Here is a 72,089-nt window from a genome sequence, read left to right on the forward strand (position 1 = left end):
ATGCTCAGCGCTTATCATTTGATGATACGCAGTAGGCGATACTTTGGGCACTTATTTTGGAGTAGTTACTATGACATTTTGATATTTATAATAAAGTTTCAAACTTTGATATATATATATATATACACACACACATATATATATATATACACATCATAGTTGGAGACTCTATTATAACATTCTATATAATTAGAATGTATTCTTTTGTGTAGGATGTTGTACATAGTTGTTTATAATGTATTATTTTGTTCATAACATTCTAGACATTTGGGATGTAAGTATTGATATGGTGTAATTAAATATATTTAGTTTCTTGGTTTAATGTGGTTTTGTATTTGCTATTGGAAAATATGTATTGTAGGCACATTACAGGTGCTAAATTTTTTTTTTTTTTTTTAAAGGACCTATTTTGGCGCTTTTGAAAGCATTGGCATAGGCCTTTTAAATTATTTTCATTCAAGACCTATACCAGTGCTTTTGAGAACGCTGGAATAGGTACAGCCTATGTCAGCGCTTTTAAAAGCATTGGTATAGGCCTTTTAAATTATATTCATTCAAGACTTATACCAACGCTTTTGAAAACATTGGAATAGGTTCTGCCTATGCCAGCGCTTTCAAAAGCACTGGTACAGGTCTTTTAAGTAATATTCATTTAAGACCTATACCAGCTCTTTTGAAAGCGTTGGCATAGGCAGAACCTATTCCAGCACTTTTAAAAGCACTGGTATAGGTTATATTCATATTTTTGTAAAAGCTGTCCCGACACAAGTAAAAACGACAGAACAGGGTCTAAAAAACACTGGGACCTATCCCGACGCTTTTGAAAAGCGCTGGTACAGGTCCGGCGACCCTATACCGATTGTCACTGTGTGGCGGTTTGAAGCGTTAGGAAAAAAAATGCCGGGATAGGAATTTTGACCCTATCCCAATGCTTTCTGAGGCTATCCCAGCGGTTTTGAAAACTCTGGGATAGCCCCCTTTTTTTGTAGTGTGATTATGTGTTTTTGAATGATTATGATATTTGAATTATGGAAGTGAGTGATTCATTATATGTTGCATGTTGTAAATAACTACTTAATAAATGTGTGGCCTACCCCATCATTTACCTTTTTCAAATTAAAGTTTAGTTAAGAGCTATATCTTTTGAGCGCTTGATAATGTGCAAGGATAGGGCTTTGGAGTACGTAAGCATCTTCAATAGGGATTGTCTTTATTTATAGGTTTTTAGTTATTCTTATTCAGATTTATGATATTTGGAATTTATTTCTATTTGTTGACATTTATGTGTTGTAAGAGATTTAATTGAGAGTTTATTATATTTTGAAGTTAGTTACTTTTATTGACTTATGCAAAAGCAGTAAGTTAATCATGCCTCTAAACTCATATTTTATGGGTTTGGGTTGTGATATTTTATACATGTTTGGAGCCAAACTTTTTCCGATTTCAATTGTTTTTGTTTCAATTTTCAGCTCAAAGAAGACAATAATAAAAAATAAAAAATCAATTCTACACTTTAATTTTTAGAGAATGTATGGTAACCATCTCATTCTCTAATATTTTATGACTCTACTCCAATTACATTTGTTCAATCAGTAGCTCTGAAAATTCAACGTAGAAGGCAATGTGTCAATGGAAATTCCTATTCAAAGGCGAATGCACATATATAATTGTTAATATTAGTTGCTTGTATTAGGCCGTTCGTGTAGTCATTTTTCATCTGTTGTGACACACTACTTACAGATTTAAATCTACATATGTGTGCGAATTACTTCTACATTTCTTTCAATTATTTTTCTACTCTCTCTTCGAATTCATTTTCAAATATCACAACTAGGCCTGTCCAAGATAACCCGCTGACTCGACCTACCTGCAATTGTGACCGACCTAATCCAGAAACCGTCCTTTCCAACTCTTGTGACGGGTCGGCAGCGGTTTCCGAGGTACCAAACCCAATTTTGGCAGGTCCTTACATCTAAACTTGATTTCAACAAACCCGTCGATCTCGACTGTTTGAAGATTTTCTTAGTCAGATCTCGTTGAGATCCAACGAGATCTTGTCAAGATCCAGTGAGATCTCGCCATTCACAGCCGGTTTTCGACCATATTTGTCAGATTTCTACCAGATCCGATGAGTTTCGGCCAGATCCGACTCTGATCGAGGCCTGACCATGTTCCAACAAAGATCCATCTGAACCGACCCAACCATTTGACCAGTCGGCGGCGAGTCTACAAATTGTTCACCCGACTTGGTTGGGTCGGTCGCGGGTTGGGCACACACCTGACCCGGACCGACCCATGATCACCCCTAATCACAACTCAGAAAAGTAGTGCGATTTGGCTTCCATGCAAGGGCATTAGCCCATCAACCTACACAAAGCTGCTTTCAATAGTGCCAATATGCAAGTGAGCATTCCAAATTCTTATAAGCGCTGCTCTATAGCCTACTAGATGAATCAAAGTCCTAAGATGGATTCCAAACCAAACCCAAAAAGGATAATGGAACAATTGTGACAATTTTCCCTTCGTCCTCCCTCTATTACTCACCGCTACTCAAGAGCACGTGATTGATAATGTTTAAAAATAAATAATATACTTCACATGGCTTAAATAAAGAAGATTACATCTTACTTAATTAAGAGTACAAGAAATCATCTTCTAATGTACAAAAATCACATTAAATAATATAGAAGAATGTTAATATTAGTTGTTTGTATGAGGTATTCATATATTCCCTTTTCATCTATTGTGACAAGCTACTTAAAGATTTAAATCAATGTATATGTGGGTTCTACTTCTACATTTCTTTCAATTGTTTCACTACTCTCTGTTCGAGATCATTTTCACATATCACAATGCAAAAAATTAGTGTAATTTGGGTTGTGTTTAGTTTAATCCGTATTACTCAGTTTTTATTATTCATTCTCACTTTTCCGTGGGCCCCACCAGCTAGTCAGTTTTTTGGATTAATTTTTTCTCAATTCTTATAACTCATAACCCAAAAAAGTGAGTATGAGTTACGAGAATTGAGAACAAAATTTCAAAGTCTTCAGTTCTCATTAAAATGAGTTGAGTGGCATTTTTTGGGTTTGAGTTGTTTTTTGGAATTTGTTTGTTGTGCTTGCATTTGCTGATAACAATTTAGTATAAGAAATTTTTTGAAGTAAACCAATTAGTTGAACAACAAGAAAATGGTCAATCAAATGTACCAAAGATTATGATAGTCTAAGATGTGATTATGTGGATTCCCTCCTAACAAATTATTGAGGAAGAGTGACATAACAAAGAGACCAAATTTGGTAAAGATTTATGAGAATAGTGCGTAGTAGGGACGGAGCAAGAAGTTGTCTATGGGTTTTGATAAGTAATGGAGTTTGAGATTTTCTTGGACATGCGGGTTATGATGAGAAGGGACACATTTAACGTTATGACTGGATCAGTAGAGGTCAGTGAATTAGAGTTGCTTTTATTAGAGAAAAAACAAATTTGATTTAGGGTGCCAAATTTGGTGACATTAAGTTAGGAGAAAATTGGGTAATATATATGAATTAAGAGTTATGAGATATGAGATATGGGCTATGAGTTATGATGTAACCAAACAAGCCCTAAATCACACTAATTTTCTAAGTTGTAATATGTGAAAATGATCTTGAAGAAATAGTAGAGAAATAATTGAAAGAAACGTGAAAGTAGTACTCACACATTAAATCTTTAAGTAGCTTGTCATGGTGGATGAAAAGGGAATATGCAAATAGCCTAATACAAGCAACTAATATTAACATTCTTCCATATTATTTAATGTGATTTTTGTACATTCCAAGATGATTTCTTATACTCTTAATTAAGTAAGATGTAATCTTCTTTATTTAAGCCATGTGAAGTATAGATTCTCAAAAAACAAAAAAAAAAAAACAAAAAAAAAAAAGCCATGTGAAGTATATTATTTATTTTCAAACATTATTAATCATGTTCCCCGGGTTGTGGTGAATAACAGAGGGAGGATGGAGGGGAAATTGTCGCAAACCACCTTTGAAAATAACATTTTTTGGTTTGGTTTGGTTTGGTTTGGAATACACATTAGGACTGTGTTTCATCTTGTAGGCTATAGAGCAACGCTTATATGAAATTGGGAATGTCTCCTGGCAGATTGGCACTATTGAAAGCAGTTTTTGTGTAGGTTGATTGGCAAATGCCCTGGCATGGAAGCCAAAAAGCTTAATGGAACAATGGTGGTTTGCGACAATTTCCACTTCATCCTCCCTATGTGATTCATTACAACCCGGAACGTGATTGATAATATTTGAAAATAAATAATATACTTCACATGGCTTGAATAAAGAAGATTACATCTTAATTAAGAGTGCAAGAAATTATCTTGGTATGTACAAAAATCACATTAAATAATATAGAAGAATGTTAATTTTAGTTGCTTATATTAGGCTATTCAAGTATTTCCCTTTTCATTTGATGTGACAAGCTACTTAAAAGATTTAAATCGGCATATGTCTGTGTTCTACTTCAACATTTATTTCAATTAATTCTGTAATTCATTCTTCGAGTTTTCACATATCACAACTCAAAAAATTGACAATTACCCCTTCATCCTCTGTTATTCACCACAACCCGAGAGCACGTAATTGATAATGTTTAAAATAAATAATATACTTCACATGGCTTAAATAAAGAAGATTACATCTTACTTATTTACGAGTACAAGAAATCATTCAGCCTAAAAAAAAAAGAGTACAAGAAATCATCTTGAAATGTACAAAAATCACATTAAATTATAGCACAATCTAAAATGCCAAAAGTGCAACAGAATTCAGAAACATCAGCAACCCAAAACAGACTAGGTTTTCAACAAATGCTTGTGTAAGTTTATACAATAACGACGTCCAACTATTTTTACACTACTTGTCTGAATTTCCAAGAATAACTCAAAGTAATGTACAATGCTCCCAAATTAAGAGGAAGCAAATATAGGAACAAAATCTCCCATAGATGAGGTAAGAAAGGCACCAGCATATTTTCATTAACAAAATGACATACTCTGGCATTACTGAGGAGCTGATCATCTAAACTATGAGATTCTGAACTCTCTGGAGCTGGATGCAGCTGACTATCTGTGGATGGATCTTTAGTGACCTCCCCATCATCCTTGGGTGGATCATCTGGATCTTCTCCTTTGTCATTCTCTTCACTAGGACTTGCACCACTACCTCCCCTTGAGATTCCCTGGATCAGGTCTGGCCGAGCTTCCACACCAACTCGCCTCAAGTGTAGCTGCCACATTGTAGAATGCCCATTACACAGGCCCTTCAACTGATACACATGTAAGCAAACAGAGAAACAATAACTACCTGAAGGTGTAAGTTAACTTCATCTGGACGTGAAAGAAACGGAAAATCCCCCCCAGATTTCAAGTATGCTCGCCTTGCTTCAGGATACCTCTCACCCAATTGATCTTTGAGTTGTTGGGGAATTGCACAGTAGTCATTTGTCTTCAAGAACGGAACATGCAAAAAACAAAATATGATAAGAAACATGCAAACATGTTAAAAAGAAACCAGCATGTCTTAAAGTTAAAAACTTTTTAATTTCCTTATTCATTATTACAAGTGAAGAGAAAAACCACCATGTTAATTATGCTGATCTTGCAAGAGTTCAATGACTTCAAAGCATTGAAAATTCACGCAGGAACACAGAAATAAATAAACAAAGCAAATGAGTAAATTTTGACAGCATTATCATTATATAAGCAAGCAGAAACAAGGGATTGTGTTGACAGAGTTTCGGGAAACTTTAAGAACCTGACTGTCATATATTTATCCAGGTGCAGTATTTTACTGACCTGTGATCTATCTAGCTCAACACATTTAACAACAAAACTAAGCTCACAGCCATGAGATTCATTTCGAACCTATGTTGCACATGTCGCTGGTTTCCTTTCCCTAAATAATTCATAATGGAAAAACTTAATAAATGTATCATAGAGAATCTTTTTTTTTTTTTTTGCATGGGTCAATAAGTTACAAATGTAGATAATTAGTTTTAGTAGATGAAGTCCCTTGGTGTACACTTTATGCAAATGAAATAGTTTAGTGGATGAAACTTGAAGTGGAGTCAATGCCAAGTTAGAAATTTGGCGAGACACTCTAGAATCTAAAGGCTTTCAATCAAGTGGGACTAAAACAGAGTACATGGAATGTAAGTTTAGTAAAAGTAGAAATAGAAACCAAGGGGCACTAAGACTTAATGGTTAAGAGATACAAAAGAGCAATAGTTTGTTATATTGGATCAATAATTCATAAAGATAGAGAAGTTGAAGAGGAAGTGAATCAGAGGGTAAATGGATGAAGTGCAGAGGGTATCAGCAGTGTTGTGCAATTGTAGAATACCCATTAAGTTAAAGGGAAAATTTTATTAGACAGTTATACGACCAACTATGCTTTTATGCTTTATGGCACAAAATTTTGGGTTGTTAAGAAACAACATATTCATAAAATGAATGTAACTGAGATGAGAATACCAAGATGGATAAGTGGAAATACACAAAAAGATATTATTTGAAATGAAGAAATTCGCCTAAAGATAGGGGTAGCCCCTATTAATGAAAAGATGAGGGAGAGTCACTTAAGATGGTTTGGCTATATGCAAAGAAGAGTGACTAATGCACCAATAAGAACAAGCGAATTTATCCAAGTTGAGGAAACGAAGAAAGGAAGAGGAAGACCAAAAATCACATTAGTAAGTAATAAAAAAGTACATGTCAATTAAGGGAGTATCAGAGAATATGACTTTATATAGTGTAGAATGCAAGTACAGAATACATATGGCTAACCCTAACTAATATGTTGAGGATCTATCGTTGACTCCAAAATTTTGGGACTAAGGCTTTGTTTGTTGTAAGTTACAAATGCACCTAATCGATCCTACAACCTCACTCTCCATCCTACTCTTATTAGGACCACACTAACATCAACTAGTTCAAAGTATATCCACATTAAAACAATTAATTGAAGTCGATATCACCAAAATGTGACTTATACCTACTGTAACCAGAGAATTGAAATTGAATGGTATTGGCAAAGCTAGCACAAGCCCAACTAGAATCAAGGGAACAAAGGCCACAAATGATGCTACTCAATATCTATTCATTATCACTATTTTTGCAGCAAATTCACCAAGGAATTATATATGCTGTTTAGGATTTATAGCATAACCCATAAGACTAAGGCTTGGTTGTTTTTGTTGAACTCCATATGCAAAACATCAAAAGGTTCTCATATAAAAAATAAAAGAAATTAAATAATAGTGTTTCTGCTGAATTCGGAAGCCACATGCACAACTTGGAATAGTTTTACCCAATAAGGCTGCCTCTTTTTTGTGGGGTGTGTGCCCGAAGGGGGGGGGGGGGGGGGGGGGGAGGAGAGAGAGAGAGAGAGAGAGAGAGAGAGGAGAGGGAGGAAGAAAGAACTAAACCAAAATCAGGTCAAAGTTTCAAAAAGCGAAGAAGCCAAAACTACAAGGACTTTAATAACTTCAGACCATACCAGACCAAAAATATAGAGGTACAAACACAGCACAACATTCGAGCCTTAGTCTCAAAATTTTGGGGTTGGCTACACACACATACACCCAATGAAATTAGATGACTTACATCCATTATAGTGATAAATGAATCTGAAAGCAGCAAAGGTCCAACTGAAGCAGCATCAACTGTCAAAGTTAACCTGGAGGCCAAGTCTTCTCTTGAGAGTGTTTCAACCTGAATTGATAATCACATATTATGACCAAAGGAATTAAGCAAGTAGTTTTCTACAGCACATATATACACATTGGTGAGGCATGAACCCAGCAGATCTTAAAGCTACGATTTCACCCTATAACTTGCTCTTACAGGGGAAGGAGGTACCATTTACTCTATTGGCAGTTTTCTACAGCATATATATTAGCATTTGAAGTAAACAGAAACAGAGAAAGCAAATGGATATGAATTGGCTCATTCACAAGGCTCGTCTCTTTATTTTGTGAACAGATTAGTTAAAAAAATTGAGCCCTATCTAGAATTTTTTTTTTTTTTTTGATAAGTACGCCCTATCTAGAAATTCTAAAGTCACTATTCTTATAGATGTTGCAGACTCAACGTTTGGAATATAATAGTAAGAGAAGGTAATTATCAAAACCGCAGAAAAGATAGTTGAGCGGACTAATCAAATTGATTGCAAATACTTATTTATTTTCCACAAATGAATCCCAGTTTAAATTTAATTGCAAGTCTGTGTTGAAAACCTTGTATGACCATCTAGTTCCTATAAAGCTCTCAGCCTTTCCACCAATAGGTTGACAATTTTTGGGGAAAGGATGGGAAAGTAAAAGGGAGGGGACAGGAGGGGCCAGGGGGGACGCATGGTTGATGCCATAAGTCAAAATCATATATGCAGGTACAAGGAGCTGGAGATGGTTGCATATATGACAACTTATTTAGGCACTTCTCTTCCTTGAACATTAAAATTTTAGAAATCAACAAAATATAAGGGAAAAAAATTTTGAGTTACCAATAAGTACAATTAACTTTGACAAAGACAGTTTCATCCTGTGCTGAAAACTGAAATAGAGAGTTCGAGGACAGATTGCTTCAAGACACTAAATAGATTGCTAAAACCACAATGATGTAGATCTTCACAAACTCTACCTGAGAAACAACAAAGTCCACAGAATCTGCAATGAATGGTTCATGGGGACCATCACGAATTCCTGTTAACACGTATCGTTTCAACAAAAAGGAAGGGGTCCAACTAACACTGCATAAGGCATATCACAATCAGGAAGTTAATTTCTTGAGAAAAGAACACATCTAACAAGCAAATTGCTACAAGTGACATATGAGCCAAAGATAAATACACACCTATTTACAAAGAGAATGCAGAACATGTGTGTGTATATGTATATATATATAGTAATTGATAGATATTATGGAGCTGGTGATTGCAAACTGATGCCACTATAGAATATTGCTGTTGTAATTTGTAAAACCACAAAGACTAGCTATGAGAGAGGATGGATAAAATAAATAAAAAACAACAACCAGCACAAATTGTTCTGCTTAGCTTGTGCTAAGGTCAATGGTGTCATTTCTTTTTGTGGTCAGCTACGTGGGGTAAGATTCTCTCAATTGATAACCTGATGAAGAGAGGCTTTTTGCTAGTCAGTTGGTATATTATGTATCGTTGTAGTGGGGAAATGGAGGATCATCTTTTGATCCATTGTGAGACGGTATATGCTTCATGGAGTGAGATGTTTATGATGTTTGGGATTCAATTGGGTGTTGCTGGACAACATAGCATCCCTCCTTTTTGGTAGGCGGAACTGGCTAGGAAAACTTTCTTTGAATGTATGGAACTTGGTGCCAGCGAGCATGATATGGTTAGTGTGGAATGAGCGTAACAGCCATATTTTTTAGGAGAGTGTGAGACCTATTGAGCAATTTAAGTCCTTGCTACTCCGTAGCTTGTTTGAATGGTCTTAGGCATGGAGTTTACCAATTGCACTTCCATTTTTTATTTTCAACTCTCTCTTAGATCTTCTATTTGATTTGCTTGTATTTTTCCACGGTGCTTTATGTTCATCCTTGTGATTATAGAGTAATCCTTTTCATTTGCAATAAAATTCTATTACTTATCAAAAAAACATAAACATAAACATAAACAAAAACAAAAACAAAAAGTTCTGTTCAGCTCATGCTCTTTTTTAAGTTTAAAAGGCGTAAAAAGGGATGCCACCCCGGTATGCAGGATGCATACAAGACCAAAACCCAAAACAAAAAATTAACACCTATTAGAATTAGACATGATCTTCAACTAAAAATGCACGCATAATAATATTTAGGCAGGTACTAAAAAATCATCCCACATACCCACCCCCTTCTCTTGGAAGGGGAAGAGAATTTTTAAATTTTATGAGAAAAAGTATTCGTAGACAGTACTAGACACATATCCAAACAGTGTTGAAAGAAAGATAATTACAGCTAGGGAATAAAGTTGAATAGAGCTGTAATGCACCAATTTTTTGTCAGGGTTTTTGGGCTATGCCTAATAGCCTTGTGGGATGGGTTTATAAATTGTCAGCTAAGGTGTTGGCCAATAGGTTGAAACTTGTGGCAGACACTTTGGTGTCGAATTCTCAAAATGTTATCATGGCTAGTGAACAATTTTTGGGATTTGGTGCTATTGCTAATTAATGCTTATATAGTAGGAGTAAACACCGAGCAGCCTGGGATGATCCCTAAGTTTAATATAGAGAAGGCCTAAAATTGCTTGAATTGGAATTGTTTGATTTATATAGGCAATTTGATCATATCCAGCTAACAATCATTATCTCTAAGAAAAAATGCGATAACTTACACAGGAGCCCATGGCATTGCAGCAGAGAAACTGCATGTATCCAGAAAAGAATTTGATAGTATCAATGAGCGAACCCGTCTTGGACGATGCTGAGCAAAAAGTTGTGCTAGAAATCCCCCAAGGGATGTACCATAAAGATGTATCTGTTAGACACTCAATGATTAGTTGAGTTCTCAACAACTAATGACACCACAAATGTATAAGATATGTCAAGATTAATTATATTCACACAGGCAGGTTATGAAACATGGGTATGATCAGGCATCTAAGGTTAAGCAAATTGTTAGGAAACAAATTGCTCATAAAACCTATTTTCAAATTGTGTCACTGACTGCTAGTATCTTCTCCAATATATGGGCATGATCAAGCATCTACGCAAACTGTTACGAAACACATTGCTCATGAAACCAATTCCCAAATTGTGTCACTGACTGCTTGCATCTTCTTCAATACATGGGTATGATCAGGCATCTATGCAAACTGTTAGGAAACACAATGCTCATGAAACCTATTTTCAAATTGCATCAGCAACTGCTTGTAGCTTCTCTTCCATGATTGGCACACACCAGTTGTAGCTGAAACCATATACAGGCAGTTCGTTGTTGATTAATCTAGACATAATTTATGTATGGAACAGGTACAATTCCAGTCATGAAGAAATCGACTGTTGAATAGATTATATCACCTAGGCTTCATGACTTAACATTCCATTGTATGTAAACAGCTATAACATGGGCTGGATATATCAAAGAGTTTAAGCAACAGCGAAAAAAACCAAAGAATGAGATGAATATCATACATCTCAGAAACCATGTATAAAGGATCCTCAGTTTTGGAAACCAAATCTCACTTTTGATCCAACTGCTTACAAGCTAGCCATCAAGGCCTTCGGCCTTGCAATATAATACCATATTGATGGAGAGAGCGAGAGAGAGAGAGATTAAAAATCATTATGAGTCTAGGCGTTCTCCAATACAGATATAATATTATACACTATTAAATACTGATTAAGTGCCACCATTTACCATGCTTAAGGAAAAATAAACCATAAGCATTTTAGTTGAGATCCAAGTGATAACACTAGCTCCTTAAAGGAGCATGAGAGAGAACACCTCAACAAAAGGAAAAAGGCCACCTAATATATCACAACCCGGGGAAAGTGCTTGTCAGTTGTCACATGCGCTATATCCCAAAAGCACTAACCAAGTTACAGTTAGATATCCTCAAAGTCACTTATACAATCCAAATTGACCTCATAAACATCCTCAACACACACCTACACAACATCTATGCAATTGGAATCCAAAAAACAAATACAAACAATCGAAGATATTACGATCTTACCTACTTAAATCCCTAACATCATATTGTCACATCCTACATTGTGCTAAATTGCTCCTGAATTACAGGGCATTACCAAGTTGGCTTTGATATTACTTGTCATGATTTAAGGAAAGTATTAGCCACATCTACACCTACCCAAAAGAACTAGTCAATTTTTTTTTTTTTTTTTTTTTGATAAGTAAAAATTGAATTTATAATTAGTGTTTCTCGTAATAGCTTAAATATCCCAAATTGACGTAGGGAACACCCAATGTGGTATTCAACACTTGCTCATACATCATCTTCACAATCCAAATCCACACCTAAATCCAAACAATCTGGGCTATTACAATAGCTTCTAGAGAGGATCTGTACCTATGACTTACTTATTAGTTAGGTTTTGAATATTTTATTTTAGGTTTTATACTTTTTTTTAGTTAAGGATATTTTAGTAACTCTGTAATTGTTGGGTGCGAGCCATAATTGTGGGTCTTGAGTTTTATTTTATTAATAAGTAAGTTTTATTTAGTTTATGGGTCTTATTGAGTGGGCTTTGGTTCAATTTGATTTAGGTTTGGTTTGCTAATCGAAGTGGGAATCATAGTTCAATTAGGTGAAGTTAAGATTTTAAGGGTCTACCTAAGTTTCTTATTGTATTCAAAAAAGAGGAAGTTGATCAATAAAATATTGAGCATTTGAGCATTGGGGCAAGTTGGCCTTATTGTTCTTTTTCCTCCTTTTCTCCTCTCTTTCTTGTTCTCTTTTCTGTGGTACTGTTTACAATATTTTTCAAATAAATTTCTCTCTTTTCCTTTTTTCATACAACCCCAAGTCAGACCCTTGCTCTAACCTATCAAAACCCTAAAATCCCACTTATTTTCTCTATCAAATATCCACAAGAAAACAATCATACCCCTAGCCAACTTTGAGTCTTAACCTTTTCTTCTACAACTCTAAAACACAAGATTCACAAATCTTCTCAAACCTTAGCCCACCACAAGCACATGTAGACAAATTCCCCAATTTATCCTACATCAATTGGTATCAAAGCCAAAATTATTACAAGTTCTTTGCTGAAATCTTCTTTAGCCAACCAATAACGATGAGCTTAGTCCCAAAATCTCTTAAGCCAACCACTCGACAAAATTTCTCATCTAAGATAATGGTGACTAACATGGAATTAGAGTCCAAATTTAGGGCATTTTCTCAAAACTTAAAAGGAACAAAGAAGGTTGAATCAATTACATGCAAAGGAGAATTCAATAGAAGCAAAGCTCAAAGAATTATTGGCTATGAAACAAACTGTGGATAGGCTGTCAGCTATTATTCTTGGCAACACTGATCAAGACCCCAAATTATTTAAATTAGGTCTAGGTTCAGCCCCTATGTCTCCCTTGAGCTCAATGCCTTTTTCTTCCATAAACTCCTATGGATCGAGCACTGGTCAAATGCTTGCACATCAAACACAATCCAACAGTTTTCACTTATCATCCACATTAGTGCGGTCTAAAGGAGAAGCTAGATTCACTGAAGTAGATAGAGGTGTTAGTGGCTTTTATGGGGAGCTATTCAAAGCTGTTCTCTGATTGGTTACACAATTTGGAAAGCTTTATCAAATGATATAGCTTAAGCGAAGAGCAAAAACTCTTTTACCAGGAGTCTTAATACTACTAGTACAAGAAAGAGATTTTATATATATTTGTGCTTAACGTATTCAAAGGAGATACAATTGATTGATAAAATTATTGAGTGTTCTGAGTATTGAGGCACATTGGCTTTAGGGTTCTTTTTTCCTCCCTTTCTCTTCTTCTTTTCTTTCTCACAGGTACCATTCAAAAGTATTGTTCACATTACTGCTCCCTGTTCACAGATATTTTACTAAAAGTTCTATTATGTTTCTTTTCTTTTTCCTTCTACCCATAAATCAAATATTTTCTCCTTTGAACCTTTTTTTTTTTTGGGTAAGTAACATAAGAAATTTTATTAAAAACCACCTCTTTTGAATCTTAAATCTTCTTTTAAAGGGTTTGAAACCCAATATCCACAAATTCTCCTAACCCTAAACCCACCACAACCACACGTAGGCAATTTCCTCAGTAGGTTTGTCCCATGTTAACGTCATAACCTATCTTTTTCCTCTAGTGAACCTTAAAAGCTCATATGATTCTCACTATATATTGATTCATTTCCCCCATATTCATATATAAAAAATTGATGATGCAATAACAACAAAACCTTAGTCCCAAATTTTTTAGGGTCGACTATGGATCCTGAACATATTAATTAGGGTCAGCCACATGTATTTTTTAGGGGACACCCTGATGAGTATTTGTTGTGGATCCAGTCATAATAGGGTGACTAAATACACAACAACCATCAAGCTGCAGAAACCCTCCTCCTTTTCCTGGGCTTGGGACTGGCTATGACCAAATGTATGACACTAAGTACAAACATAGGCAAAGTTTCTATAATGAATTGATGATAAGAATGATATTATAAGGAAATAGAATAAAGGATGTAACAATATCTAATTTTTGTTTAAGAGACAGATTTGTTGAAGTTATGATGTAACAATATAAATCTCACTTCAACTCTTTTTACTAGTTAAAATGGAGTTGCCATTAACCACTGGTACCTTATGGAATTAAACAAACTAAACTTGGCAAGCAAAACAACATCAATGCATCTCTTGATTTTTTATAAAGGAAAATTTCTAGGAAGATTGGTAATGAGTTACGATGTATTCCACATGCCCTAGTGATCCGTATCTATGTAAATCTGATTTGAACGACCTATGTACTTTAAACAACATGAAGCACAAAGGTGGCTTCTGAAGCAACATGCCAATTCAAAATGCAAATTTCAGTTAGTGCATCAAGATAAGAAAGCATTTGGTAAGTGCTACAACATCAATTACAACAATGAGTAAAATGATATACACAAAAACTGTATTGATAAACTAAAAAATTGGTAAGAGATGTTTAAACAAAATGACGCTCTTACATGATGAACATCGATAGCATCCAAGAACTTTTCAAATGCTTGAATCCATTCATGATGATTCCATACCCGTGGGATATCAACAGAAATTACCCGGTAACCCTACACATTTCGAAAAGAATTTAATTCCTCAATCTTAGTCAAAAAACCTATTTTATAATAACTTCATAACAAAGTTAGCAGTCCAGAACGTTATTGACTACACACAAAAAGGAATTTAGACAAATACAAGAAAAGCGTCAATAAAAATCACATCTTGAAAATAGTCTAGTTTCATGCCATACAAATATTCAAATAACAAGTATAAACAGAATAATTAAAGTGCCTCTTGGTTTGTTGCTATAAGAATTTTCATATTTCTACCATGTGGAATCCTTATCCCACAGAGACTGTTGATATTATCAAGTTAATGCTTCTAAAGTAATTCTAACCAATTCATTATTGGCATAACAGTGTCCAAAATGCAGGAATTGTTCCATCTAGTGAGATAAGGACAAGGAAGACCACAAGGAAATGGCTGTGTTCACTGAAATTCTAAATGAAGTGAAATAAGTTCAAACGTTACACAGGTACACTTCATTTTGGTGGCAACTAGCTTACGAATAGTGTCTCCATTTGTTTAGTTGTAGGGTCATGAAAAACCAAGTTCATATCTTCAATGTTTAGTAATATATATATATATATATATATATATATAAAAATATATATATATAAAACAAGTCACACCCAATGCACAAGGCTCCTACTTCTGCAGGGTCTAGGAGGGGTAATTAATAATCAGCCCTTATTTTGTAAGAACAAAGTTTCTCTCCAAACTAGTTTGGAGAGAAACTCTTCAAACTTCTCATATATTTATTTTTTGGGTGTGAATTTTGAAAATTTAACCGTTGAATTTCATATTCCTTATGTTCTTAACATACATATCAAATTTCGGTCAAATCGGATATTATTTATTATTTGGTCAATTAACTTATTTTTTATATACAACTTTAGATTACAAAAACTTAAAATTATAATATTTATTTGATGACATAGCAATTGATCTTTGATTTTCTTGAAATTTTTTAAGTATTAAGGATGTAATAAAAACATGCAATCTAACGGTTAGATTTTCAAAATTCACACTCAATATAAATATATATGATGAGTTTGTAGAGTTTCTCTTCAAACTAGTTTGGAGAGAAACTTTGTTCATTTTGGAAAGGCTATTCCCAGTCTCAAACCCACAATACATCACTTGGGTAGGGAGCACTTGGCATTGATTGCACCATGGTCTGACCCTTCTTATAAATATATATAAAACAGTTTAAAGAAGTAAAATGGGCATAGAAAGGTTCAAGCTATAAATTCGGAACATACACCAGAGATTTCAATAATATAACCGTGCTAAGCTGATGGCCATCATATCTTGGCATTTGGTCTAGAACTGTATAACCTTCTCTTCAAATACTAAAATTTATAGGAAAATAAACCATTTCCAAATGGACAGAGGTTTTTATGATAATGTGACATTTCAATTTCATTTCTCATATTCTTTTGATGAAACATACTCCCTCAAATAATAATGTTGCACGACCAGAATGATGCCCAACATCATTTTATTTGCATTCCAAGACATGACACTTATTAGAAGTTAATGACTCTTGGCAGAAATTTTCTTTAATTAAAAACAATAAGGTAGAACTGTAGAAGATTGGAAACAAGCCCTATGAATTTCAATGATGCAGAATGGACTATGAGAACTTAGAAACCACGACGTAAACTTCCAAATGCCTTATTCTGAGAGAGAGAGAGAGAGAGAGAGAGAGAGAGAGAGAGAGAGAGAGAGAGAGAGAGGGATAAAAGGAATGAATATGAATTCCTAATATGTGTTGACAGTACATAATGTAGTGGATATGATAAACATAAATCAAATCAAAATTGAAAGGAAAAAAAGGTGGGAAAATAAAAGGAATTGAATTCCTGATATGTGTTTAACTGATAACACTTCATAATGTCATGGATATGATGAAGACACCATAAAATCAAACTTACTACCTTCATGGACAAGGACATTATCTGTTTGTAGTAGACATCTGCTGTCCCCGCTGTTCCAGGAATACAAATAAGAGGAGACACCACTTTTGGACCAAAATCATAATATCTCCACTGCTTTGTCCCAATCTGTGAGAAGAAGAAAATATGCTGGCTGAGAAATTATCGATCAATAAAAACTAAAAAGTACCATCAAGGTGAACCTTCTCATGATGGAGTTGATGCCAAAAGGGCACACTCTCCACAAATAAATTCCTAAACAACTACTCAGCTATAAAAAAAAGCATAAGTAACTGTACTTCTGTCCTTTAAAATAAGACATTAATGAAGCAAGAGTTGATATTCCGAAATGATCTGGTCTATAACCCTAGAACAAATGATAAGAAGTATTCAATGCAATCATTCCCAAAGCTCCCAACTAGGTGTCAAAATTCATCAAATAGGCCCCCCCGCTCCCGCTCTCAAGTCGCAATTTGGTGACTGGGGAATGGATCCATGGATTATATTTATCAAAATGCAAATTTCTTGCTAGCTCTTCTCAATGAAAAGGAAAAAGCCAAAATTTAGTAGAGTTGGGGAGTTGAACCCAAGTACTCAATAATAGAAAGCCAAATTAAGTCAATTACATAACAGAGAACAATAACTACAATCAACACAAAATGCAAGCCAAGCTACATTACAAAGCCGAGGTGTATAATTATAAGCCACAATTTAAGATTTTCAAAACTTTCATAAATCGGACTTAAAAAAGAAATCAAGTAGATGCTATAAAGAGTAAAATATGAATCTATTTCTCATCAAAATCCCCATAATTGAGTGAAAGCCAAAAAAAGTTATAGCTAAAACAAAGGCATACCCAGTAATAAGTGTAGACTAACAAGCAAAACCCATAAACAAAGAAACTAAACCATACCCACATAAAAGGACTCACAATTACAGTATTTAAGCTCAAACCCAATTCATAGAATGGTCAGAGAGAATTACAAACCTAAGCTCATCCACTAACAAAATGAGGCTAATGAGACGAACCCATGATCAGAAACCAGATGAAAAATGAGAAAAACAAAAACAAGCTCAAAATGAAAATCGAGAATTTAGAGAGAGAAACGTACGGGGATCTTGTGGAGAGGGACCTGAGACTTGAAGTAGATGTAATCTCCGGGAGCAGAGAGAGGGCCTTTCATTGCTATTATAGCCTTATGCCCAAACACGCCCCATATCACACAACCAGTTCGATTAGATGGATCACTGAAATTCTCTCTCTTAATTTCTCTTTCAATTCTCAGAGCTTTCTTTTCTCTTTTTATATATCTATTTTGTTTGTCCTTGCTGTCCCTTCCAAATTCTCCAATATAATTTCGAGGGATTGAGGAACAGGAAGACCACGTGGCTGGGCCCAAACAACGTTAATCGTAACGGTCAATCACGGAAACGCTTCCCCCATCTGCTCGTCAGCGTTATATAATGATGCGCCAATCGCCAGAGAGGTGTATTTTTTTTTTTTTTTTCCTTGGAAATGGGTTAAGTTAACTAGTTAAGTGTCAGTTTTGTATTTTGTATTTTTTTTTCCTTGGACATGGGTTAAGTGTCAATTTTTTCCTTGTTCTACGAGGCCAAGCTTAGGTCAAGTGTTTAGTTATAATAAGCCTGTTAGGATGGCAACACATATTTATTTTGGCATATGTGCATTGAACCCAAGCCAAGTCGTATGCTGAAAGACTTTAAAATTTTCAAACTGATTTAAGCCAATTAACTAGCCTGATTTCAAAACAATTGCGCTACTACCCGAGGTTGCCAACCGAGACAAGGGAGGTGGTCAAAGAACTCCTCCCCTTTTCGACATTGGATTGTTGGACATGGGTTTGGTATTCCAACAAGATTCAAACTGGCTGTACTTCTATATATATAAACAAAATGACATCTTTTTATCCTTAACATAACCCTAAATAAAAATCTCATTGAGTAATCAATTCCAACAAAACTCTCTCTCTCTCTCTCTCTCTCTCTCTCTCTAAACCCTAACCCTAACCTTATCACTCAGTTAAACCAAACAGTTGAACTGAGCCCAAAAATCTTTACTGGCCAAAACCAAAATCAAACAGCTAACCAATATAGTTCGATTAAGAATTCCCCCAATAGCCGACCATACCAACCAATATACAACCCTACTCAGTTGCATTGTTTATGACTATCAATTACTTAAGAATAAAATTTTCAATTTACTGTTCAATTCATATACAAAATAGAGTTGATTGTTACAATCCATTTTTTTGGGAATAAATATAAATTAAAATATATTTGAAGAAAATAAACATAAGAACTATATAGTAAAAATGGAGGAATTGGTAATTAGTGTATAGGAGCAAGGATACATTGTCATTACTCATCAATATTAGTAATTTCTCCCACTAAGTTGATTTTTTTTAACATATTAAAAATAAGCAAAAATATATCTTTTTTTATATTTTTTTTTTATATTACACACACCCACTATAGAGTTTGAATCTTAATTAAGAAACTTTACTTAACTAAAGGTTAAGAGTCTTCATAAATTCAAATGGATAACCAAAAAAATCATAAAATTTTGATAAAATGATTGGAATATGTTGGCATCACCAAAGACTGTGAATCTTTTATTGATCCTACAATTATTAAACTTGAACCAACTCTTAGTTAGACCAATAATTTGATGTATAAACTAGTCTAAATATTTAATTTTATTGTTTAAACTCAAATCAACTCTTAGTTAGACCAATAATTTGACGCCTAAACTAGTCTAAATATTTAATTATATTGTTTAAATGTATGACCCAGTCTAACCCAACAGTTTTTGGTGACCTGTTCAACTTAGGCAAGCTTCGAAGAATTGTTTAGGTTTTTTTCCATATGCTTCAAATCATATGACTACCTAGAAGTATAATTTTTTTTTTCAAATATTTTAACTTTAGTGTCAAATAATGAATAATGCTAGAGACACAATATTCTTCATAGTTAATAACTTTTTTTTTATAGAACATAACTACTAACTTGGTTAGTTTGTTTTGTTTGCTTCTCAAATTTTTTTTTTCAACTTGGTTATTTTGATTCGAGTAATATTACTTTCAAATAGATCTACCATTGGTACCATTTGTATTATGCACAATCACACCAAACCATATCCGCAGTTGTAAATTTTTTTATTTATTTAAAGTTGTATCCATATACTTATTCATGGTTGAAATTATACGTGGAAGAGGTGTGAGCTTCCAATGGTATGAATTTGTTAGCTCTTGCATATTTTTAAGATAAACTTGATAGTTACATTGGGGGGTGGGTGGTGGTGGTGGGATGTTGAGACATCTCTATTAAAAATACCATAAAGTGTCAATTGAGTTATAAGGCTCATTACTCTTTTAGCTCTTGGATATAGCAGCTACATTTCAACTGGAGTCCAAACGTATGCTGAGGTCATTGAAAATGCATGGCTGAAGACTGCAGAGGGTTAAAGCGGTTTAAACTATACAAAAGGAAAATCCAAAAAACCAAAAGAGCACAACACAAAAAGAACTCTCAAAAGATGGAATGAGGAGGATTATGGTCATTGCCAAACAAGAATTAGAGATCTGACAACCCAAATAGAAGAAATTCAAAAAGAAGAGTGCTTTGAGAAGAATAGCAAAGCTATGGTCTAAGGCTCTAAGCTAAATGAACGGTTCCTTCATAATGAGATCATATAGAGGCAAAAATCAAGAGAAGTATGGTTAAAAGAGGGAGATAAAAACTCAAATTTTCCATCTCTCAAAAATAATTCGAAGGAAATTATAATTCGAAGGAAATGGAATTCGATAGATGACATCAAAGCTGATCCTAGAGATTGGATAATAAACAAGAAGGAAATCAGTTAGCACTTCCTATGCAAATTTAAAGAGCTATTCACTAAAGAGATGATAGATTTTCCCATGGATTTGGAAGACCTTATCTATACATTCATAACAGAGCAAGAAAATGATTAGTTATGTCAAATCCCTTCCCCTGAGGAGATTATAGACACTCTTTGGAATGGTTGCACTAAAAGCTCCAGCCTCCAGGGCTAGATGGGTTACCTAAAATGTTCTACAAGAAATACTGGTCCATAGTTGGGGAAAAAACTCCAAGGCTGTCAGAAGATTATTTCAAAAGGGAAGGCTACTCAAAGAGATAAACAACTCCTTAATTGCTCATATCCCAAAAATAGAGAGTTCATCCTCTTTTAATCTTTTCAGGCTAATTAGTTTGTGTAATGTAAATACAAAATCATTGCAAAACTAGAAGGGTCTAGATTAAGACCTTTATTACAGAAACTGGAATCACCATGGTCCATGTCAATCTGCATTCATACCAGATAGATGGATGGGAGATACTGAGGTGGTTGTACAGGAAATTCTTCATAGTCTCAAAAAAAGGAAGGTATAGGAGGCTTCATGGCTATCAAAGTGGACCTACAGAAGGCCTATGACAGATTAAACTGGACTTTGTTGAATGTGATTCTGAAATTCTAGGAAGCAGGAAACTGGGAAGGCCTTGGTTGTGTCTTCATGTGAGGAAGTGAGCTTTGCTAATTGCTATTACAGGGATGCCTTTTTCCGATCGAAAGATCATGCCACTGAAGATTTGCCTCATTTTTCGATAGTTCACACAGTATTGCCCCATTCACGTCAGATATATGTACACCACATGGAAAGATTTTTCTCCAGTTCATATGGGAGGGGAGGGGAGATTGCAATGACCAATGATTATGAACTCTTAAATAAGAGGCACTTTTCCTCCACCACCAATTATTGCTGCAAAAATTACAAAATCCGTTCTCATCGTATGTCCACATTACCAACAATGGCACCTTGGAAAACAAAACCATGGGAATAATACCATTGGTGTTGTTCACATTACAATATCAATTATACTTTATACTCAGCTTGCCCAAGCAGTAATAGCAAATATTTTTCCAAACGAGTTTTTGAACATTCTCTCTGGTTAGAACTAGGATCAGTTTCAGATTTCGAAGCCAAATACACTCACTTGCCCACTCTATCCACTGGTCTAGACTTCAGAGCAAGAAATAATATGCGCAAAAACTTCTAGATCCAAAATCCACCCCGACAAGCCTTGTTCGAAAACATTACAATAATTTTACCATTCCTGAGCAATATATAAGTGCCCAAATGTGCATAGAAACACCAATGCCAGTGCCAATGACAAAAGGCTAACCCAAAGAATGGGCTCAATCCCTTTATTCTACCAGAAAAATTATCAAACTAGAACTTTTTTGTTAATCACAATTACTTAAACCTACAACACCACCATTTATATCTTAAACTTCAATATACTTGGATGTGATTTAAGAAAAAAAATCATTTCCGCAGATACCCAATATGAACAAAACTTCTAGATCCAAAATCCACACGGTAAGCCTTGTTTGAAAACATTACAATAATTTTACCATCACTCAGAAATAAAAAAGTGCCAAATGTGCATAGAAACACCAATGCCAGTGCCAATGACAAAAAGCCAACCCAAAGAATGTGCCCAATCCTTTTATTCTACCAGCAAATTATTGAACTAGAACACTTTTTTTTTTTTTAAATCATTGAACTACTTAAACCTCCAACACCACCATTTATATCTTGAACTTCAATGTACTTGGATGTGATTTAAGAAATAAAATCTTTCCGCAAATACCCTATATGAGCAAAACTTCTAGATCCAAAATCCACATTGATAAGTTTTATTCGAAAACATTACAATAATTTTACCATCACTCAGACATAGATAAGTGCCCAAATGTGCATAGAAACACCAATGCCAATGGTGAAAGCCAATAACCCAAAGAATGTGCTCAATTCCTTTACTCTACTAGCAAATTATTGAACTAAAACTTTTTTTTTTTTAAATCATTAGCTACTTAAACCTCCAACACCACCATTTATATCTTGAACTTCAATGTACTTGGATGCAATTTAAGAAATTAAATCATTTCTGCAGATACCCAATAAATATCAATTACATTCAGGCCACAAATTTGGTGAAGTCACAATAAACACCTGTGTGATTTAAGCTTCCTATGTTATTTCTCTTACTTATACTAGCAATCCCTCCAAAACAATGTTAACATCCCCCCCCCCCCCCCTCTTTTACTTTTAATACGCATGAATATACCATCAATGAAGTATGACAACCTCTAAACCCTAAGACTTTTGGCTTCCTGTCATGTGTATTGAAATTTTGATCAGGATGAGGGAGGAGTTCTACTGTTCTACTCAATCAAGTAGTACAAAACTAAAACCAACACAACAATGTTTAGAGTGAATAAATTATCACATATACTGTAAACCTAAGGAACCAACCGAAATGGTAGAGCCACAAAACTGCACAGACTAATCACCCTGCCGCCCAATGAATCAAGCAAGAAGAAGGGGACAATGAATCACCTAACTTAATTTGTTTCTAATAGAACTTATTACTAGCTACCATGAAGAAATTTCTCTTCTATGCTTCCTCTAAGCTACATCAATGTCCTCGCAATTCAAATGTTCTAAAAAGGCACAGTACAGTGCACATTACACGTAGCATGTGCTGTAACCTAGCAGGATGGCCAAGTGACCTATGTCAGCATGACTGCACACATAACAATATTCAAGCAACACCAGAAGTATGACAAACAAGCAATATTATGCATCATGGGATAAATAATGTAAGAGAAGCACCAGTGACCTCAAAGTAAATTCCATTTGGAAACATAAAGTAAACCATAATCACCATAAGCTAAAATTCATATAAAAAATAAAGGGAAGAAAATTGCAGATATCATAGAGCTCATAACACACACACACACAAAAGACACAAAAATCCATTGCAAACAAATGCTATTTTATTTCAATATCAAGATGATAAAATGAAACCCGTCAATCAGAATACCTCTGTGATCTATCAGTCATGGACTGTACAACACCTAAACTAAAAGAAACACCCTAAATAAAAGCAGCAACATCTGGGAAAAAAAAAAACATAAGTTTCTTATACTCTGCCCTGCAACAAAATGCCTATCAATCACAGGACATCATTCTCTCTCATATGACAGTATCACGATAATGACAAATGCAAATGAAGACAAAGTTATCAAAATGAGTGAAACACATTCCAATAAAAATTGAGAAACTTCACCAGGCACTAATCTTCTTCTCCTCCTCCTTGTAATATTTAAAATACCACTTCACAAACTTCTTAAGCCCTGTCTCCAAATCAGTAGTGGGCCTATACCCGAGCTCCCAATGCGCCAAACTTATATTTGCGTGCGTAAACTTCACATCCCCATTTCTCGGCATCGGTAACACCAACCTCTTAGCCTTCACCTTCAAAAGCTTCTCCAATATATTCACAAGCTCACTCACCGGCACTGGTGCCGTATTCCCCAAATTAAAAATCCTAAATTGCGCAGGACCCTTCTTCTTCCCACCACTTCCAGTACTCTTCTTCGCCGTATCCAGCGCAGCCAAACAACCCTTCACAACATCATCAATGTATGTAAAATCTCTCGCCACACTACCATGATCCGCAGTCTCATATATCTTAATCACTTTCCCTTTAAGAATATCTCTAGTAAAAAAGAAATACGCCATGTCCGGTCGACCCCAAGGTCCATACACAGTGAAAAACCTTAACCCTGTAATAGAAAGACCGTATATATGATTATAAGTATGAGCAATTTCCTCACCGGCCTTTTTTGTTGCTGCGTAGAGACTCGCAGGTTGATCGGTCCGATCTTTTTCTGAAAAGGGTACCTTAGAATTCAATCCATAGACAGAACTCGAGGAAGCCCAGACAATCGAAGGTTGTGGGTTCGCTGATTTGCAAACTTCGAGAAGATTAACGAGCCCAGCGATGTTGCTATGGATATAAGAGCTCGGGTTCTGCATAGCGTAGCGAACACCAGCTTGCGCTGCGAGGTGCATGACGTGTGTGAACGCAACGACATCGAAGAGCTTATGCAACAACGACTTGTCGTTTAGGTCTCCCTCGACGATGAAAACGCCATTCTTTTGGAGCTCCTTCTGGCGATTGCGCTTGAGGGTGGGTTCGTAGTAGAGGTTGAAGTTGTCGAGACCCAAAACGCCGTCGCCTCGTCGCTTCAGGGCCATGGAGACGTGGGTCCCGACGAAGCCGGCGGCGCCGGTGACGAGGACGGTCATGCCGGAGTCGGAGCGGCGGCGAGCCGAGCGAGTGACGTGGCGCTCCCAGTCGGAGCCGCCATAGGAGCCGAGAGATCGGCGAGGGTTGGAGCCAGAAGGAGAAGAGAGAAGGAAAAAGAAGCAGAGGATGGCTAAGAAGAAAGCGGAGTAGAAAGTGAATTTGGACAAGTTGTGGAAGCGGAGGCGGTGAATGTACGGCGAGGGTTTGTCCGGTTTGAACTTTCCAGGGGTGGAAGGTGTGTCATCAAGACTACTACTACTGCGGGAAAGTTGTGACATCGGGGAAAATGAATTCGATGGAAAACTAAAAACACCAACCAACCCCAAAAACCCTAACTTGTTTTTCTTTTTAGGGGATGGGATGGGAATGTTTTTCCTGAGGCTTGGTTTTTTGGGTTTGAGAAAGAATTTGAATTTGATTTGGGGTGGGGGTGGGGTGTCAGTTTGGTGGTGTTTATCAGAAAAGGTCAGAAGAGGGGTGTTTTATAAGAGTAGGTGGTGCCGTGTAAGAGTAATAAGTTTTGCTAATTTGGAGAAGAAATTATTTCCAAAATGATTAGCGTGGGAGGGCGATATGCCGGGTATTTTGTTAATTTTTTGGGACTTGGAGGGTACATCCCATCAATTCTTTTATTTAAAACTATATTGAAAAATTGGAAAGAAATCTGAAAAATTCTTTCTTAATTTTTTATTATTATTTATTATAGAAAGAAGTTGAAAATTCCATTAAAGAAAATTCATATAAGTTTTGGATTACAACAAATACATATGATATGTTTAACATATTTATCAAGATTATGAGTAACAAAATTACCTTAAGTACAAACATAATAAAATGTTTAAAGGAATCTTCTTTCTTAATATTATACAGCTCTTCTTAAAAAATATATTATTATACATCAATTTTTGGTAAATCTAAAATGCATGACAGTTGAAGTCTTTTGTGGTCAATCAATCACTTAATTGGTTCATTTCGTGTTTATTTATTTATTATTTTATGTTTTTCTCATTAATGTGTATCTTTCTCTCATAGCAATTTTGATAAATGACCTATAATAGGAGATATTGATGGTAGTTGGTAGTACTTAGAAGTTTAGGTTAATCCCTTAGGTGTACTAGTTTTGATTAGCAGTACACAATAGTGGCAGTTCATGTGTAAGAGAAGAGAAAATGATTGTAAGGTGAAATTAGCTTTGGAATCAAAGATGTGATGGTGAAATATTAATAATCAATTTTTGAATTTTTTTATACTTTCTAACCTTTAAATTTTTTTGAAAATCATAACTTAATGTGGTTTAGTCATGACTAACCTATATGATATTACCTCTATTTATAATTTTGTGATGGCTTGGAGTATATGTTTGCTATCTTCGGCTGAATTAGGTACAAATATAAGAGCATCCACATCAGTCTCCTCAAGTATTTAGCTAAATTAATCCAAAAAACTTTAACTTTTGCTTGTTTAGCTATATATTATTTTCTTACACATACATCAGCCTCAATATTTTATCCACATTGAAATTTAATGTAGTGAGGATAGAGGCTCGCTACATGTAGCAATGAGACTGTCCTCTTTAAAAACTTTAATTAATTTAGTAAGGCTGGTGCATGCTTGTTTCAGTTGAGTTTAAATAAATTTTTGCTAAAATATTAAATTGGTGAGTCTGATGTGAATGCTCTAAAATGCTTCTATTGTTATGCAAGTACTAATTGTATAATAAGAAGTGGTTACATTTAGGGCACATTTTGGTACACTTAATAGAAATTACAATATCAGTAACAAAGTCTTTTACATAAGGAATTTGAGTTCGTATTTCGTTTGAAAAAGAAAGTCATTGGAACCATTAGTGTTTTGATCTAATAATGAAAAACAATCAACACAAAGCAGACATTAAATATATATATATATATATATATATAACTCCATTTTGGCCTAGAGTAGAAATTAAGCTTTGAATTTTAATTTATTTTATATTTTAACTTCATGCATGTTGATAATTTTTTCTCCCTAATTAGGTATATCTCAAATTTTTAGTGGGTCCTTCATTTTTTAAGAGAGTTTTATGATGGTACTTCATTTTTTTTAAGAGAGTTTCAACATATAGCATCCACTCCTGATGATAACTTTTTATCATTAGACCAAGACATTAATCGATTTTTAGTGTAGGCGGGGATTGAACCCCAGATCTTTTATTCGACTATCAGAGATTTTACTAATTGAGTCAACTAGAACAATTTTATGGTGGTACTTATATGTAATGATTGGTTATTATTTATAATTTTTTTATTTTATAAAATTTTTAATTTTGGGTAATGAGATGGCATAAATTATGTAGATTTTATATTTATTTTTTTAGAGTATTTATATTCACACCCACACATACTATCATAATTCCAAAACATTATACAGGTATGCATAGTCTCGAAATATCTTTTTCCAATGATCAATACGAAACATCCCAAACAAATATTCAAAACTTTGACAAACCCCAGAATAAAACACAAAATAATATAGCACACAGGAAAAGAATATATATATATATATATATATATATATTTTTTTTTTTTTTTGAGGAAGAAAATGAATAATATGTTATAAACCCAGCCTGACAAACTTGAGCCATGGGTTGCCATTAAGCAATTGGAAGCTCATGAAATCAATTGTTAGATCCAACTGTAAGATGTACATGCAACTTAAATCATGTAGGAGTATTGGAGTAATGAGTTATGAAGTAATTAATTTAAATACTTCATTTTACATCTACTTTGGGGGCTTCCTTATTTATGGTTGTTTACAAGTATAAGTACTTGTGAGGTGAAGGGAGCAAGAATCAGGATTCAGAAGGGAGTTTCACACACATATACACTTAGATTAGACTAAAGTAGAATTTCTATCTTATATATATAAAAATAAAAAAATAAAAAAACCAATTGTATTAGAATAAGCGTTTCTTTTAACTTTTTTTTATTTATTTATTACTTATCTATATATTTTTAAGTGTGGAAGGAGATTTGAATCATATATGTTTTCATTAAAAATATTAGAAACTATTAATTTTTTTTTTTTACGAGAAATAACTGGCCGTTGACTCATTGGTGTCTCCTAACATTATTTTTTTTGAATGTGCTTCCTAACATTTCTAGAATAATGAATGAATGAAATTCAATTGTATGTACGTTTTTTGTTTTTAATGAAAACAAAATAGTTCTCATTTCATTTAAAAAAAATGATAAATTAGAGATTACACCACCTAATTTTGACCTGTTTTCAATTCAATCATTTAAGGTTTTTTTTTTTTTTTTTTATTTTAATTTAGTCATTTCATTTAATTCCATCCAATTTTTCCAATAGTTTTAGTATTTTTCATTTTCCCAAATGGCATCATTTTGGTAGATTAAGGGCATGAATTAGACAAAAAGACTACATTGAAAACAAATGAAAGTTAAAGGGCTAAAATAAAAATAAAAAATTTTAAATAACTGAATTGAAAACGGATCAAAATAGAGAGTGGGATTTAAAATTTAACATTGAAAAAATTGTGGGTATGCCAATCTTACAATTTGCTCAATTATATGGTGGCGGATTCCTCCAAAACCAAACCAATAAAACCTAATACTAGTCGGCATTCACAAAAATCTAACTAGCTTGAGGTCTTGTTCTCATCATTTTTTGTACGAGAGATACAGAGTACATAGAGAGAAGCCTTTTAATCAAAGGTTTGATCCAGGATGAGTCCAATGCTTGTTGGGTTTGCATTGGACCAAATTTTGAAAAAGTGCACTCGAACATGAATTTTTTTGCACATAACCGCATCCTCACCAAAACTCTCTTTTTTTGCTCACACCTCCCTCGAATCAGGACTTTGCTTGAGATGTGGGTATAGCTAGAACAATGTCCACCTTTTTTTGTAGCAATGTTTTGGTTCGAATATGAGATGTTTGTCGAGGGAGTAATACTTATGTATTCCCAGAAGGGCCAGTTGAATAGTAGAGTAAGAGATGTGGTCGCCTAAGGCCCTAAGTAAAAAAAAAGCCTCCAAATTTTAACCAATAGGATTATTTATAATCAATAAATCAAATAATATTTTTTTACCAGATAAAAAAATAAAAAATAGAGAAAAATGCAACGTCTATAATATTTTTCACAACACTTTTACAACTAATACTAAGTAGTAGGTTGTTACAACCTGTTATTGATGGCAAAAAAATAATTATAGTGATATTTTCAAATAGAAAATAAAAAGAAACTTAAAACCTAAGATTTGTTGTAAAAAAATATTGTGAATGTTGCATTTCTAAAAAAAAATAAGAATAATGATAAGAGTTTAGTTAGTAAACTTTTACAAGTTCTCATCTAAGTCTACCACTAACACTACTCTTTTTACTTACCATTATCAATTTACCATATCAACAAATATGAAAAATTTTGTCAAATTTTTTCTGTCTATAAAATTTCTAAAAAAAGAAAAAATTCTACATAGTTCATGTTAATTAGTAGTAATTTTGCATCTAAAACAAAATAATCAATTATCGTCTTAGGCCCCCAAATACATCAAGCCGCCCTTGCCCGAAACATGGAAAATAATGCTCTCTTCTCTCATATTTGTGGTGGACTTTACTATAAATTTAATGAGTGAACTCCACTATGAATATTAGAAAATGGAGCACAATTTCTTCGTATTCAGCGAATATTTAAGAATTTTTCCTGTCAAAGTGTTCCCTTTTGCCCCCAATGAAATAATGATGAGACACTTTTTTTTTTAATATTATTTTCCTTGCTAAAAAAAAGGTCAGGACTCAGGGCACATCCATTTTGTAATTCCTCTTAAACCAAGTAAAAGTTGGGGCAAATAAAATGATGAAATATTGTGATATTCGGAAAATTATGTTTTTTTTTTTTTAGAGAGTTTCAATCTATGTTGTCCGCTCTTGAAGTTAGGATATATTAATATATAAGATATGACAACATTAATATCATTGATAAATCTTTGAAATAGCAATATTATTTCCCTTCTATATGCCTTGTTCCATGACACCTTTGAGTTTATGTTTATTGGAGACTTCACCTAACGACTAAGATTCATAATTCAGTGTAACTTTGATTCAAGCATTTGGCCTAAAAACAAAAAACAGCATCGTGCACCACGGCATGTACAACTGTGGCTAGTAAAGAAATTGGCTAAGAGAGGTTCACAAACTAAAAAACGATAAAGAAAAATTTGTACTGAGTATGACGATACCTCTTCGTACCCTTGTGGTACCCTTTTCCCCTTACCCCTAGCCTGAGCCCCGTCTCATTCACCTCCAATTCCTCCTTCCTTTCTTCTACTGCCTCCATTACTCTCACCCCTACTCCCGGTCATGGAGGTCTCAGACCTCGTGAATCGCACACAAAATTTCTCCTGTCGTGACATTACTTTAGAGCTCCCTCCAAGACAAACCATGACCAAAAACCCAGACCTCACTATCCTAGCTAAACTCATCACCTCCAAACCCATCAGCCTCAACCTTGTAAGGGATGTTACCACCAAGGCTTGGAGCCTAGTTTTTCCGATGGAGGTTAAACGGCTGGATAAGAATGTGTTTTTGTTCTCATTTCAGCACGAGACCGATGCCCACAAAGTGTTTACCAAAAAGCTGTGGTCAATCCGAGGAGGACATCTTATCATGAAAAGATGGCGTCCAGATCTATCTTGGCTTGAGGTAGATTTCTCCACCACATCCTTCTGGTTGCAAATCCATAACCTCCCTTTCCTTTGGTGTACGGAAGACAATATAAGGAAAATAAGTTCAACTATTGGAAGAGTAAATGATGTGGACTTCACCGGTGACGGAGCTGAACCTTGGAAGAGGTTTATTCGTTTAAATGTAGACATCCCAATAGATTCTCCCCTCATCCCTGGAATTTTTCTCCCTCGCCCAAGCAGCAAGGATTTATGGGTTGGAATAAAATATGAGAAGCTTGCTGATGTTTGCTATAATTGTGGAATCATTGGACATGAACATAAAAGTTGCAGCTCTGTATCCTTTCGCCTCCGCAACCCCTCGGGAGCTATGTTTAAAGCTTCTGGACCTTGGCTCAGAGCTGGTAACGGTGACAATCCACCAGGGATTTTCCTTACTAGCGGCATCGGTTTGTCCGTGGACTCCAATTCCAAAAATGAAGGCTTTAACCGCCCTCCTCCGCCTACTTCCACGGCGGCAGCATGTCTACCTCTGCCCCTAGTTCCCGTTGGGGACCACTCTAGTGTGCCTACCCCAAGCTGTGACGCGTGGCACAGGTACAATAGTACACATACGGATGGAGAATCGTGCATTACCAGCCAGGAGGACACAGATGTGAGTGCTAGTACCAAGGAATGTTTGAATCAAGCTGACGTGGAAGAGCCAATATTATCCTCAGGCACGCTCCTTACTGCCCCATTAGTGCCAGAGATACTTGCTGGGCCTACATCACGTGACCTCTACCTCATCTCTCCTGTAACGGTTAGCCTTAAGCCCATTAATCCACAAACTCTTATTATCCCCACCTTTCCTTCTTCGGCCCAACTCCACGACTCTAGCCCACCCTTCAATAAAACACCTTCCCTCAGCTATGCTAGCCTCACCTCCGTCCAAAATCCCCAAATCACGCCTTTATCCCTACCCACCTCCTCTCTTCCTAAACTTTCCCCATCTTCCCCTGCCGAAATCCCAACCTAGTCTAGCTCTCATCGGCCTTAAAAAAGAAAAATATCCAAGCTCAATCCGGATATCTTTCACAAACGTCTGAGACACGTAGAGGAGGGTATTGAGTCGGTGTTCATTGATCCAGCTACAGCTTCACTCATTCCACAATCATGCTTGGAGCAGTATTTATCGCACCTGAGCTTCAATCCAGGTTATTCTTATCCTACTAAGAAATTTGGTAAATCTCATAAATTTATCCTATCTACCACCATGTATCTACACTTTTTCGCTCCACCAATCCTAGCTATGCTAGTTCTTCTGATTCTGTCACTACGGCTGAGGAGGCAGGCCTTATTATGCCCCCACCATCGCCATGAGGATCCTCGGTTGGAACTGTCAGGGTATATGCAACGCCTCAACAGTTCGAGCCCTTAAGGCTCAAATAAATGGCGCTAGGCCAAACGTTATCTTTTTATCTGAAACTAAAGCTAAGGATAGTCGTATGTCTTTTTAGATTGACTGATTCTGTGCTTATCATTCACAGGAAGGTTCGTGAATTCTCCGAAGTTTGCTTGAAGCCGTCCCTCCTTCCGTCTAAGGTAACCCCTTCCTATTGGGTCCCACCTCCTCCTGGCTAGATTAAGGTTAATGTGGATGCTGCTTGGACTAGTGCTAAGGCAGCGTTGGCAGTGGTTGCAAGGGATTCCAATGGCTCACTCTGTAGTATCTGGGCAAGGAACTCCTCTCATCATTCCCCCCTCCAAGCTGAGGCCGAAGCTCTTTTGTGGGCTGTTTCTATCGCAAAAAGAGAAAAGTGGAGCCATGTGTTATTCGAAGGTGACTCTAAGATTTGCTTTGACGCACTGTGCTTTGTTTCGAACTCTCTCATCTGGGTTATCCAACCTTCCATCTCCAGCATTTTGTCATTGGTTCAGTGTTTTGCTTCCTTTTCTTTTTCTTGGGTCTACAGAACTTGTAATTCTGCAGCCCATGTAGCTGCTAGATGTTCTTTACTTTCCGGCTCTTCTTTTTTCTATTTTAAGGATATCCTTCCTGCAGATTTAGCTGCTGTTTGTAAGGAAGGATACCTTCTCTTGTAGTCTTGTTTTTGCTTTTTATTAAATTGAAGTTTATCAAAAAAAAAAAAAAATTGGCTAAGAATTTTAAATTGGTTCTTAGATATCATTAAGAATCTGAATATGTTGAACATGATATATATTGTAGGCAAAAATACAAAACTGACCTTATAACTTTTAGTCTTTTTCATTTCAGTCCTCTAACTTTTAGTTTTTTTTTTTTTTTTTTTTTTTTTTTTTTTTTTTATAATTTCAGTCCTATAACTTTCAATTGCTGTCAATTGGTACTTTGTTAAACCCCAGTTATGTCTTGCCGTTAATTGAGCCAAAACAACATCATTTTCGCTCTTTTTTTCTTTTCTTTTTTATTAATAAATTTTGGAATTGAGTAGCCTAATGTAGAAAATCAAACCCAACATTATCCTAAATCACATTATCTTCTTCTCTTCTATATCAGCAATCGAGTTCAGTCAGCTTCAACCAACTCTCACCGTGCCTTTCACTTTCACTCTTTGACCACCACGCCACTCTCACTGTAAAATGATGTCAGCACGTCCAACACCCTCATCAGCGTCAGTTTTAGCCGTGATTGACTCTATCCAGCAATTGCTCTCTGAGCTCTGACCCAACAAGGACCACCAACCTTGGTTCTACTTCGACAACCCTTGGCGTTTCTACTCCTTCACAAGCCGTCTCTAGTTCATTCTCCAATAGCTCCTCCGCTCGTCCCCTTCGCTTGAGTCTCTCCTCGCCACCGCACTCACTGCACTCAAAGGAATCACTGCCAATCTCTCTGTAGCTACTAATGCGGCTTCGCTTTACTCCAAATGCAACAAGATCTTCGTCCTCGTCAATATTAAACAAATTTCTCATACTTGGTCTCTCTCTCTCTCAAACTGCCGACCCCAAATTCTCTCTCTCTCAAACCGATTCTTCCTTTTCCCCAAATTCTCTATGTTAGGGATTTGGGTCTCTCAATGTTTCTTTGTTTTGATTTACGTTAGGGATTTGAGTCTCAATATTTCTTTGTTTTGATTTTAGGGGAAGGGGAACGACGAATGTTTTCTTCTTTTTTACAGAATTTTTTTTCCAGTGACATTAACAGCAGCTGGAGTTTAATGGAATCTTGCATTGACAAAAATTGAAAGTTGGAGGACTGAATTGACAAAACTGAAAGTTAGAGGACTGAAATAAAAAAAAAACTAAAAGTTAAAGGGTCAGTTTTGCATTTTTGCCTATATTTTATTATTTTTTGTCAATGATAATAATAATAATGCTAGTTTTCACTTGAACTATGTGCATCTAGAAATTAATATGAATGGGAAAGAAAAGAAAGGCAAGAGATAGATGATTAATAATAAGATGGGTTTTAGTGAGGAAGACATTTAGCTGAACAGTAGAAAAGAGGTGAGTGATGAAAGGGGAAACTTGGAAAGGAGGCAAGCCTTTAATAAAGAACACTAATGGGGAATCTTGTTTTCTAATTTAAGTCAGGTGAGTCTTATATGTAAATTATTTAATTGATGAAGAATCACATGGAACCTACCTAATTTACTTTTCTGAAAATTCTTCAGGAAGTTTAAAGCAAAAGAAATATGCAAGTTTTTCTATGGTGTTTAGACCCTTACTCGTTTTTGAGAGAGAGAGAGAGAGAGAGAGAGAGAGAGAAAAGAAAGATCTCACTCGTTTTTGACACATTTCTCTTGAAGTATTCTTTTTGATTTTTTCTTTTCTTTTCAGTTTTTGGTTGAATTATCTTGTAGTTTTCAACCTCAAACTCATCCTTCTATTTTGATTCATTCTGTTCTAACATGACAATTGCAAGTGGAGGAGACATTAGAAATTAGAGCCTTGGTTGAGTTGGTTCTCCTTATAAGTTATAGGAGAGACTAAACAATTTTAATAAATTATAAATCTCTTAAAAACAATATTAAAATATTTCTTTTTTTGATAATAATAATAATAATAATAATAATAATAATTTAATATTAACAATATTAAAATATTTCTACTTATTGCTATTTGTTAGCATCACATAAATTCTTTACTACTGGCGTTAGAATTCAGAAAGTTCTAGTTGGCTCTCTCGCATGATTTCTTAAGCTAATTTTGGAGTGAATATAATAATAATAATATTAAGTTTAGGTAAGTTTGAAGTCGTCTTTCATTGCACACTTTCTTTTTCTAAGTCATGTTTAATAACTCTTCCTCACCAGTAACTTGAAAGTGGCATCTTCATATCATCAAGTTACAATGACATCGTGTTGAAAAATTCCACCAAATAAATTCAGCTGACAATTTTTCTGTATTGGGGGCTGTTATGAAAATTCCTCGAAAATTGACAGATATCGTTTGTGATTGTGATGTGAAGATCACCAATAAGCTAGTCAGCAGAAACATCATGCTACTATTTACATATTTACAATCCTTTTGATAGTGTATGGTGGTTGTGCCTTGTGAGTTGTGACAGACCTAGTGGAGGACAAAAAGATTGACTACTCTTCGAACACCTATAACAAATATTAAGGTTAGGGTGTTGCCATTTGCCAATGTGACACTAACCTAGGCATTTATATGCATAAGTTAATATTTCTGTAAAATGGTATTTACAACTTTGAAGTTACTATATATGAAATTTAGAGAATTTTAGTCAAATTTAGAGGATTGAATTGGATTAAATATATATATATATATATATATATATATATATATTTTAAAGAAGAAGTAAGTACTATTCACATAACAATACTATTTTCAAAATCAAAATTTATGCATATTTCAAAGATGTCTTACACATGGCATCCCATAAAATATAGGGTGCAACAAAATATGGAGGATCGATATAAATCTAAACTTGTGTTAATTGTCCTTGCTCTATTGCTAGCCGGTCATAACAAAAGTTAGTTTTTTGAAAAGTATGCCTCACTTCGAAAGGTGACTTTATTTTATTTTTTATTTTTATTTTTGGTGCTAGGTTATGTTGAAGCAACATGAAAGTAAAATTGACAATTAGTCTTCTTTACACAACCTTAGGATAATTATGTAAAAAGACTCATGGTTTATATCATGTTCAGGGTCAACCAGAAATAATTTGAGTTTGAGGCCTAAAGCAATAATTTTAAGTGCGGACTTTTTTTTATTGAATAATCATTTAACTATTATTTATCTAATTTTTATATCATAATTTTTTTTAAATCCTTATTCTTACTTTTTGATATGCAAAATTATTAATTATGGTTTTTAAATTTTAATCTTTTTTTTAATATCTACTTTTCAATTGATAATATGACTAGTTCACTTAATCTTCTTGTGATATAATCGATTTTGATTGAAATTTTATCTAAATAAAATTTTAGTTTAAAAAAAAATTGTAACAAGTATTATCAGTAAAATTATGTCATACATGCATTTGAAAAGTAATTTGGCCTTTTTATATGATCAAAAATTGTTAAATTACAAATTTGAATATCATTATGATTATTTTCATTGTAATCTTTCTGATGTATTATTTCATCATATTCTAACTCTTTTTTAATGAATTCTCAATAATGTGTGAGATTATATATATAAAACATATTTATCAAGCAATCCTAGGTGAGATTCAATTAATTTTTCTATTCTTCCCTCTTTTTCTCTTAAGGTTTTCATATCAAAAATGATATTTCTAGTATATATTTCTAAATAAAAAATATTTACAAATAAAAGAAACACTATCTATAATATAAAATTATTATATAAAGAAAATAAAATAAGATTTAAAAAGTGAATGTGGGAGGGCTGAGGATCGAGGAACCCAATCCGAGGATAAATCTACCAACCCAAGCAAATAAAAACAGATAGACTCCAAGGACTACGCCTACCCAAGAAGAATTAAAGAGCCAAATGGCAACCGGCACCCCCGAAAAACCCAAGGATAAGGGAGTAGATGGAAAAGGAAAGGAATGAGACATGCAAAGGTGGAGGAAGGAAGTTTCCTAAATAAGACACCTCCCACCTCTGCATTCAATACTCTACACCAACTTAACTAGTTGTATTAATGAGAAAATGACCACAGAATAATGGTTTCACAGCTCACAATTCTTTCTACCACCTTCAAAAAGATCCTGATGGGACAAGCATTCAAAGAGTTCCCCTAAAACGTACAGATGGAGGGTTGAGATGCAAGGAAAGGAACCCTCCAGAAAGAAAGCATGAACATTTTCCAAGAAAAAAGAAACAAGTGTGAGAACAAGAGAATTACCATGTAAAGGAAAATCAACCTTACTTATCAATACAAGATCTATCCTCGGACCCGTATGAGGAAGAGTTTACATTGAACTGTTGTTCTATTCACTCCTATTTGTTACTTTAGTTCCATTAGCTTTAGACTTGAGATTGTCTTAGCATTGCATCTAACTTAGAAGCCCACGCTCTTAAAAATTCATTGTTTGGGCTTGGTTTGAAGATCTAGGCATCACTATTCTAAGTTAGCCTGGGCTTTTCTTTTTTGAGCTTTTACAGTGAATAATATAATATAATTTATCAAAGGCATTACTAACATAATCACCTAACAAATTCAATTTTCCAAAATAAAGACAAATCCAATACGCAATTTTATGAATTAATACTCACAAAATCAAGATTAATTTTATATAGAGAATCAAATATCATGATTTATGTATAGAACTATAAACAAAAGAGGAGATAAAATTTTATTTTTATATATTTAAATGAGTTTTAATTTACCTTAAATAAAGTGTTACATGGTGACGAAAAGTTGAAATATAATTTCCAAGTTTGAGAGAAAGATTATTTGGTGTGTATTGTGTGAGAGATTCAATGGCTAATATTGACAATGTACTATGTGGAAAAGAGACTTATTAAAAATTGAAATCTCAATTCATTATAGGAATTTGATCATTAATTATAATTTAATAGTCACATAATTTTATTTTTGTTAAACAATTTATGATTTCAAATGAGTTAGTTTTCACTATTACCTATTTTCTTTTAAAATATAATTATTAACTTAAAATTCTATGGGCCTATTTTCATTAGGGGGTCTTGGCCAAAATGGCCCATTAGCATTAATTTTTGAAATATTTAGCAACAGAACACTGTTTCGGAAATAATTAGGGAAATACCACTTTTTCTAGTACTCGAGCTTGGTGAGCTCGAGTACTATGTTTTTTTAATCCACTGTCACCCCATATTCAAGGAGCCCTATAGTGGCGTTTTTAAGTCCTATAGTGACGTTTTCGGACCCTATAGCGGCGTTTTCCTGCAAAATTTTTTTATAAGTCCCCATAACAGGTTCAAGGGCCCTATAGTGGCGTTTTGAAGCCCTATAGTGACGTTTTTGGTTCCTATAGCGGCGTTTTCCTGCAAAATTTTTTTATGAGTCCCCATAACAGGTTCAAGGGGCCCTATAGTGGCATTTTTAAGCCCTATAGTGACGTTTTCGGGCTCTATAGCGGCGTTTTTTTTAAGAAGATGTTTGACCAATGAAAAGTTGGTACTCGAGCTCACCATGCTCGAGTACCAGAAAAAGTGGTATTTCCCTAATTATTTTCGAAACAGTGCTCTGTTGCTAAATATTTCAAAAATTAATGCTAATGGGCCATTTTGGCCTGGGGGTCTTAGGCAATGGCCTAAGTGGGCTTGCCCAAGAGCCTTGACCCTGTTTCAAATTAGATCTCAAGTTTTTAATTTTCTATATTAAAATCTTAAATTGTGAAACCATTTCAATTTCAAACCTTATTCATTTATGCTATTCATTGTCATTATTCCAAGCAGTAACGAAACAGAGTAAAACGGCAAATCATTAATAATATATTTGTGTCTGTGGTGAGTTAGATGGAGTTATTTTGAGTTCATATCATGAACAGTACAACATTATTGACTGATACCAAAATATTTGGTTCTCTCTACCAAAACTAAAATCACTAATGTGGTATTTCTAACTTTTGCCTTTGGTTATGTCAAAAACAAATTCAGTGTGACCGATGCAAACTGGGCTCATTTGCTGCTAGTTGAATTTCAAGTAGTAAAGTGACTAAAGTCTAACTTATTTAATTTTGGTTTTATATTTAAAAAGACCGATAGGACCTGCCTAAAGCCTTGGTTGAAAACGCACGAATGGAACCCTCAATAACTAGGTAAGGTAAGGTCTGCCTTCATGAACATAACTTCAAATGTGCAAGTTGCAACCTCTCTCGTAAGAGCAAAACCTTGCCATTACCCACACAGTGGACCTGTTTTTGATTTGGCACATAATACACAATATAAGTACATGCAACTTTTATCCTTACATGTCCACTTACTGTTTCTAGGAACCAATTTCAAATGAAAAAAAAACAAAAAAAAAAACTCATGCTTACCATTGAGGTTATGGGCACTAGTGTAGTGTTTTCTTGGTGATCTTTTTATAAGGAAAATCAAGTAAAAGAATGTCCATATAGAAGCAAAATTTATCTACCAGTATCTTCCTGGTGGCCACATTCAGTGATATATAAAATGGGAACAATTTTAAGGACTCTTCAAAGACAACAGAAGACCCTACTTTGAGAAGTATCGTTTACATTTTTACAGCTAGTCATTTTCAGTTCTAATCTTTCCTTGGTATACTCAGCATTTCTCTGTCAATCCAACTCTTTATTCTAGTCTCCAACCTGCCTGTGAATGAGATACCCTCTCAATAATTCTTCCCAAACCTTTTAGAAAAAGCACTCTCAGTGAAAGTATGATCCCTGGCTTCAATCTTACTTTTGCAAAAGGTACACATTAAGAATGTCTTTAGAAAAAGCACACAAGCTTCTTTGAATTGACTTGTGTTTATTGCATCTGATAGCCTTCCAAGTATCACTGCAAATATATACAGTTTGCTGGCTGCCGGCATCCACCTTACCTTATCAGCACCCCCAAGAATCCAAGATGAATGAATATTAAACAACTTAACATAACATCCTTTTACTTTTCGTTTATTTTAGTCACGCATCCTAATGGTTCCAAAGGGACGCTATGAGAGGGAGTGACGCTTTTCTATACATTAAAGATTTTCCTTTTGTAAATTGTATATATATTTGTTGATGCTCATTTCTGAGGCCCAACGGCAGAGAAGAGTTAGTGGATCATTAGAAAAACCATTAAACTCGAAAGATAGGGACAATGGTTCATAGGCCCGTAAAATAACTAAATGGGCATTGAGGAAAGCAAACGGGCCTATAGGAGCTCAGAGAGAAAAGTAGCAAACTCATGGGCATTATGTGATGTAGAAAAGTGAAAATGGGCCACAGCAAGCTCAAAGTAATGAAGTAAGAAAGTAAGGGGTTGATAGAAAACTTATGAGCCCCAATGATGAAGGATAAGGTAAATGGGTTAGGGAAGCCCAAAAGAGTTAGTAAAAACCCGGGGTATGTAGAATTAGAAAATGGGCCGAGGATGCCCAAGGAAAACAAATGGGCTAAGGGTATTCAAGAAGAAAGAAATTGGACAAAAGAGCCCATAAGCAATGTAATGGGTCAAGAAAAGCTCAAAGTAGCATGAGTATAAATCCAATAACCATATTAAGTCATTGAGAGAAAAATAGGCAGCAGGCCCAAAGAGGCCCAGCAAGCACAGGTCAAATAATACCACGGTAAGAATGGCAAAGTGGTATGGCAAAAATAGCAACAAGACTACAGAAGGAGCAAAGAATGAGCTAAAAGGGGGAAAACCCACAATCAAGCAAGACCCAGCTCTTGAAAGGGAAAGCTAATAAAGAATGAAAAATCAGAAAATAGTTTACACCATAAGAGGTCAAGGATGAGCGGCATAATGCATAGATGATCTTCCAGACCACGGCAAACGTATGGGCAGCAAACAAGCTTTTTGGCGTACACGGGAAGTGGAGCACGTGCAAGGCCCAGGCATTACCAACCTGTACCCAGCCAATATAGGAGTGGTGGGTCATGGGTCAGAGGTAAGAAAGGGTATGGTTTAGCGATGGGGAGAAGGGAAAGCCTATTTTGGGGTTTCCACTCATATTCTTTTAGGGGTGATGTCTTACTGAGATGACATATCACTCAAAAGAAGGCAGGATGAGTTGGAACTACTAGATGTATGCCATGAGGGATAGTAAGAGAGAATGTCACAGTAAGCAAGCAAACAAAATAATCTTCTTTGTCTGGTAATGGGGAGTGGCACAGCCAGCACAAGTAGGTGGTGGTGGCTGGACAACTAACAAACCAATGGGTGGTCGAGAGAAATGCCCTAAACCAAATAAAAGTGGTTAAAGGCTAAAATGGTAAAAACCAGTCACAGTAGGCAGTATATAAAGGGTCCTTGTTGTGCACAGTAAAAGGGAATCACAACAAAAGTAACCTCTAAAAGAGAATCATAGCATCATCACCATAACACCATGCGAGCAAGCAGTAAGAAAGAAAGAAAAGAGGGGGAAAGAATCAAAGTAACAAAAACGAAGAGAAAAGAGAAAGAAAAGAAATAGAGAGTGTAAAATGGTAGGCATGCACCAATAAGCTAATCCCTTCTCTCCCTCTAAAAACCTACCCTCTGTTGAGGATAAAGAACTCATTTGGGCACAAGCCATTCAGGCTCGTTCTCTCAAAGTGGATAATTTCTACAGCAGGATTATCTTGTGAGGTTACCCACGTTGAGGAAGTGGTTCCCTCCTTAACCTTAGTCCTGTAAACAATTAAATACGGCAAACTGATCCTTCCCTTCTTTGATTTTTCCATTTATTACTATTGTTTCTTCTCTTGTCTTTGCAATTTCACCTATAATGTGTTCTTTTTCCTTGCTTTAATTAAGGATTTCTTACTTATTTTGCCTAACAGTAACGTATTTCTTTTATCATTGTTCTATTGCATTCATCTGCCATAACTTTTTTGTAGCAACTTCGTCTGCCATGGGCATGTGACTAAAGTTTCAGCAAACGGGGCATAGTTTGTGCGCAAGCCGGATCAAAGTGAGTTGCAATTAGATTGGTTCCAACTCTCTTATCCAGAACACTTGGGCCCAATACAACAAGAGACAGTCCAGCTCAAAAATCACAAAAGGCCCACCATAATATTCTAGGGGAAATTACACTTTGCGCACTTATGGCTTGCCTAAAAAACATTTTGCCTACCTGTGGTTTAAAACTTGACACTTTATCCACTTGAGGTTAGTTCAATTGTCTCCTATTACCCACCTCTGTTAAAAATAAGGGTAAATTTGTATTTTTGTTACCCTTTTATGTCTCTCTCATCTCAAAACATAAAAAACTAAAAAATCAAGAAAAAAGAAGATCAAAAAGTTAGGTTTTGTAAAAATTAAAACCTAAATTTTATATCTTTTTTCATGTAGCAACTTTTAGATCTTCTATTTTAAAACCTTCCCCTCTTTCTATAGAACACACACATAAACAAAGCCATTAGCAATTTTGTCTTAATCCTCGAATGAGTAAAGATCAGATGAACCAAACATGGAGGCAACCTCAACCATGAGTCTGGAAATACATAACAATGAAAAAAGAATTGATGGATGTGGGAAAGGAGTTGTTTACTGTTGAAGCAAAATTAATCGTTGTTTAGGTATTAAGAAAAAGGAAAACTTTACCAAACTGAGATCAATTTAATTGTGTAGTTTTTAGTTGAGGTTGAGTTTCTCAATATTCTAGGAAGAAGAAATTTGTTTCATGTTCCTCAATTTCCTCGACAACCAAAGGGATGGTAATAAATGCCATGAGGAAATATGATTCTGTAATGAATATGCATACTGGTGAACTCGCTTAAATTACATTACATTTTTTAGATTTTTTTACATAGTTAATAGTTTTGAGGTTTGATCACTAAATTTTTTTTGTTTTTTGGGTGTTGTTTTAACCTGTTGCAATTCATAATATTAAGTATGCTTTTGGGGCGCATGAGCATTCAGCATCAAGGATTTTTGAAGTAGAACCAAAGCATTGTCCTAGTTCCACATTTAGGAAATCAATAGAAGAAATAAAAGTTGTTACATAAAAAAAAGATGTAAAAGTTAGGTTTTAATTTTTACAAAACCTAGCTTTTTGATCTTCTTTTTTTCTTGATTTTTATTTTTTTATGTTTTGAGAGAGGAGAGACATAAAAGGGTAATAAAAATACAAATTTACCCCTGCTTTTAACAGAGGTGGGTAATAGAAGACAAACGGAGCTAACCTCAGGTGAGTAAAGTGTTAAGTTTTAAACCACAGGTAGGCAAAGTGTTTTTCAAGCAAAGCACAGGTGGACAAAGTGTAATTTCCCCTATATTCTGTATTTCTATTCCTATCTTTTGTTTTGGTTGGATAAGGATGATGGTCAACAGGATCTAAGCCAACACTCCTTAATTGCTCTCAATACACCCTAGTACTATGCATCTCCAAGAACCAAAGGAGTATTCTACATTTAAAATAATTTCACAATAAATTTTAGCTAGTAAGTTGTTATTAATAAGTAAGAAAGTAATGTCAGTGATGAACCCAAATTAGAACCAATAACAGCTTGCCACTTAAAATTTGTTATGAAATTGTTGTGAATTTAGGCATTACTCAAAATCGAGTTTACACCACATTTGAAGGGTGAACCCCTAATTTTTTTTTTAAAAGCCATGTCAGAAATTAAAAAAAAAAAAAAAAACTTAAATCTAGTTTAATTAAAAATTTTAATTAAAAAAGATTTATTAATGTTCTTTAACTTGTTCTTCATTTTACAACTTGTTCTTCATATTCTTCCCAAATCAAACCCAGCAACCAAGAATTCAAACCCATCACAAGAACACAAACCCAGCAACCCAAGAACTCAAACCCATATCACTAGGACATAAATGAGAACAAGAAGAAAAATCCCAAATTCAACACTTTAGAGATCATCAAACCCAGCACCATCAAATCTACTACAAATCAAGACCATCAAATTCTTCGTGTTCTTCCCCAAATTCCAACACAATCAACATCGAATTCTCAGCAAATCAAACCCATAAACCCAGTTAACGAACCAACCCAGATCAAGAAACTAGTTGCAATAAACCTAGATCAACACAATCAAACCTAGATCAAACCCAGACCAACACAATCAAACCTAGTTCCCACCTTCACTAACCGACACAATCAAACCACCACCACCCCACCAATCAAAAACATTTCTCCATAACATGAAATTTAGCTCAAAAACCCACAAAAATTATAGAACATGACCACCATTGCCACCGAAAAAGTCACCAAACCCACCGATCAGTCAACAAACCCATGCCAATAAAGTCACCAAACCCACTACCACCATCGTTGATCAAACAAGAGAGAGGAAGAGGGATTTCACAATCATCAAAGGACTGAGACGGAGGCTGAGAAGTGAGCTTCATTGTGGCCGAGATGGTGGCCAAGACGAAGGCCGAGACTGGGACGAAGGCCGAGATGGAGCTCCATTCTCTCTAAACCACCGTCGGCCCCCTTCCTTTAGATCTGCTCCAAACCACCAGCCTTATCTCTCTCTCTCTAAACTCTTTTTTTTTTTTTTTTTTTTTTTGGTAGAGCTCTCTCTAAACTCAAATCATGGTTTAAAATGGTTTGATAAAAAAAAAAAAAAAATCGTTTGATGCTTTTGACTAACTCACTTAAAGAAAAGTAAATACACTTAAAACTAAAATGATCTAATGATATTTTTTTTTCTAATTAATTTAATTAGATTAATAAAAAATCGTTTAAAACTAAAAAAGTAAAAATTTTGTTTGTTTTTTATTTTTTTAAATTAAAATTAAATTTGAGGAATTAAAATTTTTTTGTTTTAATTTTTTATTAATTAAAATGCTGAGCTGGCATTTAAAAAATGCCAAATAATTTTTTTAATAATGTTTTAATGGTCATATCAGTGCCACGTCAGCAAGCAGGGTATTTCGTCTGTCATGTAGAAGGTTTCTGTTAGTGGGTTGACGGTAGTGACCAAAATCGAATCGATTTTTTTATTATTAGGAACTACATTAGTAGCAAAATCAATTTTAAGACCAAAATGAGAATTGATCCAAAATGTACTAACCAACAATACTCGCCTAATAAGTTTATCATCATTACACTATCGGATTTGGTTTGCAGGATACCTAACCGTTATGGTATAGGCCCATTGAGGAAGGGAGAATAATCATAAAGGTCCAATTTCTATGAGGCCTATCAGAGGGTCACCGTAATGATGATGGACCTTGACAAAATGGTGGTGGTGAACGTTTGGATACAAGCCGGGTAATCTCATTTCCCCAAGCTACCAATCTGATTACTGTTAGACGGACCAAGACAAGCCTCTAGAAATGGGACAACTCAACCCAACCCAATATCCGTAGAGCAGATCAAAGGGCCTAGCTTTAGGGTTGAAGACGACGGGGAACACGGTGAAATGGGCCAATTGGGTAATTCCTTCTCAATGCTGAACAAGAAGCCAGTTTGGACTTCCCAAGAAAACACAAAATACAAGGATGATAGGCAAGTCCAAGAGATCGTTGCTCCGTTTATTTGGACATTAACAATTTTCAAAAAATATTTTCTAGATTTTTAAAAAAAAATATTTGATAACAAAATTATAATGAAAAAATTTAGCTACAAAATTTGTTGTAGTCAAAAGTTATAACCTTACTCAATATTATTAACATTATTACATATTTCAAAAATTTAACTGTTGAATTGCATGCTTTTACATTCTTAATACATATTTCAAATTTTGTGTCAATCATATATTACTATGAGATCTTTTAGATTATATTCTATGAATAATTTTAAACTAAAAAAACTTGCAATTTAACTAATTAATTGATGACATAGTTATTGATCTTTAATTTTCTAGAAATTTTGCAAGCATGGAGGATATATTAAGAAAATATAATCCAATGGTGAATTTGTAAAAATTCACCTCCAATAAAAGATATTAACTAAGGTTGTAGTTTAAGGTTACAATTAATTTTGTAAACTTTGTCCATATTATAGTGGGTTAAACTATTTCTTGACTTTCTTTATTTAGTTTCATGTGAAATAGAGTTGTTTTAGTTATTTAACTTCACGTGAAATAAGAGTTGTTTTTTAGAAAATTTTAGTGGAAAGTAACTCCATCTTATATCAAACTAAATAAGGAAAATTAAGAAATAGTTTTCCTTTTACCAAATTTTTTATACTACCAAATATAGGAAAATATGAAAAGCTATCTTCAAATAAATTTTTTCGTTAAAACAAATGAAAACTATTTCCTGACTTTCTTTATTTAGTTTCATGTGAAATAGAGTTATTTTACTTATTTGGCTTCGCGTGAAATAAAAGTCTTTTTTTAAAAAAATTTAGTGGAAAGTAACTCCATCTCATGTCAAACTAAATAAAGGAAGTTAAAAAATAGTTTTCCTTTGACCAAATTTTTTTATACTACCAAATATAGGAAAATATGAAAAATTATCTTCAAATAAAGTTTTTCATTAAAACAAACGAAAACTGTTTCTTGACTTTCTTTATTTAGTTTCATGTGAAATAGAGTTGTTTTAATTATTTGGCTTCACATGAAATAAGAATTGTTTTTCAGAAAATTTTAGTGGAAAGTAATTCCATCTCATGTCAAATTAAATAAGGGAAGTTAAGAAATAATTTTCCTTTGACAAAATCTTTTTATACTACCAAATATAGGAAAATACGAAAAACTATCTTCAAATAAAATTTTTCATTAAAACAAACAAAAATTATTTCTTGACATTCTTTATTTAGTTTCATGTGAAATAGAGTTGTTTTACTTATTTGGCTTCGTGTGAAATAAGAGTTATTTTTCAAAAAAATTTAGTGGAAAGTAATTCCATCTCATGTCAAACTAAATAAGGAAAGTTAAGAAATAGTTAAGAAATATTTTTCCTTTGACCAAATTTTTTTATACTACCAAATATAGGAAAATATGAAAAACTATCTTCAAATAAAATTTTTCATTAAAACTAAAGAAGCGTTAGAGATACAATAACCCAGGAGCTTAGGAGTGATATATCTTCAGAATTATTTGTGCCTTAAAAAAGGGGGAGTTAAAAAATAGTTGTAGGGTAAAGGGGCCTAAAAGTATATATATTGGGTCATGGGCCTTGGCCGAGGACGTTGAGTGGTCCGAGGTAAGACTCAGAGCCCCATGAGTAAGCTACAAATAAGAGGGTTGGGGAATGTATGCTGAGGAGGAATATCCCCTCGGCTAAACGAGGCGAAGATCAAAATGTGTGTCCTATCATCCAGGGTGACGTTCTAGGAAGTTCTATTGATAAGGATGTGCGTTATGAACGGACAAGAGGGATGGGAGCTAAGAAATATCTAAGGAAAAGTTACTACCACCGCATTGAATGCTCTGTAGCTAACTCTCTGGCCGCATTAATGAGGAAGTGATATCTGAATAGTACTTTTCAGCTTTATAGCTATCCCTAAAGACTTCAAGAGGGTGCTGATGGGACAAGGATCAACACAAGCAATCCATTGTCCACGTGGAAGGTAGAGATGAGAAGGAAGAAATAGTATAAATTAGGAGGAAGGCCTTAAGAGAAGGGGATCGAAAAATCAAGAAAGATATACTGTAACAATTAGAACTGAATTTGTAACCAACTTCAAGTAATATATACAAGAACTAATCTCCTCGGATTGTGCTGAGGATAATTTTCCTTAGATAAAATCAGTCCACTTTTACATTATTGTCATCTAGATCCATTATAATCGTTACCCAACTCATTATAACCTAGTTTTCCAACGCACTCTCTACAAATTCATTGTATTGGGCTCATTGGGCCTAGATCCATTTACTTTTTGGGCTTAAGACTCAAACTGCATCCTTACAATTGGTGCCGTCTATGGGAAATTCTGGTGTTGTGGTGAGTTTAACGTTCAAATATGGTGGGTTCAGGTCCACACCAAGAGAAATCTATGGGGTCTCAATGTCAAGATCATTTCCTTCATCTTGAACAAAGAAGGGACTGGGAAGGAAATGTACATGCCACCCATACTAGTAGAAGTCAATCTCGAACTGGGAGTCACACCTCTCATAAGGAGAGTGCTAGGAACATGCAGCTGGAGATTGATAATTTGAAGAGGAAGTTGTGCCATAAACGGTGAAGGCGAACTCCCTCTAATTTTGACTTCTCTTCTGACGATGAAGAGGATGGTAGTTATAGACCTAGATCAAGGACTTCTCCTAGTGAGTCTTTCTCATATGATGAGGACTACCACACAGAAACTCATCTTCCAAAGGCTTGGGAAATGATGCAATGAGTAGAGCGTTCAACCAAATTTCCAGATCACCTTTCATGCGCAGAATTGAGGGAAGGAGACTTCCTCAGCGGTTCACTCAGCTCACATTCACCATGTATAATGGCCGAACAGACCCTATGGAGCATGTAAGCCACTTCAATCAGAGAATGGTTGTACACTCCAAGAATGAGGCCTTGATGTGTAAGGTATTCCCATCCAACTTGTGACTTGTGGTGATGAGGTGGTTTGATGGCCTAGGTGCAGGTTCCATTGATTCCTTTAAGGAGCTCACCCAGGCATTTGGATCTCGTTTTATCACATGCAGTAGGGTTCCTCGGCCCTTAGATTCCCTGTTATCTATGTCCATGCGAGAAGGGGAGACCCTGAAAACATACAAGGACAGATATTGAGAGATGTTCAATGAGATCGATGGGGACTTTGATGACGTGGCTATAAGGACTTTTAAGGTCGGCTTGCCTGTCGAGCATGATTTGAGAAAGTCCTTGACCAAGAAGTCGGTAAGGAGTATGCGTCAGCTTATGGATCGTATTGATGAATACAAGCAGGTTGAGAAAGACTAGCAACAAGGGAAGGGAAAGGGTAAGGTTATCTCTCAGGACAAAAGGGATTTCAAGTCGGACAGATACAATAATAGTAGGCCCTAGAGAGATTTTGCTGGGCAATCTGGGTCTACGGCTCCTCAGGTGGTTAACAGGGTGTTTCGAGAGGTAATACATCAAGTCTTGGAGAAGATCAAGAATGAGCCATACTTCAAATGACCAAACAAGATGGGAGAAGACCCCATGAAACATAACTATAGTCTTCATTGCCAATACCACCAGGAGCGAGGGCGTACCACTAAGAACTGTAGAACTCTATGGAACCATCTGGGGCAACTGGTTAGAGATGAAAGGTTAAAACAGTTTTTATATCAGCCTAATGGGTAAGGAGACTAAGCAAGATCAGGAGCTCAAGGGAATGCTTCTTCAAGGCCCCTTTTGGGTACAATTAATGTCATCTTTGTTGCTCTTAGGAGAACTGGTTCTCATCATTCCAGGGTGATGTCCGTGGCTTGGCTACTTGCCGAGGACTCTAATTTTGAGTCAAAAAGGGCTAAAGTAGAGATTTAACTAGCATTGAGTTTTTCGGACGAGGACAAGATTGGAACCATACAGCCACACGATGATGCTCTAGTGGTCACCCTCAAGATAAGAGGGTATGATGTGAAGAGGGTGTTAGTAGACCAGGGTAATGGTGCAGAAATTATGTACCCTGACTTGTACAGAGGGCTGCACTTGAAGTCTAAGAATTGGACAGCCTATGATTCACCTTTGATAAGCTTTGATAGGAAAGTTTTCATCCCAAGGGATCAGATTAGATTGCCCGTGCAAGTAGGTTTGGAGGTAGTGGAGGTAGACTTCATTGTGGTGGATACTTATTCTCCCTACATTGCCATTGTGGCAAGGCCCTGGCTCCATACCCTAGGATCGTTTCTTTGACTCTGCACTTGAAGGTGAAATATTCATCGGGAGATAAGATTGAAGAGCTTGTTGGGAGTCAATCCATGGCTAGGCAGTGCTTGGTGGCTGCAATTATGCTTCGACTTGAAGCTGAGTCCTTGGCCTCTACTGAAAGAGGCTCATAGCAATCAAGGACTCCTGTCCTATCTATGGATGCGGTGTCAGAAGAGGCAAAATGTGAGAGGTTGGAGGAGATTGCTATAGATGGTGATCCAGAGAAGTTTTTTCAGGTCGGAGCTTAGTTGCCTCCTCGGGAGAAGGAAGAACTGTTAGTGTTTCTAAGGAGGAATATTAATGTGTTCACGTGGAATGCTTATGAAGCTCTTAGGGTAGATCCAGACTTCATTTGCCATCATTTGAATGTCAACCCAACTATCCTCCCTAGGAAGCAACCACCTCAACGCTCATCCAAAGAGCATTCTGATGCTGTCAAGGAGGAGGTGAACAAGCTTAAACAGGTTGGGGCTATTAAGGAAGTTTTCTACCTTGAGTGGTTGGCCAATACAGTGGTAGTGAAGAAGAAGAATGGGAAGTGACCGGAATGTGTGGACTTCACGGATCTGAATAAAGCTTGCCCCAAAGACCCTTTTCCCATACCTCGAATAAATCAGTTGGTGGATGCCACTGTGGGCCATCCTCGAATGAGCTTCTTGGACGCCTTTCAAGGGTACCATCAAATACCTTTAGTTTTGGATGATCAGGAGAAGACAACTTTTGTTACCCCTACTAGGAATTACCACTACAAGGTGATGCCTTTTAGTCTAAAGAATGTAGGGTCTACTTATCAGAAGATGATGACCAGGATGTTTGAACCACAACTAGGAAAAAACATTGAGATTTATATAGATGATATGGTGGTTAAGAGTAAGTTGTAATCTGAGCATGTTAACGATCTCAGGAATATCTTTGAGATCTTGAGGAGACACAAGCTACGACTTAATGCTTCTAAGTGCTATTTTGGTGTCGAATCAGGGAAGTTCTTGGGGTACATGGTTACACACCACGGAATTGAAGTCAACCCTGACCAAATTGAAGTCAACCCTGACCAAATTAAAGCAATTACAATTTACAGCCACCTCAAAATCCCAAAGAGGTCCAGAAGTTGACAGGGATGACCACTGCTCTAAATCAATTCATTTCTCGGTTAGCAAACGAGTGTAGAACTTTCTTCCAGTTGTTGAACAAGTGGAAGGGATTTGAATGGACCGAGGAGTGTGTCTTGACCTTTAAACAATTGAAGGAATACCTATCTCAGCCACCCATTATGTCCAGACCCGAGGTGGATGAGATTTTGTTTGCTTACATTGCTGTGGTTTCCTATGCGGTGAGCCTGGTGCTTGTATGGGTTGATAGTGGTGTACAGAGGCCAGTTTATTATGTGAGCAAGTCACTATATGAGGCCGAGGTCCGTTACCTACCACTGGAGAAGGCCATTTTGGCAATAGTGCATGCTACGCATAAGCTCCCCCATTACTTCCAATCACACATAGTTGTTATCCTAACCCAACTTCCATTTAGATCTCTACTTCGGAGTGCTGGTTACACAAGGAGGATTGCCAAGTGGGGTACAGTGTTAAGGGTTTTTGATATCAAATACATGTTTTGCACCTCTGTCAAAGGTTAAGTCCTCGCTGATTTGGTGGCCGAGTTTGCTGAAACCCTATTTGAAGAAAAATTTGAGAGACAAAATATAGATGGAAAACCAGTTGGCATGGTCTCACTACAAGAGCCTTTATCTTGGAGGGTATACGTTGATGGTGCAACAAATCAAAGGGGATCCGAAGTGGGTCTAGTTCTAGTATCTCTTGAGAAGATCACTATTGAGAATCCTTAAAACTGGGTTTCTCGACCATAAAAAATGAGGTTGAGTATGAGGCTCTATTGGTGGGGATGGCCATGGTTCAAAAAATGGACGGAAAGGCAGTGAAGATATTCTCGGATTCAAGATTGGTAGTAGGCCAAGTGAAAAGGGAGTTAGAGGTCAGGGATGTGAGAATGTAAGAATATTTGAATTAGGTTAGGCACTTGCAATCAGGATTTGAGTCTTTCAGCTTGCTAGATATCCTTAGGGGTGGAAACACACATGCTAACTCTCTGGCCACTCTTACAACCTCCTCGACACAAGGTTTACCTTAGGTCATCCTCGTTGAAGACTTGTGCAAGCCTACTGAAGTGAAGAGAGAGATGGTCCATATCTATTAAATTAGGGTGGGGCCTAGTTGGATGGACCCTATAGTGTTATTCTTTAAGGAAGATATCTTGCCTGAGGAGAAATCAAAAGCTGACAAGGTGTGAAGAAAGGCTCCTCGGTTTTGGCTGTTCGAGAATCAAAAAATGTACAAGCGCTCTTTTTCTAAGCCATACTTGCTATGCATACACCGTGAAGCATCAAAACTACTCCTTGAGAAGTTACATGAAGGGATTTGTGGAAGCCATACAGGAGGCAGATCTTTGTGTCACAGAGCCCTCACTCAGGGATATTGGTGGCCGAACATGCAGAAGGAAGTATAACAGTATGTGAATAAGTGTGATCAATGACAAAGATTTGTACCAAACATTCACCAATCGAGAGGAGTCCTTAATCCTCTATCCAGCCTTTGGCCATTTGCTTAATAGGGTTTGGACATTGTAGGTCCTTTCCCTAAGGCAGCAGGGAATAAGAGATATTTGTTAGTCGGCACGGATAACTTCACCAAGTGAGTTGAAACTGAACCATTGGCAAATATCAGGGACGTGGATTCCAAGAGTTTTGTTTGAAAAAATATTGTCACTCGGTTCGGGATCCCCCATACCCTCATCTTAGAAAACGACTTTCAATTTGATAGCAAGGCCTTCAAGAGGTATTGTTGTGACCTGAAAATTATGAATAGGTATTCCACCTTGGTCTATCCGCAAGGGAATGGACAAGCTGAGGCTGTCAATAAGGTCATAGTAAATGGACTCAAGAAAAGATTGGATGATGCAAAGGGAAAATTGGTGGAAGATTTGTCACACGTCTTTTGGACGTATCGGACCACACCTCGTAGGTCAATAGGGGAGACACCCTTTTTCAATGACTTATGGAGCTGAGTCTGTTATCCCTCTAAAGATTAGATTCCCAACACTGAGAACGAGTTCTTTCATCCCGAGCAACAATGATGTGCTGTTAGGGAAGAGCTTAGACTTAATTGAAGAGTAAAGAGAAAATGCCATGGTTCAATTTTCATATTATCAACACAAGCTCAAGTAAGGGTATGATGCCAACGTGAAGTTAAGGCCACTAGCACTTGGAGACTTGGTATTAAGAAAGGTTTTAGGTATTGCAAAGAACCCAGCATAGGGAAAATTAGGGCCCAGTTGGGAAGGGCCGTATCGCATCACCTCGGTGGCTGGAACAGGTGCCTATTATCTTGAAGACCTAGATAAAAATGTTGTATCATGCTCTTGGAATGTAAACAACCTGAGAAGGTATTATAATTAATAAAATTTCCCCTTGTCATATTCTCATTTATTACATTATGCGCTGTATTTCCTATTATTTATTTGAATATCAAACAGAACCTTAGTCATACTTGGCTCCTCAGACCATATATCTTGGATAAATTGATATTTTCAGACATATTTCTAAGTGTTAAACAGAACCTTTGTCATGCCTGGTCCCTCGGACCACATGTTTTGGGTAAATTAATACTTAATGACATCTTTCTAAGTGTTAAACAAAACTTTAGTTATGCCTGGTCCCTCGGACCACATGCTTTAGGTAAATTAATACTTAACGACATCTTCTAAGTGTTAAACAGAACCTTAGTTATGCCTGATCCCTCGGACCACATGCTTTGGGTAAATTAATACTTAATGATATCTTTCTAATTGTTAAACAGAACTTTAATTATGCCTGATCCCTTGGACCACATGCTTTGGGTAAATTAATACTTAATGACATATTTCTAAGTATTAAACAGAACCTTAGTTATGTTTGGTTCCTTGGACTACATGCTTTGGGTAAATTAATATTTAATGACATCTTTCTAAGTGTTAAACAGAACCTTGGTTATGCTTGGCTCCTCAGTTCACATGGCTTGGGTAAATTAACACTCTCTATTTATTCTTTCTAAATGTTAAACAGAACCTTGGTTATGCCTAGCTCCTTAGACCACATGCTCGACTCCTTAGACCACATGCCTTGGATAAATTAGCACTTTCTATTTATTCTTTCTAAGTGTTAAACAGAACCTTAGTTATGCATGGCTTCTCAGACCACATGCCTTGGGTAAATTAACGCTCTCTATTTATTGTTTCTAAGTGTTAAAACAGATCCTAGGTTATACCCAACTCCTCGGATCATTTGTCTTGGGTAAGTTAATGTTCTTGGTTATTTGCCTAAGTACATGGTCATTTTCCTTATTATTTATACGTGTTTAATTTGTCTAAGTTAGCAGTAATGCACTACTGTTAGCTTTGGTAAAGTCAGGGTGGCAATAATTCACTACTGTCAACAACATCATCAATTTTAAGTCCCATCAGAGGGAAAAATGATAACTACACCAACTATAAAATAAATATTATGGAGAAAGGAAATATTCATAAAGTAAAAAGTGCAGCCCTTTTTATTAAATAAAGGAAATGTACATTATATACAATGTCAAACTACCATTACAAAAGGAAAGATACAAAGGAAAACTACAAAAAAAAAAAAAAAAAATGAAAATGACAGAAAGGAAATAAAATCCTAAGAGCTAGGCCTTGGCTGGAGAAGGAAGGTCTTCTTTCTTACTCAGTTGAGAGGCAGGAGCATCTTTGGCCTTTGGGTTAGCCTCTTTGGATTTGGCCTTGGCCTCTTTCGCTTTGACTACAACATCCTTGGCCTTGGTGGCATCCTTGGCCTTGGCAGCATTCTTGGCCTCTAAGGAGGGCATAGCCTCCTTGCCCTTGCCCCCTTATCCTTGGCCACCTCAGCCCCTTGGCCTTGATCACCAGCTTGGTTGGATCCTTTGGAAGCCTCAGAGGGGGGAAGAAAGGCCTAAGCAATCAGAGGCTGCTTAAAGGATTTTGGAGCAAGGGCAGAGGGAGGTGGGAGGGTAGCTGGGACTTTATGGATGTCGGGAGGGTAGTAAACACTCCCAACCTGCCTCCGCTCCGAGGCAGCAGGGACCCCTGCAAGGTTGAGAGCCTCTATCCATGTCTCCTTGTAGTAATCCTTACATACCTCGGCCAGCTCCTCAGCCAGCCGGATCTCAGTTTCTTCTACATTGAGGTTATAGGACGCTTGCCTTGAGAACTCCACAGCTTCTTCGGTCGTCCGAGCGGCGGCTTTGGCTTTCTCCAAATCAGCTTTAAGGTCTAGGACCAGCTGCTTCTGTGTGGCTAGCTTTATCTCAGTAAGATAGAGTTTTTTATGCTGATCTTCAGCTTGGTCCTAAACATTCTTTAGGTCAGCCTCAGCGCTCCTCCGCGCCTCTCCTCGGCAGTCAGCTTGGTGGCCAATTCTTTGTTCTCTTGCTTTATGGCTCCCAGGGCCTTGTTGGTCTCGACGCGGAGGTTGGCCTCAACCCTGACCTCGTTTCGGGCATCCTTGACCCATTCCTCAGCTACAAAAACCTCCTGGATAGCCTACACAAAAATGACAAAAGAATCTCATGTAAAAAAGAAAAGGAAGAGAGAATGAAAAGGGCACCTTAGCATTTAGCTAAAAGATATGATGGTGAACTTACCATGGCAAGATCATTTTTCAAGGAAATGAAGAGGTCTGGCTGCCTCATGTGCCTTAAAGCATCTATGTCTTTCGGTAGGAGAAGGGGCTGCTTTAGGGCTTCAGCAACATAGGACAAATGCCCTTTTTGGAACTCCCTAATGGAAGAGTTCCATGGGATGGCAACGCCATCCAGTTCCAGCTGAGGAGCCTAAGTACGTTGTTGTTGGTGCACCTCAGCCATACTTGGGTCCTCCCTACTATCCACAGAAGAGGCCCGCTTGTCCTTGGCTGTCTTCTACTATTTAGCCTTCTTCTGAGGGACCACCTCTCCCTCCTCTACTTCCTGCTCCTTCCTTTTCTTCTTCAAGTTAAGGATGGAGAGTAGGCCGACTGTGGTTGTAGGAGGAGGTGGGGGAGGGGGGGGGGGGAGAGTAAAGGGAAGCTTGGATTTAGGGGCCTCCTTAGATGACGACCCTTTATTCCTCCCAGCCATGAGGTTTCTCAAGCCTTTCCTCGGATTCAGAGCCATTGCATCTTCCTCCTTGGAGCTGCTATCTACCTCGGCGATTATTAATTGGAGGGAGCAAGTTGTTGAGGATCTGTCAAGCTCACCTTCAGAATCCGAGATCTTAACGGGATCTTCCCGCACCTCTCCTTCTTCCTCAAGTCGAAATTGATCTATCTTCTTCTCGAGTAAGAGGGGTGAGGAAGTAGTTTCTTCCTTCGAAGTCGCTGCTTCAAGGAGAGCGAGAATAGGAGGCAGCTTAACTGGCGCAATGTATTCTCGGGCAAGGAACCTAGGTACCGAAACATCTGTCTTGCGAAGCCTGGGGTCACCTGCCTTAATTACGTGGCCACTTCCTGGAAGTTCTCCGAGATTGGTTCGAAGTCCAAAATGAGGTGGACCGCTCTCAACTGCCTGTCCTTACTCACAAACACCTCGGATCTTAAGACTCTGTTGAGGTTTGCGATGTTGAACAAACTAAGGCGGGGCGTTACGTACCTTTTATTTGCAAAAAAAAAAACCGAGGAGCAAATCATGGTCAGATTAATAAAACCCATCATCAAAGGATAACGAAATATTAAAGGAAAGAGTGACAAAGCTAAAGGAACTAAATCCCATGCCAAGCGACCTAACCCTAGGGTACCCCACCTAGCTCTCCCTCCCGAGTTGGGCAGTGAAGACCGTCATGCCATTTCCTAGAGGCGATTACGTAGTCATCCTTCATGCCCTTATTGGACTTAGGAAGACACGATATAAGCCTAACAATGTTGAATTGGGACTTGAGGTAAAACCCCGAGTCAGCAAGTGAATGGCACTCATGCCAGGTGAGTCTCAAACCCATCTACTCGTTGAGAGCATCAACGCTACCTAAAACTCTAAATAGGTTAGGCGCACATTGGTAAGGACATAGCCTATGGTTGATTAGGTAGTCTCGGGTCACCCTACCCATAGGAAGTGTCATTCCTCCTTCTATGAAAGCGATCATAGGAATGACAACCTCCCTTTCGTTTCTATCTGTAACCACCCAGTTTGGAACACAATACCGCAGGGCAACTCCTTATGGAATGTGATATTGAGCCCTAAAGCCCTCTATACTGGCGAGAGAATCTATGAGGTGCTTAAATCTACCCATCTAAGCAAATTAAGGAGAAGTAAGGGAAATGTTTTTGAAAAGGAGTTGAAGATTAGAAGGCTGAGGAGGTTAGTCGAGAAGAAAAGAATTTCAGAACGTAGAGACTTACGAAAATGAAAACAAGTGACACTTTAGGAACTTCTTGAGAGTTTGAGAAGTCTTAAGAGTTTGTAGATTTGTGAAGTGGAAAAAATTAAACCCTCCAGGCGCCTTATATAGGAGGTGGAATTAAGTGGGAGTTATCCTGCTCAAAATTTAAGGAGAAATGCCAACCATAGGATCTAAATCTCATCGTAGGATGCAGGGAACAAAATGACGCTTGGAACATTTAATGAGACATCGCGGGCTCTGAAGCGTCAGGAATAGTTATGGGACACGTGAAGCAATATTCTTACCTGTGTAAATCAGAGAAACAAATGGATTTAATTCTCCAAAGTCAAAACCCCATTTTTTTCTACTCGAATAAGAGGGGAAAAATCGAAGTTTTGAGGGGCTATTCACGTGTGTAAATCAGAGAAACAAATGGATTTAATTCTCCAAAGTCAAAACCCCATTTTTTCTCCTCGGATAAGAGGGGAAAAACCGGAGTTTTGAGGGGTTATTGTAGGGTTAAGGGGCCCAAATGTATATATATTGGGCCATGGGCCTTGGTCAAGGACATTGAGTGGTCTGAGGACATATAAACAACATTGAAGAGGTAAGACTCAGAGCCCCATGAGTAAGCTACAAATAAAAGGGTTGGGGAATGTATGTCGAGGAGGAATATCTCTTTGACAAATCGAGGCGAAGATCAAAATGTGTGTCCTATCATCTAGGGTGACGTTCCAGGAAGTTCTATTGATAAGAACGTGCATTATGAACGTACAGGAGGGATGGGAGATAAGAAATATCTAAGGGAAAGTTGCTACCATCGTATTACATGCTCTGTAGCTAACTCTTTGGCTGTGTTAATGAGGAAGTGATATCTGAACAGTGTTTTTCAGCCTTACAGCTACCCTCAAAGACTTCAGGAGGGTGCTGATGGGACAAGGATCAACATAAGCAATCCACTGTCCACGTGGAGGGTAGAGATGAGAAGGGAGAAATAGTATAAATTAGGAGGAAGGCCCTAAGAGAAGGGGATCGGAAAATGAAGAAAGAAATATTGTAGCAATTAGAACTGTATTTGTAACCAACTTCAAGTAATATATACAAGAACTGATCTCCTCGGACTGTGCTGAGGATAATTTTCTTTAGATAAAATCAGTCCACTTTTACTTTATTGTCATCTGGATCCATTATAATCATTACCCAACTCATTATAACCTAGTTTTCCAACCCACTCTTTACAAATTCATTGTATTGGGCTCATTGGGCCTAGATCCACTTACTTTTTGGGCTTAGGACTCAAATTGCATCCTTACAATAGCTTTCCTCTGGCCAAATTTTTTTGTACTACCAAATATAGGAAAATATGAAAAATTATCTTCAAATAAAGTTTTTCATTAAAACAAACAAAAACTATTTCTTGACTTTCTTTATTTAGTTTCATGTGAAATAGAGTTGTTATACTTATTTGGCTTCGCATGAAATAAGAGTTGTTTTTCAAAAAACTTTAGTGGAAAGTAACTCCATCTCATGTCAAACTAAATAAGGGAAGTTAAGAAATAGTTAAGAATTATTTTTCCTTTGACCAAATTTTTTTATACTACCAAATATAGGAAAATATGAAAAATTATCTTCAAATAAAGTTTTTCATTAAAACAAAAGAAGCGTTAGAGATACAATAACCCAGGAGCTTAGGGGTGATATATCTTTAGAATTATTTGTGCCTTAGATGGACAAAGATGAGGCTTGGTAGATGACGTTGAATTTGGGCTAGAAGCAAGCCTTGTTTACTTGTAGAAAAAAGTTAAACTTTAATACTATTTATGTGTGTTTTTAATTAGTAGTTTGTCTAGCTTTTCACTAAAAATATTGTAGATAAAATATATAAAAACTAGATAAAATAAATAGATAACTCATGTAAAATCTGCGAAATAATAAAAAATATAAGCATAAACTGGCTTATAAATGCATCTCAAACAGACACACAAAAAAATTATCAAAAACTATATTTTTTATGAGAAGTACTATGCATAAGCTACTGAACTGTGGAATACCAAACGAATATGTAATAAGATAGAGGAAGTTCCTTGTTTATTAGTATAAAGCTTTGTCCAGGTTTTGATGAAGGCAGAAAATCTAGTTTTAGAGGGGCAAAAGAAGTCAGTCCATGCCCAGTTCTGGTGGTGGCCAGCCCAGGAGCGAGTTCACCGGAAAAAATCCAATCAGACATGAAGGTAACGGTGGAGGAAGGAAGCAATAAATGTAGAGAGCCATTAAATGCTGAAACCGTGAGTATGGGGAAGACGTTACAAACAGAGGCTGTATTTACTCCAAACAGGACGTCAGTCTCAAATGAATCCAGACCAAATTCGAACTAGATTCCAGGTGAGGAAAATATTAATTCAGAGATATTACTTCCCAAATCAATCTCGTCTGTTGAGCTGTTTGTTAGCCAAATAAGGGAAATCAATGAGGCCCTAATCAAGTTTGGAAAACAAACGGATGGGGAAATAAAGGCAAAAGAGGCAAGCAATATTGAAATTACTCCTCAGAATCAATGTGATGAAGCAAAGGAAGGGAGTGGAGCACTTGAGGTAGGGTTGGTACAAGCACGTGGCCAACTTCAAGGGTATTGCCGTGTGCATGCACAATTTGTCCAATAGAAAATTAACACAGCCTCTGGTAATGAACCAGGTCAGTCCAATCAGCCTCCACACCATGCCATTTGGAAACCTCCTCCATGGCCGATCCTGAAGGTGAACTCTGATGATGCGATTTTTCGGGAACAAAATTTTGTGGATGTTGTTTTGGATATGGGAGGTGGATTAGTGTTGTTTTGGAGATTGACTATTGATGTAATTGTGGAGGGTTCGGGCACAAATTATATCGATACAATGTTTCAAGAAGAAGATAGGGCAGGGATAGGAGTGATCATCAGAGAATGCCAAGGAAAAGGCTTGGCACACATGGTCGGAATCATCCCTCTCCCCTAACTGTCATAGAGCTTGAAACTTTGGCTATATCGAAGGCTTTATAGTTTGATGTTGATCTGAGTTTGGAAGATGTCACCCCAAAGGGAGTTTCAGAGATTGCAATGAACGCTTTGAATGTAGATTCGCAGTCTTTGGAATCCTTTGGTTTACTTAGCCGTGATGTTAAATGTTTTGCAAGTTTATTTCATTGTATTAGGTTTCCACATGTTCGTAGAGAAAGATTGTTGTATTCTCACATTAAGAGAAACGACAATGGGGTTGCTCATAGTCTGGCTAAAAATGCATTATGCATACCAGATTTTCAAGTATGGATGGAAGATGTCCCATCTCATATTGGTTCGATTTTATAATTGGATGTAGTTGAATTTTATTAATAAAATCCATCAGTTTCTTTCTCAAAAAAAAAAAAAAAAAAAGCTTTGTCCATGTTTGTGCTAGATTCCTTGGTAGTCGTAAACCCGTACATCCAAAGGGTCATTCCGATAACAATCATGCACTATACATAATGCAATGATCTAACAAAAATATAAATCCATAAAAAAATTCAAGCCTGAGTGGAGAAGATTTTTTAGATTTTAATAGCGGAGAAGTTATGCTTTTAGACTTTTAGTATATTACTAGTTTATAACCCACATAACACATGAGTATCTCTTTTATATATATATATATAGAGAGAGAGAGAGAGAGAGGGGGGTTAGGTTCAAGTTACATTTAATGTTAAGTAATGTTATACTACTGAATATAGTCATATCATCAATCAATTGTTTAAATTCAAGTTTTGTATTTTAAAATAACTAGTGTTTAACCCGTGCAATGCGCGGGATCATTTTACCAACACCACTGCAAACGATATGCATAGGTGCATATCAAAATTAAGCATTTGGGAGAAAAATTTTGTCCTGCCAAGATATTTGGAATAAATTAAAACAAATACATATAGCATACTTGAGATCCAAAATGGAGGCTATGATTGTGAACATCTGAGTAAGACTAATTAAGAATGTATGAGACTGAAATTTTATGGCAAGTGAGGCCTATCAACTCTTTTTGTTTATGATTTGTCTTTTCCGCACCCATGACATAATTTTATATTTTGCGTAGTCTGGGTTCCACCAGGTCGCACCCCATTAAGCAGTTTGGTGAGATCAAACATGTTCTTATATGTTGTACTTTCGATTTTCCAATTGAAATCAATCATATGGTTAATACAATGTGATATTTTTCCATGGAAATTAAATTATATTGGTCAATACTATCAAGTAGTTGAAATCAATTGGAAAGGTTACCACTTTTAAAAAATTGTACTTAAAATTTTATCTTCTTGAGAAATAAGAATCCTTTTTTTGGGCTTACTTGGAAGTTGGGTCTGAATTTGGGCAGTATGTGTTATGGCTGGGCTGGGCTTCATATCTACATCTAATTGCCTAACATTTTAGTTTTTAGTTTTTACCACCATAACCAAAAGCATGTAAGACATGAACATATCTTAACATTATTACAAAAAAGTATCAACATTTCATACAGTGACATTTGGAGTTTCCTTTGATGAAATAAAGTAAGTTATGGTCCCCTTGTTTTAACTTTTAAGAACTCAAAATATGACAACCACCCACAATAATAATGAACTTAAGTTATGCCATGCTAAACTCATATTCACCACCAACACCACTGCAATTTTTTTTGCATAGGTGCATCTACATTAAATTGTTGAAACAATTGATATGCATAGTATTCTCTCATTGTAACAAAATCAGTTGTTTCAAATCTGATTCAATCTACATCACTATACAAAATGCCAAGCCCAAAGCCATCCTCGCAAGGAAGGAACGATACAAAACTAACCCAACCAACCAAAATACCCAAAACTAACTCATATTTCTTAGTTCATAACCAAATCAAAGAAAAAAAAAGCATGGCAGATATTCAAAAAAAAAAAAAAAAAAACAAACAAACAAACAATATAAGAAGAGAAAAACAACGTGTGGACAAATTTTAAGGCCTCAAATGTGTTTTTTTTTTTTTTTTTTTTTAAACCGTGTGGTTAGTACAGTAAATGGACAAAATACAAAGCCCTTAAACGTTACAACGTGCGGTATTTATCTTTAAAATCAAACCCAAATACCTAAATAAAAATCAATCCAACCAATTTTCTCAAAACTAATTCATATTTCATACCTAGATATAAGAAAGAAGGGAACAAAAAAATTTACTGGTGGTAGTTCTCTCTCTATCTCCGTATCTCAGTTCCTGCATAATATCTGGCCACCATCTCTGCTCAACATCCACTTCAGTACTGTAACATTCAATTTCAATATCTCTAACACTTATTAATCTCTAGCAATCATCTCTGGTAGAAAACAATATATCTCTTACCCTTTTCTCTCTAATAGTTGCATTACATATTCTCTATCTATTTCTTTGCTTCAAATTCAGGTCCCCAAAAAGAAGTTAATGTAAGTGTACTATCTTACATAGGCCTAAAGCAAATTTGAGAGAAGCCAGGATGGATGGATATTCTGTAAATCTCCAAAGCTTCTATCTTGCAAGTTGAAAACATGAGTTTCATTTTGATCATTGAAGAAAATGCAATTCCTTTTATACCCAATAAACATTGGAATAGTCTGATTAGTTATGAACTTTGCATCCTACATAAACTTAGTTATCATAATTCCACTGCTTACATTCAAACTTAAATAATGTAGTATATTTAAGCATATAGTGTCTAAAAAAAGAATTTGACTTTAAGCAACAACACCACCAGCAATTATGCAGCTAATTAAGCCTCCAGCAGCAGCACCAACATGAGTTATGCAGCAACTTAAGTTGAGCATTATTGCCACCAATCATGAGCATTGGTTCAGCCATCATAAATCCTGAAAATCAGTCTCTTTCTGGTAAAAACCCGAACATAGAAAATCATTGCATCAAATCAAATCATTGCCTAACTCAAGGAGAATATTATGCAATAATAAATCATGACAGATCAAATTTAACCCGTGCATCAAAACTTTCCTTGTAACTTGTATATTAAAATAAAGTAAACTATTTTATTACTTAACAATATAGAATATGTTAAGAGTCATCAAGCAACACCTGTGATGTTGCTGCTGAAGTTGACTTGCTGCCATAGCTGTTATTGTTGATGTTGCCTAACATACACCTGTCCTAAGCAGCTGCATTAGAGTTAGGGAATTGTTAGTCTTTTACCATAAAAGCTGTTAACATCTGTTAGTTGCTGTTAGTTAGTTAGTTAGACAAATTGTTAGAATGCAACATATATGGCTTTACTTGGAATAGTTTTGAATACTCAAGAAAACTGGATATTAGTGGTTTGCTAGAGTGGTGATTGTAAGGACCATTGAATGAAAAAAGCAACAGTTTCTCTCCTAATCTTCTTTATTCTCTCTAAATCTTATTTCTCATTCTTGGAGGTCAGTTGCCTCGAATCAGGTATTTCTCATAGATATGAATTACATATTATGTTAAAGCTCTAAGCATAAAAGTTTATGGAAAGTAAAAGAGACAATAATAATGAATTGTTATAAAGTTAGTCTAAATGGTCTGGCAATGTGTAGTAGCTAATATTTATTTGCACATAGGCTATTAGATTTTCTATCACACATTTCAACAAATATTTGGCATTCAAATATGCTTCAAAACACAGTTCTTATACATGGATAGGAGATGTTAGTTAATATTTAAGCAGTGGATTTACATTTTGTTGGTTAGTTTTTAACAATCTGTTGGCTATTTCCCATATGATGATGGCTAAGGATTTGGCTTCCATTAGCCAAGGACATATAAAATAAATACTTAAAGCAAAATTAACATCAAACAGTAACACTTTTTGGCACAAACTTGAACTGGAAAGTTTGTTTTCATCTTATACATAAAGATTTTAAACAATCCAAGGTGAAATTTTACTTTTAACTACAATAAATCAAAGGATAAGTCCCTAATGTTACCATAAGAAAAAACCAAACCAATGCATTCAAAGAAAGAGAATCAACCAATCTATTTTTTAAAAAGGGTAAAAGAATCCTAGACAATTAAGCAGGGAAAAAAAATTTTAATATAGATATATTGAAGAAGACAGATTGTAATTCGAGTTCCGTATATGTTGCAGAGAGGAGATGGGGGAAGAGCACAAACACAAACAGCAGATGCCACAGAGAGGAGATAGGGGCAGAGCATGAACCCACCTATTAGACTCAACCCTGTTAGTCCTTTATTTATTTATTTCTATCAATAAGTAATCTTCTTAGTCCTTTCCATGGTCTAAGCACCGTCAAATTTCACAGTAGTATTCATTATTAAATTAATTGTGAAAAATGGTTCCAACAATCAATATATCATCTTGGATGACAGTGAAGTCTTAGGAAATATGCTTCAAAAATATATATAGAAGAAGGAAAAACACAGCTCTACCTTTTCACTTTGCTATTGCAGGAATTTGCAGACAGCTTCTAAACTCTATAGATATGGTCTTTTGCTATGCATGGCAGAAAGTAGAAAATAATCTGTGGGTTACTGAAGGGGGACATTGGAAAAGAAGCTGGGGTCTGTAAACAAACAAAGAATCAAACAAAACCCCTCAAAAATCTACATGCTACTCTTAAAGAAGTTTATGGTCGAATTAAAATACAATAGCATGATTCTTTGATTAAACCAAGCTTGAGATAACCTATAGACTAAACATAAAACCAAAGCTTGATATAACCTAGAAACTTTAATTCAAGCCAAACACAAACAAACAAACGAAAAAAAAAAAAAAAAAAAAGTCTCATATTAATACAAATGGAGCATAAACTGAGAATTCTTAAAGTAGAGGACATCAAATACCAAAACTACACAATTCAAAATTTGCTAAAAACCCCTTTTTAATGCCATTGAACCAAAGGCCAACGATCCAACCATAGCAACTCAAAAACCAAAAGTAGATGAAAAGAAATATTAACAATAAATTTAGGAGAATTATGCACATCATAAAACTTAAATTATAAAAAATAAAAATAAATTTTAGAATAAAAAACAACAGCAGAATTTTATCAAACAATTTGTGAGCATATTACTAAAATGTATATATTGATTACTATCTTAGGCATTGCAAAGCTGATCAGTGCTGTCAATTTCAAAAACTTAGCAGTCTCAATTTTCTAAAGAGAAAAAATACTAATCGTAATGAATTTTGTAAATGATCACTCAAAACCAAACCAATCTAATTCAAGCCAGAACTAACACAACAATAATTTAAAATGTTAAAAATTAAAAACTGGCCAAATTACCTATCAGCGGCATGCTAATGGAAGCCTAACTCAAAACCAAATCTAATTGAAATAGCTAAATCTAAACCAACCCAAACCAAGAAATTCAAACCTAAATCATATTCAATCCCCATATTTGAAAACGAAAGGGAAAAAACCAAAAACAATAACTTTACAGGTATACGGCCTGTCTCTCTGTGCCTTATGGACTCTATCTGGGTGTATGATGTTCTGGCAGAAAGACCTAAGATAAGATTGAAAAAGGAAAATAAACATTAGAAACAGAAATACCCAATGATTTCAATCCTATACTTATTTAATCTCAATGGTTTCGTAAAGATTAGAAACAGAAGCACCCAAACTGAAATCAATATTTTTAGTGATTTTTGTAATCTAAAAAATAGAACAAAAGCAAATATCTAAAATTGAGATAACAAACATTTTGATAGAGAAACCAAAAACCTGAAACAAAAACGAATAAAATGTAAACATATCAACAAAAAAAAAAACTCAATCAATAGTAACGTTTCATACCCAAATGCCAAAATCTAAAAAATGGGGAAAAAATTGTACCGGTTCCGGTTCCGACGATCTAGGTGGCAGATATATGGCGTAACAGTGTTGATGGTCCATAGTTTTTTCTTGCTTGCGGTTCCGGTGGCCCAAGTCTGGCGAGGGAACGGACAATAGCCGGCCTTAAATATTTCTTCTTTCTCTTGGCGCCTACAAACTCTGCTTGGTTCTTCTACCTCCGTATCCCTTAATCAAAACCAAATCAGACCCATAATACCAATCTAAATCATAATTAACACCCAATTGATGCTTAACGAATGGAAACAGCGGATGCTTTTTTTTGCCTAACGTTTGGTTTTGAGTCTTATTTTTGTTATTTATAGTGAGATGCATTCAAACGGTGTAGTAGAAATAAAAGTTAAAATTTTAAGATTATTGAAACGACGTTACGTGCGGCTCTTTTGACTTAAAGTTATATACGTGTCAATTTTTTAAATGGTCTTTTTTGCTAACGTGGCAACACCTCCTTAAAAGCTTCTGCTATTATATATGGTATTAGATTAGATTAGATTAGATGCATAAAATGTTAGGACATATGTGTTTCACTTGTTAGGAACATATGTCACTACTTTATGTAATTGACTTATCTTTTGACAAAATGCACTTTGCTTGTAATTGGGTAGATCTAGAATGTGTTTAATACTTCAAGAAACATGTTGTTCAAGTCTAGTATTAAAACCATGAAGATTGGACCGGGAAACAAGTGAAAAAAAGCTGTTCATTAAAGCTGGACAGATAGCTTGACACCTGCAGACAGATAGCTTGACACCTCTCGATAGCTGTGGACAAATAGCTCGACACCTCTCGATAGTTGGTGGATCGATCGAAAAAGCTCCTGTCTCCTCGACAGCTTCTCGATAGCTTTTAGATAGTTGTATTTATCAAAGTTTAAAGCTGGACACCTCCTCGACACCTCCCGATCGATCGAGGTTACGAGAATTCAGATTTCCAGATCTAATTTTCAGCCCAAGTTTTTGTATTTATGTAGGGTTTCTTTTCTCACAACCCTAGACCTATATAAGACTTATTTTAGAGGCCATCACATAAGAGAATACAAGGAGAACATATGCAAAAGGTAACTGAAGCCTTATTCTCTCTGAAAGAAGCTACTGCGTCTTTGCGCCTTAGGGTTTTGTAATCAAGTACTTCTTGATCTTCATTGTTGATGAAATGAAGAACTTTGCAGCCAACAATCTTCTTCTAGTTGGTGATTAAGTCGCGTATTGGGATCCGCGCAATTGGTTAGTCACGTACTAGGATTCGTGTATTAAAGGGTGGCGTTCATATATTGAAGAGTTCAGAGGTTCTGAAGCGGTAGAAGGTTTCTGCTGTGAGTTCATCTACGGGGATTGTAGAGTCTAGGGACAAAGGTTTTGTACTAGATCTGAAACTTCTCTTTTCTATAGTGGATTGCTTTTCGGGAAGGTTTCCCCCTCAGGTTTTTTACTGTGAAACTAGTTTGTTTCATTGGTTTTCCTGGGTCATCATATTTTGTCTTATTTATTTTTTTCCGCTGCGTGATTTTGACATGATATTGATATTTGTTTGATTTAATAAGTTTTATTGATAATAAATCTAATTAACAACTTAGATTTAAAATTTGTTAATTCTATCAACCGGGGTCTAAATTTTCCAACATAAAATATGAGTTTATAGATTAAATGGTAAATAACATCTAATTAAATTGAAAATTGGCACGAATGTTAAGAATATATAGAACATGTAATTCAATGGTTAGATTTTTAAAATATGAATTCTATAATAAGTTATTGGGTGTTATAAAATCACTTAGAGTTACACTAGGTGTAACTTGAAACCAACTCATATATATACCATATATATATATATATATATTGAAAATCCCACCGTTGAATTACATGTTCTATATGTTCTTAACATTCATTCCAATTTTCATGTCAGTTGGATGTTATTTACCATTTAATCCATACACTCATCTTTTATGCATTATTTTAAACTACAAAAGTTTAAATTTAAACAATTAATTGATGACATGACTATCAATCTTGGATTACCTTGAAATTTTGAAAGCATGGAGAATATATGAATATAATGTAATCTAACGATGGATTTGTCAAAATTCGCATCCAATTAAAAAATATTTAGTAGTATAACATTATTTAAAACTAGCTTGTAACATCATGCATATGTATGGATATACTTAAAAGAAACACATTAAGATACATAGTATAATTCTTTTATATATATATATATATATATATATATATAAACACATTAAGATACATAGTATAATTATTTTATATATATAATTTAAATACTATTGATATATAGTTATTCTTATATTTTGTTAACTGTGGGGCCAGAGAACTTATGATCCGGCCCACGCTCTACTAGGGCCCAGGGCCCGTGCCGAGGAAGGTATTTGCCGAGGACGAATAGGGAAAGGCCGAATAGCCTGGGGGCACAGCCGAGGATAAGCCTGTCCTCGGCATTCCAAGACTTCAAAGGGAAGAGCAACATCTTGTTGAAGGCTGCCCCCAAAAAGCCCCCTGAAGAAGAGGCGAGTAGAATGGGACCCACGTGGGGGTACGGTGTGGAACTGGTTCAAGGTAAATACGTCCACTCCGCATTAAATGCGCCCGCAAACGTCCTAACCATATTAATGAGAAAAGATGTCTGAATAGGGTGGCTTCGGTTATCGCAACTAACAAAAAGCAAGGGGAGGCAGTCGATGGGACGGGTACTTAAGTAGGCACCTGCCTGATCAACAAGTGGAGGGCTAGGATCAACCAAGAAGGGCTATATAATGTGAAGGTTGATGCGCCAAAAAAAGGGGTTGGGAAAAAAGGCCAAGAACCAGAGCCTCCCAGACCGTTTCGAGGAGAAAGACTCCACGAAGCGAACATGGCTTACTTTTGTATGAATGCCATGGTTATCTACCGACCAGTGACCAAGGCCTAGCCTTTCAAACCCACACTTTACAAATGATATTGTTTGGGCCCTCTCTACGTACGAACCCAGTATTATCTTGGGGTCGTCATAAATTGAGTCTTTACAATTAGCGCCGTCTGTGGGAAGGGCTTGTATGTTGGCACAAGCTGTGGGTTGAGACAATCCCCCCATCATTTCCAACAGCCGGTTGTAGTGTCCTAGCATAAAGTTCCACTAGGGGCTACGTTTCTTCGATAGGGGCTACGCTTCGTAGCGTCAGCGGCGCGGATGGTTCTAGGGGCTTGGCCGAGGAGTTAATCCCCCTAAACCAAGGTCCCACGCCACAGCCGAAGGGTTAATTCCCTCAACTACTTAAAAATCAAGTTTTAGACAGAACCAAAGTATTGCATGGTCCTCAGACTCAAACCTATGGGGAAACCAACTACTTAAAAATCAAGTTTTGGACAGAACCAAGGTATTGCATGGTCCTCGGACTCAAACCTATAGGGAAACTAACTACTTAAAAATCAAGTTTTGGACAGAACCAAGGTATTGCATGGTCCTCGGACTCAAACCTATGGGGAAACCAACTACTTAAAAATCAATTTTTGGACAGAACCAAGGTATTGCATGGTCCTCGGACTCAAATCTATGGGGAAACCAACTATTTAAAAAAGCTAAGTTTTGGACAGAACCAAGGTATTGCATGGTCCTCGGACTCAAACCTATGGGGAAACCAACTACTTAAAAATCAAGTTTTTGACAGAACCAAGGTATTGCATGGTCCTCGGACTCAAACTTATGGGGAAACCAACTACTTAAAAATCAAGTTTTGGACAGAACCAAGGTATTGCATGGTCCTCGGACTCAATCCTATGGGGAAACCAACTACTTACAAAAATCAAGTTTTGGACAGAACCAAGGTATTGCATGGTCCTCGAACTCAAACCTATAGGGAGACCAACTACTTAAAAATCAAGTTTTGGACAGAACCAAGGTATTGCATGGTCTACGGACTCAAACCTATGGAGAAACCAACTACTTAAAAATCAAGTTTTGGACAGAACTAAGGTATTGCATGGTCCTCGGACTCAATCCTATGGGGAAACCAACTACTTACAAAAACTAAGTTTTTGACAGAACCAAGGTATTGCATGGTCCTCGGACTCAAACCTATGGGGAAACCAACTACTTAAAAGAAATTTGGACACCAAGTTGGTCCTAACGACACATATGATATTTCAGGTGATGCCTATATCCCCACTAAAATAGGTTCAGACACGAGTTCAATACCCTATGGGTGCGGGTGAGCTAGCATTCCGAAACATGATCCTAAACATGTCATATGCACAACCATTCATACATGTTAAGATAATTAGCTCAAAAATCATCAGCGATAGTAAGCATCGACGAGGGCAACTAACATGTAATCAAACGGAAAGAGGAAGAAAAGAATTTCATATGCGTGTTCAACAGGTTCAACTACAAGCAAACTACAAAGTTTTCAAAATAAAAGAAAAACTAGTTAATCATTGAACTAAAAATAAATATGGAGGCTGGCCGGGGTTTCTACTTCTTCAGTTCTGTGTCGGCCACATCCTGGGAAGGCAAAACAGGACTGGCTTCGACGCCTTGGAGAATAGTCGCTTCTGGGGAAGGCTGAGCGGGATCGGTGTCGATACTCTTGGGGACCTCAGTAAGGGGAATTGCCTGTAAGGGCTGGGCAAGGATGGCTGGCTCTTCGGCATCAGGGATCTGAGCGCTGACCGTAGGCTCGGCATCTTCTTTGGGCACCTCGGGATCCATACTTTCGGGTGCTTCTATCACATCATGGAGCTCTCCCCCTTTAAGCGACTCGCCAAGAGGGACGCTGACCTGTGCAGCTTCTGACTGAGTGACCCCTCCCTCGTGTTGATCGCTCACAACCTCGGAGCTGGTGGAGGCGGCCTCACGGATGGTTGTAGGGTAAAATATGCTCTCCGCTTTCCACAAATCAGACGAAGCATCCACCCCAGCTCGCTTTAAGGCCTCTTCCCAAACCTGGGAGCAGTATAGCCTGCACACTCCGGGAATTTGGGCTTTAAGGGAGGCTTGGGTTTCAGCAACCCCCGTGTTGTAACCCTCATCCTCGGCCATTTCCCTGGCAGCCTCAGCCTCGTTTCTGGCAAACTCAACCTCCTACTTGGCCCTTATGGTTTCGTCCCGGGCATACTCTGCCACGCCTTTAGCATTCTCTGCCAAGATCAGTCTTTTCTTTAAATCATTGATCTGCTCCTTGGCTATTCGCAACTGATCCTCGGCTTCGAGTAGACGTTTTGTATGTTCCTCGGCCTATTTTTGAGCACCATCTAAACCCGCCGAGGCACTATCCCTTTCTTGGATAGCCTCCTTTAAGGCGTCCTTAGCCTTTGCGAGGTTGTCCTCGGAAGCTTTGAGAGTCTGCGAGGCGTCTAGGCATTTGGAGCGTTCATTCTTGGCGGCCTTACTCTGATTGTTAACTTCCTCCTCCATTCTATATGTGGCCTGGAGAGCCTGTCAAGTGAGGTAAATACATTGTGAATGACAAACCGGGAGCAAGAGTTAATAAAGTTTTAGGTTTCAAGAACTTACCATTCCCAAGTACCTCTTCGTACTGAGGAAAACCTCCTGCATCCTCATTTTCTTAAACTCATCCACGTCATTGGGAACCAGCATAGTTCTCCCTAATGCGTCGGCCACATAACCGCCTTCGCCATCTCCAAGGTCCCTCATGGACGCGGTTTCCAGCAGTGGCCCCCCGTGGAGCATTGGGGCGGGAAGCTAGGCGCTTGACCATCCTCGTCATTTACGAAAACTGCCGCTTGAAGAACAGTCTCCAAGTCCACCCGGTTAACTAGGTGAAAGTGTCGGTGAAAAGCGTATGGATCTGCAAGAAAAACACATGCGCATGGTTAGTAACCAAACCACATCAAATTAAAATGGCACAAAGGATCGCCACCCTTCCATTCTCTATACCTCACCTGGTTCTCCCTCTACTGTGGGGCACAGATCGCTATCATGCCATTCACCGGATACGATAAGGAAATCCTTATTTAACCCCTTATTGGAATCAGGGAGGCATTGAATTAGTCGAACCCTTTCGTCTCTTGTCTTCATATAATAGGATTTCCCCTTCAAATTTTGGAGATTATAGCACTAATTCACGTCGTGGTGGGTCAATTTTAGCCCCATCTTTTCGTTTAAGGCATCCACACAACCCAGAATCCTAAACATGTTGCCAGTGCACTGGGTGGGGGCTAATCGGAAGTGCCTGAGGTAACCCTTCGTTACCGGCCCCATGGGGATTCTCATACCCCTCTCTACGAAGGCGAGGACAGGAATTACCACCTCACCCGTTCTTCTCAGAAGTGCCACTCCCCCATCTTACAATGCCTCAGACTCACGTTGGGAGGAATCCTGTAGTCGACGATGAACTTTTCCATCGCCTCCTCAGTATCAACCAATTTCCTCAGTCTCAATTTAACCATCTCTACGAGTTACTAAACAA

General features: G+C 36.4%; 2 protein-coding genes and 1 long non-coding RNA gene across 4 annotated transcripts; all 3 read right to left on the minus strand.

The window, feature by feature from the left end:
• Positions 1–4,750: 4,750 nt before the first annotated feature.
• Positions 4,751–18,172, minus strand: LOC126708628 (uncharacterized). The gene is made up of 8 exons (XM_050408447.1): positions 17,870–18,172; positions 16,761–16,886; positions 14,727–14,825; positions 10,401–10,543; positions 8,693–8,801; positions 7,658–7,765; positions 5,358–5,498; positions 4,751–5,280 (listed from the first exon to the last, which is right to left on the minus strand). Exons 1-8 carry the CDS (start codon positions 17,939–17,941, stop codon positions 4,903–4,905), a joined length of 1,176 nt encoding a protein of 391 aa, XP_050264404.1. The 5' UTR covers positions 17,942–18,172; the 3' UTR covers positions 4,751–4,902.
• Positions 18,173–23,622: 5,450 nt separating this feature from the next.
• On the minus strand, positions 23,623–25,466 carry LOC126708626 (UDP-glucuronate 4-epimerase 4). Its single transcript, XM_050408443.1, has one exon. The coding sequence runs from the start codon at positions 25,235–25,237 to the stop codon at positions 23,930–23,932; it is 1,308 nt and encodes a 435-aa protein (XP_050264400.1). The 5' UTR covers positions 25,238–25,466; the 3' UTR covers positions 23,623–23,929.
• A 38,454-nt stretch (positions 25,467–63,920) lies between these two features.
• LOC126709766 (uncharacterized) lies at positions 63,921–65,895 on the minus strand. Of its 2 annotated transcripts, none has more exons than XR_007649478.1 (4): positions 65,654–65,895; positions 65,257–65,324; positions 64,245–64,378; positions 63,921–64,018 (listed from the first exon to the last, which is right to left on the minus strand). It is a non-coding gene; the product is annotated as an uncharacterized LOC126709766 (long non-coding RNA). The 2 variants fall into 2 exon arrangements; XR_007649479.1 differs by having other exon boundaries at positions 65,252–65,324.
• Between the last annotated feature and the right edge of the window lie 6,194 nt (positions 65,896–72,089).

This window comes from Quercus robur, chromosome 12 (genome assembly GCF_932294415.1).
Source record: "Quercus robur chromosome 12, dhQueRobu3.1, whole genome shotgun sequence".
Taxonomy (NCBI): Eukaryota; Viridiplantae; Streptophyta; class Magnoliopsida; order Fagales; family Fagaceae; genus Quercus; species Quercus robur.

Bases quoted from the DNA above. Each gene is read 5' to 3' on its own strand.
- LOC126708628 (XM_050408447.1), bottom strand. From the start codon at position 17,941: ATGAAAGGCCCTCTCTCTGCTCCCGGAGATTACATCTACTTCAAGTCT. The intron at 10,544-14,726 runs GTAAGAGCGTCA...AGTGTCTAACAG, and splicing joins ATGCTATCGATGTTCATCAT to ATACATCTTTATGGTACATC. The intron at 7,766-8,692 runs GTAGAGTTTGTG...TTATCAATTCAG, and splicing joins TGGACTTTGTTGTTTCTCAG to GTTGAAACACTCTCAAGAGA.
- LOC126708626 (XM_050408443.1), bottom strand. From the start codon at position 25,237: ATGTCACAACTTTCCCGCAGTAGTAGTAGTCTTGATGACACACCTTCC.